Below are 72089 nucleotides of genomic sequence, written 5' to 3' on the forward strand. Positions count from 1 at the left end.
CACATCCACCCAAAGAGGAATTATTCTCGGTGAAACCTCTTACCCATTTGCTTAAAGCCAAAATAAGTTCAAAACTACATAGCTTTCTCTTGTGCTATAACAAGGACCCTCGATGACCCTCGATTAGCCTCCTCTTGGGCTTTGTACAAGGACCCACAGGCTTCTTAAAAGCATTTCCAGCTTCCTCTTGAGCTTGTATACAAGGACCCACCAGGTTTCTTATAAACATAGGAACAGGTCTTTAGTCACCTTTTAACATACCCTGGTGAGTTTCTTCCAATTTAAACCAGACTTTAAACAAGCTAAGATTGTCTCAATCTCACATTGAGTACATTTTTGGAATGAGAGACATGGACAGTCTCTGTCACCCTTATCTTCATCAATTTTCCTTAGCAGAGTCTAGGATCCATGTTTGCTTATCCTCAGCAAGAGTCAGCCTTCATCTTGGGCTTTAAACAAGAAGTCTCCACTAGATAATCTTTCTGCCTATCATTCTTAATAAAAACCCCTTGAAAGGGTTAGCCTCCAAAAACATTCCATCATTCTTAATAAAAACCCCTGGAAAGGGTTAGCCTCCACATCATTCTTTCATTTTAACAAAAACCCCTGGAAAGGGTTAGCCTCCAAAAATCACTTCAAAAACCAAAGATTCATTTCTCTTAGGAGATAATTTCCCCAAAAGAGTCGAAATCCCTGGAAAGGGTTAGCTTCCAAAAATCAGTCTTTTAACAGATAATGTCTCCAGCTGAGTCAAAATCCCTGGAAAGGGTTAGCTTCCAAAAATCAGTCTTTTAATAGATAAATTCTCCAGTAGAGTCAAAAATCCAACAAAAACAGTCAGCCTCGACCTTGGGCTTCATACAAGGCACCAAAACAATAAAACCCCCTTGTTAATAGTCAGCCTCAACCTTGGGCATTGTACAAGGCAGATAATAGAGTCTCCCCCAGTGAGTCCTTCATTTTTCAGTAGCCACAACCTTGGGCTTTGTACAAGGCAGATAAACCATATGTCGTGTGTCAAAGATTCCTAACATCCAGGATCTTTTCCCATAGAGTCATCCATACTCAGTTTACTTAAGAGTCCGCCACAACCTTGGGCTTCATACAAGGCAGAAAATAATATTTCCCCTAGTTAGAGTCAGCCTCAATTCTGGGCTTTGTACAGAACACCAAATAAAACCCATCAAAATAGTTTCTCCCCAAGTAGAGTCAGCCTCAATTCTGGGCTTTGTACAGAACACCAAAATTCCTTGTAATTAATCCCCAATGGAGTTTTCTCCCAGAGTCAACAATCAATCAATCAATCAAAAAGCCTCAAGCTTGGGCCTCATACAAGCCAGTTAAAAATCAAATCTTTTATACAGTAGATAGACATAGCTTATCTCTATAGACAGATCTTTCCTCTATCTCACCACATTCAAACAAACAAACATTACATATTTCAATTTCAATCAAAGTCTCCCATTTAGGACTCTGAAAGACATGCTCTGGCACATCCCCAGACTTGTACACTTTCCCTAATTTGGACGAGCATCTTTCTTTCATTTAAGAGATACTAGCATACTTGCAAACACACAAGTAAGGTCACTCTCTTAATGAAATGAATTCAATCATTCTGTCACTCTTTTAGAAATGTTTGTGGTGAAATAGTAGAAATACCTCTCCATAAAGATGACTTCATGTCTCTTTACTGTAAACAGAGATTTAATTCAAGCTTCAACCTTGAGCTTCAAGCAAGGCACCCAAAAATAATTAATAATTAATTAGTTCCCCGAACTACATTAAGCTCTGACTTCCATTAGGGATATGTAGGCATGAGGTTCACAAGGAATCTCAGCGAGCTAATAAAATACCAAAAATAGTCAGTCAGTCTGTCTGTCTTTCTTTTATTCAATTCAATTCCTTCTCCTAACACAAAGGAGAAACTTTCCCAATCATTAGCAGTAAACACAAACACAAATGACACAGAGAAGGTTCATGTAGAGTACTACAGATATGTAGGATGTTTAAACACTTCCCTATGTATAACCGACCTCCCGGACTCCAGAATCTCTAGTCTAGGTGAAATCCCCACACTTAGCAAACTCCTAGGGTTTAGTTGAGATCTTTTTTCCCCTTTCCTACTCGTAGGACAAATAAGAAAGTTCGTGTGATATCGTAGGAAGAACTGAAATAAAATTCATCCCACCACGGGCGCATTCTCCTTCCAAATTTCGCGTGAAGGGTCTAGCGTGCCGTCCTCCCAAGTGAAACGGGGAGGTAAAAAAAGACAACCACACTGAGTTGTAAAATAAACACACTATTATGAGTTTAAATTATGTCTAGCAACTAGTCTAGTCTAATACTTAATCTGTGGATTTACCTTTCCATCAATACGGAGATTGACTTTGATACTATTTAACTTACGAAGTATTTTAATGTATATTGTGGGCGTTAGAAAGTTTAATTCCAAAATACGTCAAAAGCATTTTCGAATTTTCAAATTTCATAAAGGTAACTCGGTGCGAAGAGCAACCATTTAAGAATGAAGTCCACTAATAGAGAGTCCAATTAAGAGGTTTTACGTTTTATTGGACCTAAATTTTTGTTATATTGAGATTTTTTTTCCTATGCCACTAAAATAAAAATTGAAATGTAACTCCTAATTATTAGATTTTTTTCAAAACTCAATTTACACCATGCTGTTAACCAAAAAAAAACAATGTACACTAGCCAGATAATATTAAGATCCGCTTAGCAAAGAGAGCCGCTACACTTCAAACTGTGTTTCTTTACTTCAACATCAAGTGTTAAATATTTTGTGAACAATGAATTATTATGATAATAAAATGTTTTATAAACTGACAGTTTCATTTTTAAATCATTTAATGGAAAAATTAATAATAGAGGAAGATAAATAATAATGGGTATGAGGTGAATTGATGGTCGTGGATTTAAATTAGCTTAACACACACTTCAAATCACAATTCATTAGTGAGCTGATGCTAAAACATGGACGGTTAAGAAACATTCTTGGGCCAGGCCCATCAAAGGCACACAAAAAAAACTTTAAAAAAATGGTTTTTCGGACGATTCACAAATAATTCATTTGTAAGGGAGTCAGACCCTAATTTATGTCAAAAATTAATATAGAAATGCATTTCAGTATAACTTACGAAAATGCACCTCCTGAAGGATTTTTAATTAAAAACTTGTCAGACCTTTTTCTTTTCTCATTCCCAACATACTCTCCAATCTCTCTCAAACACTCAAACTCTCTCAACTCACTTTCGAATTTCTCCTCTCCACATCCAATCAATCGAGTGTTCAACATCAAACTCACAATTGGTAACTTTTTGAGTTCAAGTTTTACACATTTGATTTCTCTATACATGCATTTGTAGAACTTGGGCATTAGGTTGTGTAATTCACATCAATATATAGGTAGTATAACTGAAAAACGTGTTTGATAGGTAGTTTAGATGAGCAATGTGTTTTGAGCATGTTTGACTTCCATGCATTTTTACTATCTGTATTTTTTCTGAGTTGCGGGTTTATACGAAAATGTACTTTCGTTGTTCAAATTTTGATTTTCCAAAAATACGGAAATACATTTTTGTATTTTGTTTGTCTGCAATGTTCGATGTGAATTTCAATGTGTTTCATCTGGGTTTGATTTTTTCTACTTTGTATTGCTTATGTTGTTTAATTATAAACAACATGGCAAGTAACCAAGATCGAATGAGGCTCGCAGAGTGTCACAACATGCATCAGTTCGTCGGAAAAGAGCTCAACCCTTGCAACCACCGATCGTTTCACCGATCGTTTTCAGTTTGTTTGATGCAGAGACGTCAACTTCTAAGGTTCATGCATCTCCGACTTCGTCTTCTCGAAGGAGGCAGATGTCACCTCTTGATGCCCCGGAAGTCCCAACAGTCCAGGCCAAGGCACCTATTGTCGATGCATCCATTTCTGAGGAGTTTAGAAGAGGTTCGTATGACTTTTAATAGTTGTCTCTGTGTGTAGACCATGTCGCCAGACATGTGTGGGATGTATAGGTAAAATTTATTTGTATTTATCCTTTATAACAAATGTATTATGATATTCAACCTTTTTTACGATAATTTATTTTTCTATAGTATTATGGTGTTTTAAAATGCATCAATCATGGGTAGATTATGAGGCTGCAGGAGCCTGATGAACAATAATTTTACGATGTGATGCACTTATATGGGCTGAGATATTTATGCATGACCGATTATACTGCTATTAACCATGCTAAGTTATTAGCATTCGTTCAAATATGACACTCTGAGACGTCATCTTTTAATCTTTCACATGGTGAGATGTCCGTTACATTAGATGATGTGTCATGCCTGTTGCATCTTCCGATCAAGAGGAAATTATTATACCACTCCAAGATTACCAAAGTTGATGCATTGAAGATGATAATGGAATATTTGAGAGCTAAGCCAAATGATGGTCTAAAGGAGATAGATGGCACCCGAGAGTGTCTTGCTAGATTTAGATTCCTTGAGAGGTTGTATGCACACTAGCTAACTGCGGCAAAGCAGACTGATGGTGATGATGAACAGGTTATGCAACATATATCGTATGCATTGAAGACATAATTGTTGTACTTGGTTAGCACCAATGGACAAGAGTTTCTATTACATTAATATGGTTTACCTCAGATACTTCACAGACTTGGAGCGGATTTTAGAGCGGATTCATGAGTACAATTGTGAGGCTGCTTGTTTGGACGACATTATAGCACAGGATGCAGCGAAGGAAAAAAAAGGGTCTAATATACGTCGTAGTATTGTATTTGTATTAGGAATAATGTTATCGTTTGCAATTTGTTATTTAAACTGTATTATGGATTCGTGATTGATTTATTTATATACGAAATTTTTATTTTATTACATCAATGTTTGACTTAATTGATAAATAATTTATTTATGCTGTATAGTTATAATGTATTGTCTATTACATGAGTGTTTTTCTATTAAAAAATATCAAAATTTACTAACCATAGGGTGAATAAGGAAGTGGATATTCGTATTTTGATACGAAGATACATCTCCGAACTAAATTATGTCAAAATGATATTGTCTATTATAGAGTATTTCTCCACCTAAATTATGTCAAAATGATATTGTCTATTATAGAGTATTTCTCCACCGCTTAGAGTGTGAGAGAAGTAATGCTCAAAAAAAGGATGCAATGCTTACTTACAAGGTTGTTTTCTCCTTCGCTCGAACAATATAAGCTCTCTAAGAGGTGCTTTTTTTTCTTGGTACCGACGGAGAACTTAAAAAATCCAACACGTTGAGGTTCTGTTGCACTTACCCCCATGCCAGGATTAACAAAATGCAGCACTAAAATTGTGTAAACGGTATAACCAATATAAAAATTTACATACATACTTGCGTTAACATCTTTCAATGCATGAACGATAATATTCATGTATAGAATGTATATAGAATGTACAATAAATATCGCATTAAGGTCTTAACGATGTTCCAACCTTGAGAAACCAAGCAAAGTTCATCGATTTTTTAGAGAACTATGAAGATTCACCTTCCACCTTCAATGATCCAAAGTTAGTTTGTACAAGTGAAGCAGCAGCACGGGCAGCCGCAGTTGCACGATTTGCAGAAGCAATGGCGGCCCGAGCCTTCTCTAATATATCAGAGGATTGAAATATAGTCTCACTTTTGACATCTTTGGCTTGGACGTTGTTATTTTTGTGTGACTGCTCAATCTCATTGGTGTTCAACCAAGAATTATTGTTAGAAGGAATGGAAGCTTCAATGTGTTCATAATGTTTATTGTGCGTAGATTTGGTGGAATGTTCCGCATTATAAGCTGGCAAGTTATTAGAACTGTTTTTGCTGGGAGCATGAGAAACTGCAGCTCCAGCACTAACTTGCCTTGTTCCACCCTACAAGTAATATGTGAAAATCATAATAAAAATAAAGAAAAACTGAGGAATTCTTTAAATCCACCCAATCATATAATTATCAAGCAATAGTTGAGGACAGTTGAAGACAGTGTCACTTCTCAAAGCTCATGGTAGAACTGTCACGTGACTCGCATCAAGAGACAATGAGTGAAATGAGTATAATGTGGATGAAATTTGTAATAATTTCTGGTGTTGGAATCAAGGATGAAGGTGGTAGCATGACCACTAGAGTAACACAACGGAGAGCTTACAGATGCCAACTACCATCGATGACAAGTGCAAGATATCATAATGATTTAATAGTGAATAACATAATTTTAATGTCTTAAAATGTGGGAAGAAATAGTCAGATTCAATGAGGAAATTACCAGGAGATCTTCATGATTTTTCCTAAATTCTGCTGCAGTTTTTGAAGAATCCCATGCTAGATTGTATTCTTCTGCAATATCTGTCAAGACCTTGAGTTTTACCTCTCCAGATGGAGCATGAACTGAAAGCTTTTCAATTATCTGCAATAATAAATTTCAAAAAAGATATAGTGTTAGTAAGCAATTGTTAATAGTCCGGTATAATAAATAGTTGCTGAGTGATTTTTTTTCCATGGAGAAACCACATCTAAAGATAACTCACTGTGCGGTTCACGCCTGAATCAGGACGAAGTTCAGATACTGCAGAGATAAAGCCCTTCCCATATTTAGTGGTAAACAAGTTCTTGATGTGCAGTAAGTCTGGTATATCAGAACATCTAGGAGCAGCAAAAATTATACTTGCAATGGCTTCTCGCAATTCAGGTGGGCAATCCCTATTATGTAGAAGAAAGGCTCAGAGTTCGATTATAAAAACAGTTTTGCCATAAATTGTACCCAAAAAAATGTGACTATTTGAAAACTCAATGAAGTACTGAAAATAAATCTTGTGAGCACTGAAAATAATTTGGCTTGGTCTAGTATAAATACTATATCAGAATAAGTGAAAAGTGCTGAAAACCATTCAATACATGGGAGATCACGGAATGCCTTTCACAGCAATAAAATTTTACCAACAGTAACATACACAGAAAATATGAAATACAAAAGTGTAGCAATAAAATTTTACCAACAGTAACATACACAGAAAATATGAAATGCAAAAGTGTAGCAATAAAATTTTACCAACAGTAACATACACAGAAAATATGAAATACAAAAGTGTAGCAATAAAATTTTACCAACAGTAACATTCACAGAAAATATGAAATACAAAAGTGCAGCAGTGATGAGGATCTTATGTTAGATGTGTAGTAAGACTAGACGTGATAAGATTATAAATGAGGATTATAGAGTGTGTTAGAGTAGCACCTATAGTAAAAAAGATGATAGAAAATAGCGACGATTGAAGATTCAATGCGACAAACATTGGAAGAATTGTGTCACAGCATGCTGGCAGAATTTGCAAAATTGTTGAATTGTCTCATACCAGAGGCACAACATTACCTCAAAATGATGAAACTGTCTCAGAATTCAAGATGGCGGTGAAGGTTGAGCTGCAACTGCTCGACAGCGAGGATCTGGTGGAGTGGATTACAGCAGTGAAGGTGAAATTGGCGAAGTTGAGCATGAAGGGACCCACGATACACTGGTCCAATCTCCTACGGAAAATAGAGGATGATCTCACTTAGTCGAAATTGAAGAAGGCTTTGATCGAGCGTTATGGAGGCTGAAGAGCAAAAATTCTTTCGAAGAATTGAAATATTCGCAACAGATCAACAATATTAAGAAGCACATAACGAAATTCAAATACCTATCTTCACAAGTGGTACATCTCCCTGAAGATCAATACCTTGGTTATTTTTGTTAAGAGTCCCACGTCAAAAAATATATGGCTTGAACATGTGTTTATAAGTGGGGACAATCCTCATCCTACAAATTGGTTTTGTAGGAATGAGTTAGGCCCAACCAGAATTTCTTAACATGATATCAGAGCTAGGTTCCGATTCTGAGACCTGTGGGTTATGGGCTCATCATGCTTCTGTTGCGCAACTCTGATACCATGTTAAGAAATGTGATTGGGTCAAACCCCAAATCTAACATGGTATCAACACACTCGTTTAAAATTTGGTTCGATTTCCGCTATCGGACCCCCACCATTTATTCCCACACACTAGATGTCTAGTTCTGGACATGAGGGAGTGTGTTAAGAGTCACATATCGGACAATGTATGGCCTGAACATGTGCTTATAAGTGGGGGCAATCCTCACCCTACAAGCCGGTTTTGTAGGATTGACTTAGCCCCAACCACAATTTTTAACATGATATCAAGAGCTTAGTTTGAGATCTGTTTGGCCACTTGTTATCAGGCTTACGTTATTGGGTCACCCACAGGTTTCGACTATTGGATCACCCAACATTTATTTGCATGCTCTAGATGTCCAGTTCTAGGAGTGAGGGGGTGTGTTAAGAGTCACGCATCAAAAAGTATATGGTCTGGACATATAATTATAAGTGGGGGCAATTCTCACCCTACAAGCCGATTTTGTAAGGATGAATTAGGCTCAACCATAATTTCTTAACAATTTTTTGGAAGGGCCCAAAAAGGAAGTAAGATTGAAGGTGAGAACTTTGAATCCTAGAACTCAGATTCATTCCTTGTGGATCTTTGTTTCATATAAGTGGTGGAGAAATTCGACAGAGAACGAGTTTTAAGGGATTGGATCATGGATCATGTAGAAAAGGGGAATTCAGGTCAAATTTCGGATCTAGTGGATCAAATGGATCGGGATATGGTTTTCACTCGTGTCAGAGCAAGGGAGGTAACGGGTTTGGGCATGTGAACAGCTGCAACCCAAAACTTGCCCAATTTTGGTCAAATCCTATCCCAATTACAAACTCTAATTTCGAACAACAGGGGAGAGAAGATACAACACAAGGAAACAACTACCAAAAGTAAAGGATTTTCTTACTCCAAGTTGATGGAACGCAAGGCCAAGGGTCTTAGCTTTCACTGTGGAGAGAAATTCCATCCCATCATCAATGTGGAGAAAAGAAACTCTGCTTAGTAATCTTGGCGACGAAGAGGTCTATAACAACGAGGGAGAGGTGTTTGCAATTGAGGCCAAAGAAGGAGATAAAGGCATAGGATGCAACTCTATGATGTTGTTTGGATTAGTGGAGGAAGGTGGAGTTCACAATCCTTTTCCTAATCCCTTACAATTGGAAGGTATTGTGAAGGGAATGCCATTAACGATGATGGTGGACACTAGTGCGAGTCACAATTTCATGACTCCACAAATGGCAACATCTTTGCAACTTTCAATTGAAGCAACAAACGTGAAATTTGGCAACAGAACTTGCATAATTACGACGAAGAAGTGTAGGAGGTTTGGCATCCAAATAGAAACGTTTCACACCACTTTTGAGGCTTACATATTGGAATTACAAGGGGGTAGATATGATCTTGGGAGTGGATTGGTGGCACAAAATTGGTAAGGAGGCTTACATATTGGAATGACAAGGGGTAGATATGATCTTAGAAGTGGATTGGTCGCACAAACTTGGTAAGGTGATGTTTGATTGGAAATAAATGGCGATTCATTTTGAATGAAAGGGAAAAGTTGTGAAATGGAAAAGTTGTGAAACTACATTGTCAAACTCCTAAACAGAAGAAGGTGATTATTGTGAATATAATAAGGCCAAGAAAAATTATCAAGTGGGAAAGGCATAAGCAAATCATCAGTTGGGAACCCGAAGCATGGCTGAAAAATCAATGCTCTCATGCTAGCCTTGAGAACAAGGTTGATTCTGAAGGAGGAGGTAATGATAGGACACCATGGCACAACTGATTTGATGGATTAATCATTGAGCCCAAGTCACACACTATAACATCTAAAATGCTGAGTCAGTTAAGATATTCCTTAATTGTGAGGGATTTACAGTTATAAAAGAGAGGGAATGGTAGTGTGAAGTCATTCATAAAATTGGCTAGAAAACATTTAGGGGAAGATTCTTTGGTCTAAGAGCTTCAAGCTTTGGTTAGGAGTTTAACAACTCTAGTTTACATTTTCTTGTTCCATTTTCTACCATTGTAGAGCCTTGAGCTCACTAGTTTCACATTCAATAAAATATAGTTATTTACCTAAAATTATGGTTTCTTTCAAACTCATTAATCTTGAGATCTTCTGTAATAGTTTTTTTTAGGTCTTTCTCGACCTCTCTCTAGTGGTTTAACTACCCTCTATTTGATCTACTTTACTTACTACTGAAACCATAGATTTTCTCTCTACATGCTCAAGCCACTTAATTCTAGTTTTCACCATATTTTCTACTATAAATGTTACTCCGTCTCCAACACTCTTTAATATAGTCATTTCTAATATTATTTTGTCTAGTCTTATCACACATTCAACACAACATCTTCATTTCAGCTAAACTTAGTTGATTTTGTCCAATTGATCAAGGATACTTAAACCACGTAAATTCTTATATGATATGATCTTCAACTTTCATCTCTAAGTTAGACACTTCTCCTTTTACTCAACTTACATTTCATATACTTCGTCCTACCTCTAGCGAAAGCCATATGTTTCTAAGGTTCGTCTCAAAGCCTCCAACCACTTATTTAATTCCTCTCTTGACTTTTCAAATAAGACTATATCATCTGCAAAAGACAACATCTTGGTGCTATCTCTTGTATGTGTTTCGTAAATACACCCAAAACTAAAATAAAAAGGTAGGGGTTAGGGTTGAACCTTGGTGCAATCCTTTTGATATTGGAAAATCATTTCTCTCCACCATGTGTCCTCACACTAGTCGAGACCCCTCACACATATCTTGAATAACGCGAATATAGGAAATCCTAACTCTTCTTCTCTAGGCTTTCCATAAAATCTTTCTAAACAATTTATCTTACATTTTCGACAAATGAATGAAAACTAAGTGCAAGTCATTTTGATTAATTCGATATTGCTCCATCAAAAGTCGTAGTAAATAGATCGCTTCCATAACCTATCTTCTAGAAATAAAACTAAATTGATTTTCCATAACTTGAGTCCTTTTTCTTAGTCTTTGCTCAATCACTCTTTCTCATAATCTCATGGTATGATTCATATGTTTAATCTCCCTATAATTTGCAAAACTTTGTATATACCTCTGTTCTCACACGTCAAAATTAAATTGCTTTTTTCTTTATTCATCCGACATTTACTTTGACCTCATAATTTCGTTAAAAAGTTAGGTGAGCTATTCAATGTCTCTATCTCCAAAAAATTTCCATACTTCAATAGGTATGTTGTATGGCCTAATTGTCTTGCTATTACTTATCATTTTCAACACTTCTTTTACCTCATGTTCTTTAATCTGACGATTGTAGTTAAAGTTTTGATTATTTTCCATAATGTCTAGCCTGCTAGTATCTGGGAATATCTCATATCTTTCATTAAATAAATTGTTAAAATATTTCTTCCATTTATCATTTACATCATTTTCCTAAACTAAAACAAAATTGTCTTCATCTTAAGGACACTTCACTTGATCGAAGTCTATTGTAAGTCTATTGTAGTTCTTTCTCTCCCCTTAGCAATAGATATTTTTCATCTTTGAATCCTATGGATTGGTATAAACGTTCAAAAAGTTGAATTCTTCCTTTGTTCACCGCCTTCTTGGTCTCTTTTTTAACTTATAATTTTCCCAAGTTTTGATATTTTTACACTTAGACCAATCTTTAAAACATTCCTTTTTAACTCTAACTTTACTCTTAAGATCTAAACATTTTTGTTCCACCTCTACGATTCTCTACCCCTAGGTTCAAAACCTCTCCATTCTCCCAATGTCTCTTTTGCTACTTTCTAATCTCTTGTGCCATTTTGTCCCACATATCATTTGCACTTCTTTATGGTTACATGAAATCTCCCTCGGAGATTGTGTTAGAAAATCATTTATTTTTCAGCATTCAAATGTCAACACTTGATCCGTGGAGACCACTATGGCTTCTTTTCTTCGCTCTCCTCTTGACTTTTACGTATCAATATTCTATGTTGGATAATTAAACTCTCTCAAGGTATAACCTTACTATTACTGTTCAAGCAAGTCTTTCTATCTTATTTCCTAATAAAAAAGAAATATATCTGAGAACATGTCACTTCACTCTTTTTATGTGATAAGATGCTCATCTCTTCTTCTAAAGCCAACCAAAAATATAGGATGCATGCCCTCAAAACCTCTCAATACAAACGTATCCATTTAGATCCCCTCCTAGAACATCCTAAAATTAGACTACCGAGGTGCATAAGCACTAATAACATTAACGGTATCTTGTTCCACTGCAAATTTTAGAATGATGATCCGATCTTCTCCATTTTTACATCCACAATATCCAAAATAGAGAGATCGTCTGTGATTGACATTTTGTTCTGATTTTGACATAAACAATTTACCAAGAGAGTACACAGCCTTCCCATTGCTACCGTTAGATAATTTATTAAGAAGAGAATAGTCACTTGTGAAATATTGTGAGGCAGGGAGATACATAAAGTGATAACTCAGTTTCTTCTTTTTGCAAAGTTGCATCAAAAAACTTCACCAATCTATAACTACAATCTAACAGAAATTTGAGGATATAAGAAAAAACACAATGTGATTTGCATGAGTGCTAAATTTCATGCAGGTAAATCAAGAAAACAACATACTGCCTGTTCAATAAAAACAAAATTTAAGAACCTTTATGAACTTACTTCTGGTTCTCAATTATAGGTACACGTGCAAGGACAAATTCACAGAATAACTCCAATATTTCATATGCAGCCCATATATTCTGTTCTCGTATAATATGCTCCACCTATTTAAATCAATGCAATTCACAAAAAATTAGTCAACACATAAAAGACACATAAAGTAGTAGCCATTCACCAAGATTTGAAGGATTACCCGAATTCTAGCAATTGGTTCTTGGCCAGCCTGCAAAAATTGAGCTATCTCCTTGCGCATTTGTTTCAGTTGAACATCTCTCTTGTTTTGTAACAGCTTCATGCGTGAAATTGCGAGGTTCAGGCATGTTTTGCTACCAAAGCCCAAAATGAAAAAAGAATGAAAAACAAGTTTAGTACAACATTCAAATAGAGAAATAATCTAAACAACAATCTGCAGAAAGCACTGCTTAAACGATCCATTTCCAAAGTACATTTAACAAAAGATCTTATTATTCACGAATCAGACCACAGATTATTATACAAACAATTCAACTATTAAGTATATAAATTATGTCTACCGCCAATCCAAACACACCCATAATCAATTCACTCAAAATCAATTTATTCACCAATTTTACCAAATCAATTCACTAAAAATCAATTTATTCACCAATTTTACCAAATCAATTCACTCAAAATCAAATTTTTTTCACCACAAACCAAACATAAGCTAAGAATCCTCGCAAAAATAGCTCAATTCCAACAAAAGTAGTAAGATCCAATAACACCAAATTTGAATAAATCTCTAAAACACACTACCCTACATATACTATTCCAAATCATAATGGAAATTGAATTTTGATACAATAAACAATTTAGTCATTAATTCAGCAAAAAATGATGGAAACTTAATCAAGAAACATGCAATCGGGTAAATTCACAAAACCTAATGTATAAACCCTAGAATTGGAAGCTTTCAAACAAAACAAAAAGCGTATCCGAAAACGCGAAATCATAGAAGAAAAGAGAGGGATCAAGATCAAGCAGAGAAGAGTGATGAAGGAGAGAAATCACCATCGAGTGGAAAAAACGCCTCTGCTAAAGAGTTGATTGAGAAGTGACATGTTACTGATTTAGACGCCACTGCCAACTACCAACTCCGACGGAACAAAACCACAGCCCTCCTCTCTGCACTTTATTCCTTCGAATTACTCACCATATAGTCAATTTGTCATAAGGCAAAATATATACTTTAGTTAAATGATAAGTAAATAAATAAGATATCAAATTTAAAGTACGTACTTTAGTGTTATTTATATATATATATATATATATATATATATATATATATATATATATATATATATATATATATATATATATATATATATATATATATATATATATATATATATATATATATATATATATATATATATATATATATATATATATATATATATATAGAGGAGGGATCAAATTACACCCGAAGAGTTACACCACGAGTTACACTCGTTCAATAACTACATTTCGAATTAATATTTTTTAAATTCAACCGTTGGATTGAAACATAACATCATATAGATCATACCTATAAAGTTTGAGCTTAATCTATAATGATTTACTATACGATCAAGATATCCAAAGATTAACGTCAAAATGAGCTTTCATATAACGTTAATTTTGATGTAATTCAATGACATAGTAAATCATTATAGATTAAGCTCAAACTTTATAGGTATGATCTATATGATATTATGTTTCAATCCAACGGTTGAATTTAAAAAATATTAATTCAAAATGTAGTTATTGAATGAGTGTAACTCGTGGTGTAACTCTTCGGGTGTAATTTGATCCCTCCTCATATATATATATATATATATATATATATATATATATATATATATATATATATATATATATATATATATATATATATATATATATATATATATATATATATATATATATATATATATATATATAGGGGACGACTCAAGTGAGAACACTTGGTTATTATGAGAAATGAGAAAAATGAATCACGACCATTAAATTTTGATTTTGTTGATTTTAATGTACTGGATTGGTTTCTCTTTCTAAGATCCTTAATATTTATTTTAAATCAACATAGAAAGAGAAACCAATCCAGTTCATTAAAATCAACAAAATCAAAATTTAATGGTCGTGATTTATTGTTCTCATTTCTCATAATAACCAAGTGTTCTCACTAGAGTCGTCCCCTATATATATATATATATATATATATATATATATATATATATATATATATATATATATATATATATATATATATATATATATATATATATATACACACATAGAATTTTTATTATGTTAAAATTTTGTATATCACTACTAAATATCAAAATTAGTCTGGTAGTCGATGATAGGTTTTCTCTTATATTTGACTTCTTATAAGCTTGACATCTTATTCAGTGTCAGCTTATGTGTTCATTTTCAATCAGATTCTAGAGAATCAGACTTAGTAGTTGTTAAGAGGATTTTAGGTATTTGAAATGCACTAACCTTGATTTATGTTATAGAAAATCCAATGAATACAAGTTAGTAGGTTATTGTGATGGTGACTATGTTGGAGATAGACTTGAGAGAAAAAGCACTTCTGAAAGTTGTCTGTTTCAAGGTGATAATCTTATCTCATGGTCTGGCAAGAGACAGTAAAAAATGCACTATCAATAGCAGAAGTTGAGTATATAGTTGCTTCTGGATGTAGTACTTAGATCCTCTAGATGAAGAGCCAGCTAGAAGATTTCCAAATGTATGAGAGCAACATTCTTATTCTTTGTGATAACACTTCTGCTATATGTTTATCTAAGAATCTAATTTTACATTCATGAGCTAAACATATTGAGATTAAGCATCATTTCATACGAGACTATGTTTAGAAGGGAATTTTAAACTTAAGATTTATTGATACAAACCACCAATAAGTTGATATCTTTACAAAACCTCTTGCTGAAGATAGATTTGTATTTATTCTGAAACATTTACAGATGGTATATATTGTGTCCAAAATGAGAAAGATGAAAATCTCATAATGATTATGTCTCAAAATGCTAAGATGAGACTCTGAGAACTTATGTGTTTCTGAACAAAGAGACTTCTGAAGTGTGAAGCGCTCGCGTGTCAGAAATATTTGCTAAATTAACTACTGTCAAGCAAGTGAAAGGTTTGTGGTTCAATTGAAGACAAATGTCTTTTCTAGAAACTCACCCAAATGCTTGAGTGACACATTGGGTATAATAATTTATTGGAATTAGGTTAAAACTTTCTCACGTCTCCCTTTTTGTAAGAAATTTTTACACTATTCAATATTTTCTCATCATTACATTAAAATCCTTTTATTTAAATTTACTTCACTCACATTTCACACACTTTCGCCTATATCTCAAACTTTTCCCTAAGAAAACCTTCTAGTTCTCTACAAACCAAAACTATCTTTCTTCATCATCTTCGTAATGACTGCTAAACAATCTTCATCTGCTCAACAACAAATTGTTACTGTATCATCGAATCAACTCGCTTCAACCCAACAAGCGAATAATATTCATAAACAGGGGCAAACTCAAGACCAAGTGAAAGAAGGAATTCATGAGCTTCGTATATCTATTCATATCTCTCTGTTGGATGTTTTATGTGAACTTCCTGTGGATTTTGAAAATCTCAAGGAAAATAGATTCCAGCTAAATCAACCGCATTGCAAGTTTCGGCAAATATTCTAAGATTGGAGATTTGCATTATGGAATGTCGTATTGCCTATGTTTTCAATCTTTATGAAGAAGGTGGAAGATGTTGCAACCTTGACGAAAGTGGAAGTAAGAGAAGAATGAAACAAATCTCTACAAAGATTTTTCAAACCAAGGAGAATTTTAAGTATATCAAGGATCTTCACCCACACCTTAGAATGTGGGCTCAGATAATTCTAGGATGCTTTCATCATTAACCTCCTACAAATTGTCTCACTATTGATGAAAACTACATGTTATTTTACCTTGTTTCTGATGATAAAATTAATCTCTCTGCAATACGTTTTAAGCATCTAAGGGACAAGATTAGAGAATCCAGAAATGGCAAGCATTATATCATAAATTGGATTTCTCTGGGACGACTTATCTCAGAATTTCTAATTGAAAGCAATCTGGTGGAAGGTCTTGGACAACATAATCTGGATCAAAGTCTTGATACATATCTAGTCACAACTTTTGGAAGACCTTTTGATGGAAGAAGTTTAAAGTAGGTGTCTTTAATTTCTATTATTACCTTCAAATATTCGGAAACCGGAAGCATTTTGCTTTGCATGGAATGGTACAGAAGATTGTCCTGACTTTAATGTATATGATCCTCTAGATGCTTTGGTATTTTATCTGGAATCATGCATAAAAGATATATTTAAATTGAGTGTATATTTTAAAACTATTGTTAAATCGTTTTGAATATGAGACTACTGATAGACTTCATTCCTTGGTGGATTTTTGCAATGACTATGAAGATCCTTATGAAAGGAATACCTTCTGGCATGTCTTCAGAAGATAAATGGATTCTAGCTCTGAAGAACTTCTATTCTTCTGCTTCAAGGATGCCATGAGAAAGGTCAATGAAAAACGCTGCAAGCAGACAATCATGAGTAACCAACCCCTAATATAAATACATCCATTACTAAATAATTTAATTAATTTTAATTCCATACTCTATTAGATGGTCAAAGTGATGGTTGGTGGTGATGACTACCGATGGTTTACGATGGTCATAGTAGTGGATAGAGTGATATTGGGTGGTGGTGATGGGAGGTCAGATTAATGATCAGAGATAGATGTATTTGTAACTGATAATCATGAGCGGCGGTCAATGGTGGCCAATACGGTGATTGATGGTGGTCATAGTGGTGGTTGACGAAGGAAGATAATAATGGTGGTTGATGGTGGTAATAATGGTGGTGTTTAATATGAACAACATTTAAATTAGAGAAAATAGGTGAAAATTGTGGTGGTCAACAATGGTTAGAGGTGGTTGTAGTGATGTTTGACGGTGGCTAGATATGGTCATTATTGTGGCCATTGGTGGTAAGTATAGTGGTTAGTTGTTGCTTGGCGGTGGTCTTAGTAGAGGTCGAAGGTAGTAAATAATAGTGATTAGAGTAATAGTCACTGAACATTGGTGGTGATGTCTTAGATATAATACAAAAACAAAAATTTAAAACTTATTTAATTTTAAATTAATTAAAAACTAAAGTCAATTTCATTTTTAATAACTGAAAGTTAGTTGAAGTAGTTGAGTTAGTTAGGTATATAGAAAGTCAGTTAGTTTGTTGCATTCAAGCTTCCACTACTTTTGTATATATACCTTTTCCTCCTTCTATGATCAATAAGAGAGAAGTTACAGTTGCTTCCTCTTTCTCTTCACTTCATTCTATATTCTCTGTGCTTTTCTTCATTCATGCATCAATGGTGTAATTCATAATAGTTTTCAAGGAATTTTGAATTATTTTTCTCAACCATTTATTACTTATCATCTTCATATTATACTCTGTACTACAACTATGAATATCAACTAGCTTCCGTAATTATCAAGAATCCTCATTTGACAACTTAGCACAATATTCTTTCCACTCACATCCATCTTTACATCTAACCCTTACCCTTATTTTGTCATTTTTAGTAAACTTCAAGTTTCTACCAGGTTGTATTTCATATGTGGTTATTGCTTCCTTAAAATTACCTTTGTAATTGGTCATGTCTTTTTGCAACTTGAAAATGGGGTACTTCTTTCTTCTAACTTAACCACTATCATTACTCTCATCCACTTACTAGGTCTTCACTCTCATTATCATAATCAATTAGATTACTAAGTCCATCCTTCTCGATTTCATCATACTTATCATAATCATCATCAAAAGCAACCTCCAAAGCACTATCATAATTGTAATTCTCATCCTCAGTGTCATGAGAATCAAAATCATCATGCACCTCACCACCCCTATTCACATTATCATAATTTTCCCCCAGCTTCCTTCATCTCAACTTCCTTCATCTCAGCTTCCTTCAACTCCCCACTAATGATTTCTTCATGCATTTCAGGAAGCACTTATTCACCCTCATCTACAATGTCATCATGATCTACTACTATTTCATCAAGGGGACCCATCAACAATCTCTAAGGCACATTTGTCATCAACCCACACATTCATCCCAAATATGAGATCCATGTTGTACACATTTGGAAGAGTTTGGGCCGGTCAGGGAAGTCGGAAGTTGAAGGAGGAAGTAGGCAAAAGATAAAGATTAGGTTTAAATCTTAAAAAGCCTATTTGGGTCTTCAACTCGATGGGGACTCACAGCTCGGAGTAGATACCCAACAAGGTTAGGGTCCTTAGCCCGGCCACAACGTGTTATGCAGGTCAACAGACGTTCTCACAAATGGGCACGCAATCATTTTACTCTAGTCGACCATAACCGCCACCTACACATGAAGGACTCCACAATTACAGAGGTTATAGCCCTTTAACTACCAGGCGGCAAAGGCTACTAAAACTCGCTCATAATGGAGGGAATCCAAAGTTCCTCCATTTATGATGGTGATTACTGCTCCAGCAACTATAAATAGGGCTTCCGATAGAGGGATAAGCTTTACGCATCTATCTTGAGCTTGTATCAACTACACTGCTCAAATCCCTAAAATTATACACTTACGAACTCCTGTGTGACTTCGCCAGAATCCTCTTCCGGAAAGTAATCAAAAGTGTTTTGCATGAACATTTGGCTCCCACCGTGGGGCCTCGGTAAAACTTTCCCATGCCACATATTCTTCACACACACACACACACAGGGGAAGACACCAGACAACCACCATGGATGAAACTTCCCTATCCAACGTCTCCTACTTGCTAACCATGGAAGGAGCTTTAAAACAGCACAATGAGTCACTACAAGGCTTTGTACAATTCCTACAGTCTCAAATACCCAAGGAGAGTGGGCTCACGCACGAATCGCCCTATTTTCGACCCCTATCAGACACCATATGTGCATAAGGGATTCTGGAAAACTTTAAACTCTCTCCCTTACCCATTTTCGAAGGCATGACAAATCCCGAACATCATATCAAGACCATGGACGATCAGGCCGCCACGCTCGGGGCTACGAATACCCTCAAGTGCATACTTATGCTAGGGACTTTCAAAGGTGAAGCATTAGACTGGTAGATGGGTTTCCTAAGAATTCCATTTCAAGATACCCCGGCCTGATCGGAAATGCTCAAGAATATCGGGCTTGTTTAAATGAAAGAGCTATTCATTACACTGGGGCTCCACAGGAAAATACCCTAGTTGGCAATTTGGAAGGATCATCAATTCAAAAACCAAATGCCGTCATGAAAGAATCAATAGACCTATTCTGCTATAGCGTTCTAGAGGAAGAAGGCAGCAAGGAAGAGTACCTTCCTAGCGTCCTGAGGAGTCTTCACGGTAAACTGGACAGGAGCGCGCTTTGGAAGGAAAAACAACTCTATGCGCAGCGGCATAACACGTGGGAACGAAGTCGGATGCATCGTGTAAGGAGAGAGCGGCCTTTCACACCCCTCAATTCAAAAAGATTAGATATCCTACGAGAGGTAGACCACACGGGCCTAATAATCATACCATCGTGGGCTCGTAAGGTGGCGGCGATCATCGGGGAGGAATCGTGGTGCTCATTTCACCGAGTAGGAGGTCATCACACGAAGGACTACATGCAGCTCAAAAAGGAGATAGAGGCCCTGATTCAACGTGGTAAGTTGTGATCCTATGTAAGCGATGCTTTTTCATCATCCGCGGGCAAGAAAGATCCAGCACAGTCAAGAGCAATAAAGAGAAGGTCCCACGTAGAGGAAGACAAGAAGACCCGAGAAAGATATTCCAGGGGCTCGTCCTTTGACACACCCTAAACGAAAATTGGAGTATTTCGATGAAGGGGGTGAAACAGAAAGTTGGGGAATGAGGAAGCCATCAATCTTCTTCAGTGGAATGAGTATGCCCCGCCGTCGAGCAGTAATGAGAGAAAGCGCCAGTTTAGGCTTTTCTAGGATTTGAATAAGTTTGATTCTATAATGAAAAACTTGGAAGCTTGTAATAAATTAATTTCGGTAGGAGTACTCTTTTCCCTACTAGGGTTTTTAATGGGACACCTCCCACCTCTTCAAATCAACAACGAGTTCCATTAGAGAAATTGAGCAGCGAAAGTTTTAGCCAGCGTAAAGTCAAATTGCGCCATCGCGGCCCCTTTGATCAAGTCGACTAGGCCATCGCGGCCTCTGTCGCATTAGTCATATTGCGTCATCGCGGCCCCTTTGATCAAGTCGACTAGGCCATCACGGCCTCTACCGCATTAGTCAAATTGCGCCATCGCGGCCCATTTGATCAAGTCGATAAGGCCATTGCGGCCTCTGTCGCATTAGTCAAATTGCATCATCGCGGCCCCTTTGATCAAGTCGACTAGGCCATCACAGTCTCTATCGCATTAGTCAAATTGCGCCATCGCGTCCCCTTTGATCAAGTCGACTAGGGCATCGCGACCTCTGTTGTACTAGTCAAATTGCGCCATCGCCGCCCCTTTGATCAAGTTGACAAAGCCATCGCGGCCTCTGTCGCATTAGTCAAATTGCGCCATCGTGGCCCCTTTGATCAGGTCGACTCGCCTATCGCGGTCCCTCATCGCATTAGTAAAATTGCGCCATCATGACCCCTGTGACACAAATCGGCTGGACTATCGAGGACCTATGTCCTACAACTAGTCGGCCCCCCATGTTCTTGTGAACCAGACCTCGACTATCTTCGGTATACTTCCGCGTCTAAGAGAACACCTCATCGCGCTATGCAAGCCTTTTGTTGAGGAGAAAATCGTATAGTGTAAAACTGATTCATACAAGTCACAATTTTAAGCATGCGAGATAAAAGTTCAAAGCGAAATAAATGCATTCAAAGGAGGACCATAGAGGCCATAGTAACTGTGCATGCCACTCGGGGCTTAAAAATATTACACACTGGGGAACACAAAATAAAAATATTTCGGCAACTATAAATAGGGCTCCTGACCGATCGAGGGATAAGCAAGACGCATCTATCTTGAGCTTGTATCAACTACACTGCTCAAATCTCTAAAACTATACACTTACAAACTCCTGTGTGACATTGCCGGAATCCTCTTTCGGAAAGTAATCAAAAGTATTATGCAAAAACACTTGTAATATATTTTCTCTATTTCACTAAACCCTTACTCCTTACAGCAACCTAAACACTCAAAATAACTCCACCTGTCAACCTTTAATTTGAAATCATCAATTGTTCCTTCTTCGTACACAGTAAATTCCTCTTCAATGAATTCTCCACTGTAATAGATTTTGAGATGTACATACTCGTCCATCTTAAACTAAACCCTAAAATTAGAAACCATAAACATTTAAAAACTAAACCTAAAATTAGAAACCATAAACATTTAATTACTAAACCCTAAAATTAGAATCAATAAACATTGAACAATAGAATGATTTCAGAAACCTAAACAAAAACCCAAAAACTATAACAGTTTGTAGACCCATAAATAATTCGTGAAACACACCTGTAATCAACAATGGTATCGTCGATTTCACCTTCGATTGCACATCCACCATGCTCATTTAGTTTGTTAAAAGATATAACTGATTGAGATTTTACGACATTAATTTTTTATGTTATCTTTCCAACTAAACTAAACACCCACCATGTTCATTGTATACTCATGATTGAAACATTATTTACCCATGGATTTTTGCAACTCAATTAGACACATCCCATGCACATTATATACTCGTGATTGAAACACTTTTTACATGATGGTTGGATTCATTATTAATGTATGAAGCAAACATAGAGCTTATTAAAGGATTAATTTCATATATAAATTATAAACTACAAAACAAACATAGTGCTTCTTTGTCCCAATTTTTTGAAATTTTTGTGTCTCCTTAAAAATAGAAGTTGACCCAAATAAATATAGAAGAAGCTTTTGTATTAAAAAGTGATTTTTTTTATATGAAAAAAAACTTTTATAAGAAGATGATGAAACTTACTTTTTATAAGATATACAAGATTTATTTTTCTATTTTGGATCTTCTAATTCTAATAATTTACTTTAGTTTTTATGACTTTATTTCCCGTCGGTTGCAATATACTTTAAATTTTTATTTTTATCTTTATTTCTTGTCGGTTGCAATATACTTTTAATTTTAATTTTAATTTTTATTAAATATGTTTTTATGTTTTATTAAACATGGGATTTTTATTAATAAATATTCACAATTTGATATACTAGAATATTTTTATAGATGAAGAATAATACATAAACTAAACTTTTTTATGAGAGTATCAATATTTTATTGACATAGAAAAGTAAGGCATTTATTTATAACATATTTACTTTTAAAGAAATTACTAAATTTAAATATATTTTTGTTATTTATATATTTAATCAACGATTATTTATTTTACTATTTTAATATAATGTATATCCTCATTAAAATAATCTTTTATTTTGTAAAATATTGCATTAAAATTAAAAATTTAATTATTTACAAATTTAATATATATATATATATATATATATATATATATATATATATATATATATATATATATATATATATATATATATATATGTAATTTACAATCTGATTTAATTGGTACTAGCCTGTAGGCAGACCATTTGATACAATGCATGTAAACATGACAATTTAATTGTTATTTTTGTTTAATTTTAATTATTTATATAATTAAATATGTGATAAACATTCTTTTATTTATATATATATATATATATATATATATATATATATATATATATATATATATATATATATATATATATATATATATATATATATCATTTTTGTTTTGTTCTGATATAATATAAAATTAATATATTGGATGTTGAATTTCCACTTAAGTGCATGAGGCAACTTTTAAAAATTAATCACATATTAATAAATTTAACATTTCAAAACAAACATAGACTTCCTCAAACTAACAAATTTACATTTAAATTAAGTATTAAATGATCCAAGAAAATTTACATTTAAATTAAGTATTAAATGATCCAAATGAGAATGAATGAGAAGAGAGAGTATATTATCAACATTCCCAATTTGACTATTAACATTAGCATCAAAATCTTTGGTTTAATTGATTCTAATAAGTAAGTACATTAGCTCCGATTTTAATAGTGATTCTGAAAGTGAGAAAGATTCTACTCGAATAGACACAAAATTTAATTTTTAGAGTTCATCTTATTTGTTAAATTAATGTTTCTTAAATAAAATATGTAAGGATGTTTCATATAATATAAATATATTAATTGTTATTATTATGTGATTTGTTTTAATTAATTTTTTTAAAAGAAAATTGGATGATATTTTAAAACTTAAATAGAAAATATAAAATAAGTTAAAAAAAGTAAACAAATTTAAGAGTATAAAACTCATACACACAAAATACAACAGTGTAAAACTAAATGTTGGAAAGAAACAAAACACTTATAATTCTCTAACAAACTCTAGAAGTTTATAGAAACATATAATCATGACTATAAGTATTCTAATTCATTTTTTTTACTTAATTCGGCTAACACCAGAAGGGAGCAAGGGAAAAGTAAAATAATCATCCTATAAGATTAAATAATAAGGAAAATGTGTGACTCAATATTAGGTTGGTTACCAATACGAAAGACTCGTTTAAAAGTCATATTTATTAATGTCGAGACGTGTAATCGATTCGAATTAGATTAGTTTTTGGTTTAAAAAAATGTTCAAACCGATAATATTTTCATGAGTTTGGTTTGGTTTTTAATATTTTCAAAAAATGAAGCCGAATCTAACTAACCGGTTTAATTTGATTTGGTGAGGTTAGAATGATCGATTTACATCACACATTCTTTCTACTATTATTTATTTAAATAATACATTTCATATAATTTTTATTCATCTATATCATATTCTACTCTTCAAACAACTTAAAAGTTGTACTTAATCCATACAAAATAGTAAAAAAATAAAACACGATAATTATAACAAAATGTATCCATATACAAAAATTAACATGATTCACATCTTAAATACATATTAAACGAACTTGAAACATGAAGAAGGATAATTGAAGCTATAGGTTCAATTCACGAGTTTGGAAGTTTTTAAAAACAATCAAGAATTAAACCAAACAACATCGATTTTCATTGATTTAGTTCAGTTTTTGATCATAACCAGAAAAAATCAATTTTTTTTCAATTTAATTTAGATTGTTCATTATTTTTTGTGATTCACTTACACCTTTAACTTCACTCCAATGCACGAACTCCGATTCTTTATTAGGTTGAGTTTGTGGCTAAGTTGTATGAATAATTTATATTAAATGTTGTTAATTAATTTAGTTATTGATTTTTAGTTATTGTATGAATAAATTATATTAAATGTTGTATATGATGATATTTCTCCCCATCACAAATCTAGCCTCAGACCTACCAACTATTTCCTGGAGGACACATTCCCTCGAAAAAGGGATGGTTCCACAGCATCTCCCTCCTCGGACGATGCTCACGATCTTGGCGCGTAGAACACATACAGTGGCAACATCAAGAAAGTTTCGGAGAACGTATCGAGAACTTATCACCAGATCCCTTTACCGACCAACGTTGATCCCTTACTAACAGTCTTGGTTGAAGCACTCAACAAGACAAACTCCATGATTCTCCAGCAAAACAAGAGGATTGGGGCGTTAGAAGGAGTACCCCAGTCAAAATCTCCCCCGTGGAGACACCAAAGACATTCATGGAGTCCCTCTTTGTGGCTCAGGGAGCGTTGTTCAAACCGAGGAGAGCTAGAGTCCCTAACTGCCAAGAAGCACGATTGCAACTCTCCCAACCAGAGCCAACTCTCTCCTACATCCAAGAAAATTAAAGAAAATCTGCGAGCAGAGACTCGGTGGACACCTCCAAAAGGTCGGTCAAGAAGCCCATCTCCCCGCAGAGATTGCCGACACCGCGCGTCTCCTGCCGATCTCCCAGTTCCAACAACGACAACAAGCCTCGAGGCCCGTTGTCCCTTGACATCATGGCTACCCGGATACCTCAAGGACTGGAGAAGCCTCCCCCTTTGGGCACCTACGACGGTACCATCGACCCTACCGAGCATATCGAAAACATCGACGCCCTGCTTGATTACCGCGGCGTCAGGGCGCCATCAAATGCAGGTTGTTCCCGACCATTCTGCGGAAGGGGGCCATGGCATGATTGGCATGATATAAGAGCCTCCACGGCGGGTCCATCACATCCTGGAAATAGTTTGGGAGAACCTTCTCCAGGCATTTTAATGCCTCTCGTCGCCACCCAAAGTCAGAGGCATTGCTCAAAGCGATCATACAAGGTAAGGACGAATCTCTCCAAGCATACATCGAGAGGTTCAACAAAGAAGCAGTCCAGGTCTCTATGACCGACAACATGAAAAAATATTTCCTCGAGGGCCTGCGTCCTCACAACGACTTTGCCAAAGTTGTTGGCATCGAGACTCCCTCCACCCTGGACGCCCTCCTCCTCAAGGCCCAGGGTTACATTCAATACGAGGAAAAGAGACGACTAACGCTGCCCGAAACTCCAGGCACCAAAAGAGTGAGAAGTCCTCGAGATCCGAAGACCCCTTGACATCTCGTCAAGGAGGAGACAAGAAAAAAGAAGACAGGTTCCCTGACTCCCGGGAATACAAGGGCCCAGCTGGTCGTTTCCACGAATATACTCCACTAGTCGCCTCCAGAAAAACGATATTTTCCGAATGTGCTAACGCATAATTCCAGCAGGCCAGGGTTCATTTTCCCCGATAAACACAAGCCAAGCCCAAAACAGACAAATCCAAATACCGTCGGTTCCGCAAGAGCCATGGGCATACTACGGAAGACTGCATCCATCTGTAAAGAGAAAATTTGAGGAACTGATCAGCGCGAGCTCCAACAAAAATTCCACCCTCAACACCACTCGGGGAAACTCTGTCCAGATTGCGTTCTATAGGGAGGAACTCCCAAGCGGCTCCCTTAACTCGAGCATTCCTCTACTTGTAAGGGCTCAAATGGTGAACTTCGATGTCTAGCGCATCCTAGTCTACCAAGGCAGTTTGGTCGACATTATGTATTCCCAGCTCTTTTCCACACTACATCTAGATGAAACACATCTGATACCTCATGTAGGCTCTGATCTGTAGGATTTCAATGGTGCAGTCACGAAACCCTAGGGCTACGTAGAGTTAATCGTCACCTTCGTAGCAGCAGAAACGACCAAGTCTATCAAAGTATAATTCCTTGTGATAGACTGCCCGTCTCTCTATAAGTGCATCCTCGGAGAGGCCTACCCTGGCTGAAATTATAGTCGTACCCTCCACGGTACACCTGAAGATGAAGTACTACACCTCTAATGGACTCGTTGCCACCCTACATGGGGGCATCAAAGCTGCAAAGAGATGCTTCAAAGTAGCCTCAAAAGAGCTGAGCACTATCAACGCCCCGGTCAGAAACAAGCCTACTCTGCCCAACAATTCAGAAGAGCCCAAGCCACTGCCCCGCGTCGACTCTATCAACCTTGACAACCACTTCTCCAGAGACGACCTGAGAGATCAGAAGAAGAAAGAGAAGAAAGCTTCGTCGACCACAATGGGCGAAAACCAAAAGACCACAGATCCTCTGTGTCCCATCCCCGACTGAGACTTTGAAGTCATCCTCCTTGCTGACGACCCTAGCAGAGGATTTAAGATCAGCACAAGCATCCCCGGCCCAGCGAGAAAGCAAAATAAAGTCAGCCTCAGGTAGAACGCTGACCTCTTAGCATAGAGCACGACCAAGATGCCCGGATTGGACCTGGAGATCGCATGTCACCAGCTGACCGTAGATCCGACCATTAGGGTTATAGTTCAATGTAGATGCCGACAGTCCCTCGAAAAAATAAAGGCTGCCAAGTAAGCTGCAAAGGACCTCGTAGAGGCAAACTTTATCTCGAAGGCCAAGTACACCACTTGGTTATCCAATGTTGTACTTGTTAAAAACTTGAATTAAAAGTGACGTATGTGTATTGATTATACTGATCTCAATAGGGCTTTCCCCATAGATGCATATCACCTTCCAAACATATATAAACTTGTTGATAACTCTGCAGGTTTCAAACTTATGTCCTTCATGGACGCATATTTTGGTTACACGGCCTTCATGATTGAGTCGGGCAACTATTACTACAATGTAACGCCTTTCGGTCTGAAGAACGTCGGGGCTACCTACCAGAGAAGGATGAGCAAAAAATTTCGAGGAGAAATCTGAGACATGCTTGAGGTGGACATGGACGACATGATCGTGAAACACCAAGAGGAATCCAATCATGCGGTCCACCTTAAGAAATTCCTCGACCCGACTAAGAAGTGGAAAATGTGATTCCACCTGAAGAAGTGCACCTTCGGGGTACGGGCAAGAAAATCCCTTGGTTTCTACCTTACGGAACGAGGAATCGAGGTCAACACCAACAAGTGCATAGCCTTCTCCAAAATCGCGACACCGAGCTCGAAGAAATAATCCAAACTCTGAACGGGATGCTCACATCCCAATCTTGTTTTGTGGCCAAATCAGTCCAACATGATCTCCCCTTCTTCAAACTCCTCCGCAAGGAGGAAACTTTCGAATGGACGCACGAGTGCGACCAAGCCCTCCTCCATCTCAAGCAACCGCTACCGAAACCACCGGTCTTCTCCCGTCCAAACAACGGGGACACCCTTTATCTCTACCTCGTCGTCACGGCCGAGGCCGTCAGCGCAGCCCTTATCCGGGAAACACTTGTGGGGCAGAAACCCATATACTTCACAAGCAAGGTCCTACATGGTCCCGAACTCAAGTATCAACAAATCGAGAAAGTCGCTCTTGCCCTCATCAACGCGGCGAGGAGGATGAGGCACTACTTTTTTGCCCTTACCATTGTGTTATGTACCGACCAACCCGTAAAGCAATTATTGGGACGACCAGTAGGGATGGCAAGCAGACCTGCACCCGCAAGGCCCACCCACACCCGAACCCGAGTCAACGGGTGAAAACCCGAGTTGATTGGGTTTGGGTTCGGGTGTCACCCGGTATTTCGGGTGTGGGTTTGGGTAGTGTGAAACCTGCACCCGAAATTACACCCACTTATATATATACATTCGGGTTTGGGTGCCGATTTCGGATGCAGGTTTGGGTAGTATGAAACTCGCACCGACCCGTTGCCATCCCTAACGACCTGACATGGCGGGCAAAATGCTCAGATGGTCGTTGGAACTCTTTGAAATTTGACATCAAATACGATAGAAGGAAGGCCCTAAAAGCCTAATTATTGGCTGACTTTGTGGCCAAAATTACCTTACCGGCCTCCCTGATCCGAGGGGCACACCAATGGACCATCTTCGTGGACGGAGCCTCTAACTCCACGGGGAGAGGAGCAGGCATCATCATGGAAAACAAGGAAGGGATCTTGGTCGAAATATCTCTCACCTTGTATTTCCCAACCTCTAACAATCAGGCGGAGTACAAAGCCTTTCTCCTGGGCCGACGGTTGGCCGAGGACCTAGGGGCTGAGGAGGTCGAAATTTGCAGAGATTCTCAACTCGTCGCCCTCCAGGTCCGAGGAGAATACCAGGTTAAAAACAATAATCTCTCAGAATACTTGGCCTTGGTAAAAGAAAAGATAATGAAGTTCGCGTCCATCGAAGTAAAGCACATCCCCCGCGAACACAACATTCAGGCAGATGTCCTATCCAAACTCGCAAGCACAAAAAAGAAAGGAGGAAACAAATCCTTCATCCCAGAAATCCTTCCCTGGTCAAGCATCAATGGTGTAATTCATAATAATTTTTGCCGAAAAGATTTTAATTTTAAAATTGAGTTTCAAGACCAAAAACTTAAAAACTAGAAATAGACTCTCAAACTCACTAAATCACTTGCACTAATGTCTATTATTTTTCAGTTTCATCTTAGATCATGACATGTATACAGTTGAAAGTTAAAAGTCATAAGTGTAACTAACTACCATTAATAAAATTCCTCATATACATTTCATCAACCTCAATCATCTAGAACACCTAAACTCAAGCCATGAGATAATGTCATTATGAACAGAAGAAATCCTTTCATCAGGTTCACCTTCCAAAATACCATGGTAACCTCCTTCATATATCTTTAGAGTCTTATCTTTGCTACAAGCTTTCTCATAAAGAAATTGGCTCACCAATGGATCTGTCACCTTATCTTCTGCTCCATGAAGAATCAATAATGGAGCCGAAACCTGAAATTGTATATCACAATGATTGCATGCAGAAAAAACATAGCTATAATATAGCAGAATTCCAACAATGCAAAAACTAACCTTCTCTAACTGTGATTCAATATCTTGTGTAGCACTCAAGAGTTCCATTCCGGTTCTTAATCGCGTTTTATCATCGTAAGAAACAACATTGTAACCGGCCTATAAGAGAAAAAATTCATAACATAATTCGTCTGATTAATGATTATTCAATTACTAGGTAAGCATTGAAGAACAAGGAACTGATTTTGATTGACAAAGTTACTAACAAATTTTCTTTTGCCGGGTTCTCGAATAATCAGCTCGGTTAGATCCTTGTAAGGGAATAGTTTTGCCTTTGGCATCATTTTAGATAAAAGAGTTAACACATTCAAAATTGTAGTTGATGGTATCATGCCTTCTGAAATCTTAGCACCAAAGAAACAGAACAGCATGTCAATATCAATATCGTGTCTGGTATTTGTCTGTTGTGAATGAAACAGAAAGAAATGGACATACCTTACACATTGGTGCTACAAGGATGACTCCATCCCAATCATTAGGTTGCTTCAAATGAGCTTTAAGAGCAATTGCTCCACCCATCGACTGCCCGAATATAAATCGCGGCAAATCTCTCACCTCAGGTCTTGCTATCAACACAAATAAACATATTAAAAGAAAATCGTAATCAAATACGGTAACTCAACCTCAATCGCACTCGCATAGAGAACGAAAGTCCTAACATTAGGAATGCAAATATTAAAGGCCATACCTTTAATTTTTGTAGAGTATTCTATAACATCATCAACCAAATCATCGAAACTCGGTACATAACCATGTAATCCTTCGGATAAACCGAAACCCTCAAAGTCCATTGCATAAACACCAAATCCAGAAGCAGCAATTCGCCTTGCAATACCTGAACAAAAAATCAAATGAAGAACACTCCTTCATCATAGTTGACATGTTTCTAGAAAATCAATAACACAGTCTAAAGACAAACCTTCAAAGAAGAAAGTGCAAGTACTGCCATATCCATGACAGAAAAACAAAGCCCCTTTGATTGGAACGTCGTGTTTTGGCATCCAACTTTTGCAGAAAATCTCCAATCCTCTTGAATTTTTTTCATACCACTGATAATCAAAATTAATAACTTGACATCATTTTTCAAACATATACTACTGGCCAAGCAAGCAAAAGCTATGAAACACAGACACCCTGAAAACGACTCTGACAGTGACACATCGGTATGAGTAATATTTAAAAATAAATAAATAAATTCGACGTAATCACATGTGTCGGTACAGGTGTCCGACACAGACATGGTCACACACATGTCTGGACACGCAAATGCCTTATTTTTAGAGGTGTCGGGTATAGCAATAGACATTTAAAAGAAAAATAAAACAAAAAACTTACTTCTTGAGTTCTGATTCCAGCAGGTGCAGTCTATTAAAGAAAAAGAAAAGAGATTGAAATTTGAAACATACAATACAAGTCATGATCCTCAAAATTGGAATATGAAATATAAAAAGATTGTGCTATAATTTGATTAATCACCTTAAATAAGAAATGGTCTAGTTGGTGTTGCACATGAGTGAAGGCTTGTCGAACATGTCTACGAGAGGGTGCAAAATCAAGGTTTAGAGAAGCTATGGAATTCAACTCGTCACTAATACCTTCAATCGTTGACTTTTTCCTTGCGTTCAATCTGAGTGTTGTTTTTGCAGTGTGTTTGATTGAAACGGATATTGGACTATGATGATAGTGATTGAGTGGATTATGGTTTTGTGATCCAAATCGGAGTGTTGTTGTATTGAGAGAGAGGTCCATGGTTGTTGAGGTTAGTGGAGTTTGAACAAAGCATGTGGTGTTGTTTGTTTTGAACGATGTTGAGTTGAACAAAGACTTTGATTAAACGGGTGTGGCAACATGTGTAATTTACGTTGTTGTCAGCACACGTTTTGAGTTTTGAATTTTTGACTATCAAGTGATTCAAGTCCATGAAAATGGGCATGTTTTATTTGTGACTATATTTGACTAATAGCGTGACGCATTTATATGTTTAATGGATAAACTTTCCAATAACCTTTTACACATTCCCAATGAGAAGCTGTATTAATAGTGATCCATTGAAGGTTTTTTTTTTCTTTCTTATACTAATAACAAAAAAGTGGAATTGAGAGGTTTTATAGAAAAATATAGATCTTTTGAGAGAAGAATGAAAAGAATGAAGATAAAAGAAATTGGGCTGACATACTTTTTAGAGGTTACTGTTTTTTAATCACATATGGGCTTCGACTTTTCTATATATATTTTTTTGGCATTATTTATCCGTTCTATAAGACGATGATAAGCACACTCAATATTGCATGTTTTTATCGTTATATCTGTGTGTCGCGGTGCGAAAAATATCCTAGCGTATCGCACGTTCAAAATACAACAGAGTTGTCATCGAATTTTGTTTTTTTTCAAAAGGAACGAGAAAATATCGATAAATCCCACAAAAAACGAATGATAAGATAGTCATCGCAACTAAATTAGGGCTCGCGAGTCGGTTATGCAAAAGGAAGGTATTAACTCTTCTCACATCCATTGTACTAAATGTTACTCATTTAGTTAGTTTTGTGGTCGAATGTTACTTGATGTTTACTCGTGGTCTTCTACTTATTATGCGAGAAAAAGAGAAAAAAATTGGTATTTTTATTATTGGGCTCGACAAAGTTTCAGAACCTTGTGCCTACATATTTTTGTGTGCAATGGAAAAGTCAAAGCTTACGTAATTTTTGTTTGAAAGAACTTTGTTTGTGAAAAAAATAGTCTAGTCGCACTCGGGAGGAAAAAACTGGTTAAAAAAATTTGCGCTTGGGCGAAAAAGAGATTCGCACTCAGGCGAAAAAGATGATTTGATGAGTTTGAACTGTTTTTAGAGGATATGAGTGTCAAATGTCCGAGCTATGTAGCTCGTATTCAAGCACTTAGGGAAAGATTGAAAATTCTTCCGGCTCGTCTGTTTAATCAGTTTATTTGAAATGAGCGAAACGAGTTTAGTATTTAACTCTTTAACAGTGGATGAATATCAAATGACCGAGATATTCATCTTGTATTCGGATACTTGTGAGAAAGGTTGAAAATTCTTCTAACTTGCTCGTTTATTATCCCTTGAGTTGAACTAAACTCGCTTAATTAAAGGTATTTTAACTGGATCGCAATTACTCGAATGACTTAGTTATGCAACTCGTATCCGTTTAATTTAGGAAAATGTTAGAAATTATTTCAGCTCGTCCATTCGATCCATTTATTGAGAAAATGATTTGAAAACGACTTGACGTTGGATCAAGTGCTAATTATTATGAAAAAAAGATTTGAATAATCGGAGAAAGATACTTGACGTTGGATCTAGTTTGTTCTTGTTCTTTTGAAAATGATTCATTTTATGATATTCTTAATTAATTAGCTAAAACAAAGAATAACATAAAGAAAGCGGTAAAAATATTATACATTATGAGAATGAGAGTACATTTGTCCAATGGAGATATAATGAAGTAAAGTGAACAAGATAAAAAAATGAAATGTAAATCAAACCAATCAAACACAAACAAAATGATATAACGTGAAAATGGGTGCAAGTTATTTGAATGGTTTCGATTTATTTTAAATGAAAATTAATTTTTGAGATCAAAGTTGCTTAGTTAAATCGGTCGAATTAATAAAAAACGAAGACAATTGTTTAGTAAAATTAACCAATTAAAGTTAATTAAATTAATTAAAATAATTAATTAATTTTCTAACTAAAAGAACAAAGATTAAAATTGAAATAAAAAAAGAGAAATGGAAGTGCGAAAAGAAAATGGGGCTGTAATTAGAAATGGGATAAGCCTAAGCTGCAACACAAACCCAACAAAGAAAAGGATATCCATTGGATTAGATATGCAATCGCGGTAGAACAACCTAATTGAGCTCACATGGGGACCCTGTATGGGGACCATGTATGTGGGGATCCTATATAGGACCCCCTCCTTCCACTAACAACCAACAACGCATCAGGCTGCAACTTGTGGTACTCCAAACTTAAACCAAAAAAGCACTAGATTTTATGGACGACCAAAATTAAATATGGAAAATGCTATGATCTTCATCTTTCTCATTTTATCTTTCCAACCAACCATGTTCAAATGTTCATAAAATACTCATTTCTCAACGAAAATTGACAAATGAATATGCGTTAGAAAGCCCTCATGACGTAGAACAAAATGGTATCAAGAAAATTCATAAAACAAACAAAATCAAGGATAATTATGGGCACGAAATTCACAAAAAAAAACGGGTTTGATTCAAGCATATGGCATGGATTTTCATGAAACAAAGCAAAGATTCACATTTTTCATGTTGTTCTGAGGATAATGGTATATAAATTTGCAAGAAACATGCAATATTTGATCAAAAACGAAATTCACCAAAAAAGCACGTAAACCCTAACTTTTCAAAATCAAATCAAATGATTATGAAATGAAGTTGCATGAAATTAACAAAGGAATTCACTTAGTACATCAAGACACATCCAACAGGATCTAGAAATTAAGTCTTAGGCTTACTTGTGAAGCTTTGGCTTTTCCGTCAATGGAATTTTTCACCGAATTTGCAGATTTCGACTACTCTCCGATGAATCTCCAAACGAATTCCGAGCAATAAGATCTTGATCACTCTTCAATATCCTATTTCCCCTCTTCCAAGTTCTACAATAATTTTCTTATTTCTTGCAAAAAAATCAAGTACTCCCTCCGTCTCACAATAGGTGTCCTCTTTGAGATTTTCACACTTTTTAAGAAAATGATTAATTATGTTGATTTCAATGATAAAATAGTATCATTTACTAAAATAACCTTATTAATAATAGGTAGTGGAGTACTTAAATGAATTAAAATACAATAAATAAGGGTAAATTAGTGGAAAGAAAAAATAAATATTACATTGATATTCTAAATGGACAAATGATTTGAGACAAATAAAAATTAGAAAGAGGACACCTATTGTGAGACGGAGGGAGTACTGATCATGCCTTTATTTTGCTTCTAATTTTTCCAATTATGGTGATTTAATGTTGTTTGCATAAGACAAAATGATTGCAAATGAATTTAAATTCGTGCACAAAGTGGAGGGAGTTAGGATGTGAAAAATAAAAAGCAAGAATGGCTAGGATTTCACCAATTAGTGATTCATGTGAAAAAGTGTTCAATCAAGGATTAGGATTGCATCTTAGTGTCTTTGTTGGTGTTAGTTTTCTGCTGAAATGAGATTTGCAAATTGGTTATGGGTTTGTGTTTGTTTGGAGTGGTTTTGGAAGTGTTTTTTGGTTTATGAAAACCATGTGGTCCCAAATTGAATTTGGCTTGAATGGCTTAAATGTGACTTGAATTTTACGAGAAAAGGCTCGTCATTAACGCATTTTGGATATTTTTGAAGTAATTAAGTGTTAACGTGATCAAGTTTCAATAAAAGTATAATTCTCATGTTTTCGCTCCAGACTTTCTGCGTGGAACTTTGGGAAAATCTCTAATATTCTATTTTTGGAAAATTAATCGAAATTTTATAAAAGTTTTTTTTTGTCTTTTCAAGGACCAACAAGGCCCAAATGCATTAAATACAAAAGATCTAAGGTTGTTACCTTTTGATCTTTTCAACTTATCAAAACAAAAAGGTTCTAAGAGACCTATTTTCTTACAGTATGTACACTTATAGACTGGACGCTTATTTCCCTTATGATCTATGTCTTTTTTAGAATTTCTTTGATGCGTAAATCCTAGACCATTTTTATTTATGAACGATCTTTGACTAGATAAAATCATGTCAAGTTTTTTTTCCCATGGGTGAACTTTCCTAGGGTTTCACATAGATCAATTAGTTCTTTTATAAAGGAGCCACATTCTTTATATTTTTCTTTCAAGCTTCTAAGTTCTTATTTCTATTTTGAAAGAATCATTAATTTCCTTAAGATATCTTAGTGTTTCCTTAAGACCTAGGGTATGTTCTCTCAGTTTATCATTTTCTTCCACTAATTGACTACTCACTCTAAACAATTGTGCATAAGATGGTTTGATACCAGAAATAATATCTCCCTCGTAGGATGCCTTTAAGCATATTTCATCTTCTTCATTGGAAAAAGAATTTTTCATATTTCTTCTCAAGGTCTCCTCTTGTTCATTTGATGTTGAATCTTTCGAGAATTGTTCAACTATTGAGTATGTTCTTTCGAAGGATTTCACATGAGTTATATGATAGGAGTATGACGAGGATGAAAATTCTTCATTTTTTATTCCTTCATCTTTAAGTAATTGAACTAGTTCGTTCAAGTTTTCTACAATTTCATTCTTTCTTGGTTTTTTCTAAAATTTATGAAGGCTATTGTTTTTTTATTTAAGAATTGGATTAAATTTCAAATTCTTAATTATTAGATATTTGTTAGTGATACAGTTTCCAATATAATTTCTAATATTTCTAAACTTAGAAAACCATCCATATATCATTTCAATTGTATCCCACACTTCCTTGGCGATATTGTAATGATGAACATGTTAAACTTTTCTATCATCTAGATACATTGTTATAAGGCTCTTAATATTAAAAAATTTATTTCAAATTTTCTCCTTTTCTCTTTGTTCTAAAGGGAATAAGGTTTATCTACTACTTCATCATTTACTTAATGAGTAGGGATGAACGGATTATTGACTAATGTTTCCCATAATTCATGATTTAAACTTTGAAGAAAATTTCTGAACCTAGCTTGTCAAATATCAAATCTAAAGTCATTGAAAAGTGGTGTAGTGTTTAAAAAACATCTCTTGTCGGAAGTCATCTTCCTCATGAGACGATTAGTTCTTAAACAGGAGTTAGGAACATAAATAGTGGAAAAGTAAAAAATTGAGAGAAAGAGAAGACACTGAGATCTATAGAGGTTTGATAAAAAATAAAATGAATTACTTCTCTTCCCAAAATACGTATGTTGAGAAAACTAAGCAATGTGAGACTTCTTTGTTGAGTTTTGTGAAAATACGTATGTTGAGAAAATTTTGTTTTGCTGCATAAATTTTGTTTGTTGCAATGTCAATTTTTCAAGTGCAGTGAAGATTGAGTTAGAGAAATTTGATGGAAGAATCAACTTTGCCTAGTGGAAAATTTAAATCAATGATATTTTGATACAATTAGGATTACACAATGCGTTGAAATGAAACATTTCCAACATGGAGAATGAGAAGTGGGAGGAACTAGATTTGAGAGCTTTGAGTACAATTCACATATCTTTGGCTAAGAATATTGTTGTGAATGTTCTTGGTACGTCGTCAGCCAAAGAGATTTGGGAGAAACTTGAAGGGCTATATCAAGGAAAGGGTATATCAAATCAGTTGTTGTTGAAGGAGCAATTTCATAGCTTGCGTATGGATGAAGATACAAAAGTATTCGATCATTTAAGTATTCTAAATGACATTTTTTATGAATTAGAAACTATTGGAGTCAAGATTGATGATGAAGCTAAAGATTTTAGACTCATATGGTCTCTTCCATCTTCCCATGAGCATATTAAATCTATTTTTATATATGGAAAGGAAACTCTGAGTTATGAAGAAGTTACTAGTAAAATTATTTTTTAAGAAAGAAGATTGAAAGGTGAAGATAATACTTCATCAAACTCAGTGTTGGTTGCTAGAGGAAAGCCTTATGTGAAGAAAACAATGAAATGAGTGTGAAATGTTGAAATTGTGGAAAGATTGGACATATAAAGTATAAGTATTCTGATAGGGCAGCGTCAGAGAAGGACTTTGAGTCAAATGCTAGCAATGTCTCTCTCGTTGTGAGAGAGGGTGATCTTATTTGAAAATTAAGAAGTGTGTCCTCATAACATTTTCGTTGTCATAGAAAAGGACGAGTTATTGCTAGCTGATTAACATATGGACATTGATGCAAAGTGTGTTGCGAGATTATGTCGATGGTTGAAGAGCTTCCTACCAACATGGAAGTTACACCATAAAATTTTAACCTGGTTTTTGGCATGTGAAAATTCTTGAAGTGATTTAATTTTAAGTGAAGTATACTCTTCTTTAGGTGAAGTATGATAGTTTTTAAAACTATGATTGTCGGTGAAGACAATGTGAAAATTCTTTGAATGGTGTAGCTTCTAGTGACTATACTCTTTATGGTGGAATATGATTGTCGGTGAAGACAATGAAAGTTAATGTATTATTTTCAATCAAGGTGGAGATTGTTGGGTTTGGTTGAAAATACATATGTTTAAGAAGTCTCACATTGCTTAGTTTTGTAAAGGAATAGGGAGTTCAAGGCTTTATATATGATTCAAGTTTTTCTTTACAAGATATATCAGCCAAAAGTACTTTAAGCTTGTATTTGACTTTTTATATTTCTCTTTTTTTTTTGATCATTTTATATTTCTCTTATGCTCTTGTTTTAGTGTGTTGTGAGGGGTAGTTAAATAATTGCTTTGCAGAGGGCAGGCGTATTGGGACCTTAGGCGTATTGGGACCTTGGGCGTATTGGCCTTAGATGATTGAGGGTAGGCTATTTGTTGTAACAATTTTCATAGTGTTATTCTTTTGGTTGTCATTTGACAACGATCGTGATTTTATCTAAGATTTTAAAGTTTTCACTTAATCTCTTCTGTTATGATTTTGTTCAATTTTTTTCTATATTTTATTTTTCCAACAACTATATCACTAACATTGATTATTTACTTGTAATCGAGCTACAATGGTTTGGCATGTGATCATTGTTCCTATTCAAATTCCTCTTAATGACAGTGTTTCAATGCTATACTAGTTTCAGAAGAACATTGTTAAATTTGGCATCGTGATACATGTGACTATACGTGGGTCCTTTGGTATACGTGCTTAAATAATCTAGAAATAGACATTTTATTGAGTCTTTCCATAGTTTAAGTCTTCTCCTATGTACTAGGAAGTCAAAAAAGAATAAAAGCATTGGTGGGTGTAGTATGAGCATAGTGGGGGTGAGTTTCCATTTGCAACTTTCAAAATCTATACTACAGTTCCAATTATTTTGCTTCTTCCTTAATGTAAACGGGCTAAATAAAGCCCATGAAGCATGTTGAAATTGTTTATAAGTGACTCCATAAAGCAGAAATTAATCTGCCATCCCCAATTATACCTCACACCTCCATTTTTAGCGTTTTTACGTTAATGTCCTCATAGATCATCAGAAATTTTGAATTTTTTTGAGAAATATCAGAAATTTAATGAAAATTACTATTTTTTTACCGTGTGGTGTAACGGAAATTTTGAAATTTCCGTTATCGGAGATTCCAAATTTTGAAATATAACATACTGGAAATTTTGAAATTTTTGGTAGTTAAAAAAAATTCCGAAAATTTCGGTAGTACTAATGCTCTCTCTCTCTCTCTCTCTCTCTCTCTCTCTCTCTCTCTCTCTCTCTCTCTCTCTCTCTCTCTCTCTCTCTCTCTCTCTCTCTCTCCCCCATTTTCAATAAATTTTTCTTAAATAATATAATCGATAAAATAAATACCCGACATCATATATATATATATATATATATATATATATATATATATATATATATATATATATATATATATATATATATATATATATATATATATATATAATTGTCATACATATATGCATAAAAAACAAACTACAATGATTTTATATACAAATCTTCCTAGTGCGACCCGCATATGCTGATTCTCAAGCTTTGCATCATCAGCACAATTCTTTCTCCAACGGTTAGTGACGGGAGGCAATCAACAATCAGGTTTCAACTTCACCTGAACCTAATGATTCTCGTAGACAAAACCAACATCAATGATTGTGTGCGTACTCGTATACATAAGTGGAGCTAAGATAAGGGGAAAATATGATGTTAAGTCTCATGGAAAGGGAAACAAATACGACACCGTATTTAGAAGTAATAGGGTAACACGTTTCAAGAATCATCATCCATTTTCCCTCCCATGCACACCCAAGTGTTCTACGCGTAACACATTCCTAACTATAGAGACACTTTCATAGAACAACTTGGAAAACAAAACAAATCAGAGTAATGATGTACTTGAGTATCTAATTGTGTTCGTTTCAAAGACCAGGACTCTTCGCCTCATCCAAGTAAAGCTGCAATAGCATGAAAACCATAATTTCCATCTTTACCAACATCAATAATGTCATCGATGTATGTATGTAAGAAAGCGGGGAACTGTGACAAGTAAAGATGTCCTAAGGAGTTGGTGGACGGTAGGCTACCAATGGTCTATTGACTTGCTGTTTGTTTTGTGCATGATCTCTTCGTAGTCTGACTCCCCTGTGAAGCCTCAGTATGCTCCCACTAGCTAGGATCATGATGCACAACACTCTCTTGACCCTTTCTACTCTTCTTAACTCCCCTCTTTGGCTTGTACTTCACCAGCGGTGGACACATTGAAGTTGTGGATGGATATGTTAGATCGTAAACTTTTTTCTTTAACACCCTCTCACCTACAATATCCAAAGCACTGAAATATATCTTCAACTTTTCACACTCTTCTTCCAAATATCATTTTGTACTACTCTCATCATGATCGGGCTCGTGATCTGTAATGTGAAATTTTGTCCAGAATGCATGAATTGAGTCTAAAGGAACAGGGTTGCCTAGAAGTTAGAAACCTGGAAGCTAACACACACACACGGTAAACCATGTGTTGTTCTAATGAAGCAGTCATATTTCTCTTTGCTTGAACCAACAAATTTTACCTTTTTTAGTTCCTTTCCAATGAGTTGTATACATTGTCTTGAGACAAAACTGTGTAATCTAGCATAGAATGGAGTGTTATACCGATGCTCAATATTGACAATACTTTTTTGAAATGACACTCTAATGGAACCAAGTTGCAACTTCAACATGGTATTCACAGCATCCCAACTTCGGCATAAATCACCCCCGACTTGTAGTCAATATGTGTTTTAGTCTTCAATGAGCAGACTTCATCCTAAGATCCATAAATAGAAAAACATGATTCAACATGTTTTCGAAACATAAACATAAATGATAATAACATCAAAATGTCATGATCTATGTACTTGTTCGCTGTTGGGTTCCCTAAATGAATGACTCTATTAGTCCATGCAGCAACGAATCTCTCTTTATACAGTGTTAACAATGTTTCATTCACATACTTCACAAATAAAGGAATATCATCACTAACACTTCCAAAGTGCTTAAAGTGTACATCAAACTCATGTTTTATATTTGAATACATGATGTTGTTCATAGACCCGTGACTGTTCTCGTCTCTTTGATTTCACATATTCTTTACATTTCATGCTCATGTTTTTTGAAATATGGAACGGACACAATAGATGAGTTGCATTTGGAAGCACATATTCCATGGCATTCATGAATTCAAGTTCTCGGTCCATCACCACAACCTTCGCTAACAATTTTCCTGAACTAAATAATTCTTTGAGATTTTCTAGTGCCCATGCGAAATTCTCATCCCTTTCATATTCCAAATAGGCAAAGGCAATTGAAAACGTCAACTTTGTTAACGTAATACTAACAATCTCAAGCAGTGGTATCCGGTACCTGCACGAACAAAATGCACATAATCAAACAGCTCACTAAACATCCATAACAGATTCTATGGTGTGAAAAAAAGTTCTTACCTATTTGTCTTGTATGTACAATAAAATATTAAAACCACCTGAAAAATATGTAACAACTTGACAAAATTGGGATGTGTCAAGAAAATATCACCTAAAATATCCGAGTTGTCCCTATTTCTAGTCCAACACATGTATTTCTCTTTGTGAATAAGGCTCAATATTATTTGCATATCTGCCAATGTATCTCTCTTGCCTATTTTGTATGTTGATCTAGCTTTATACACTTAAGTAATACTCGTGAGGTTTTCTAGATCTTTGTCTTTTAAAGCAGCAATTATGTACCTAAGAGCCATATCGTACTTCGTCATGTCATTAACAAACTTTCTTTCATGATCTTTTAGATGACCCAATATATTATGGACTTCTAAATCATTATCTACTATATGATTGTGCGTCCTGTATTTAACAATCACCTTCCAATTGATACCACTTGGAATAGATCTCAACCTAAACGCACATTTAACCTTCATACTATAAATACCATCAGAGGAATTAGTGGTTTCGAATGCATTTATTCTTTTGTAATTTCCTCCTCTTTCACAACCCATAATTAATTTATCCTTCCTCCCTCATATTCCATTAGCAGAATTAGAACGAATAGTAATAACAACGATACCATGTTCTTTACTAATAGATTGTGCCCATTCTAAAACTTGTGATCGGGAAGTAAAAATTTGTCAATTGCAGTGTATAATTATTAATCGTTAGCAACGAATTTCATAAATGAGGGAAAACAATTAAAACTACGTTATTTCAATTTGAAACATATCGTATCTATGGAGAAGAACTTCGTATAATATGTACATGAGTCTGTAGAAGATGATGCCGACTCTAGACCACACAGATACAAAATTTCATCTACAGACATATCGAAAATTTCAACTTACTGGGAAACTTCTGGTAGTATGAATATTCCCAGAAATTTTGGAAATTTCCGGTATTCTTCAAATATTTGGCAATCGCCTCGAAAATTTTGAAAATTCCAGTAAATCGCCCCAAAAATTTTAAAATTTCTGGTAAATCGTAACCAAAATTTTCCCAAACTTAAACAATTTTTTATATAAGCGCACTATTTGGTACCAGAAGTTTTGTTTAGCTTACCAAAAATTTCGATTTTCACCCTACACCAATAGTAATTTTTTTTTACAAAAATAATTTTTTAGGAGTAAATAGTATCAGGGGCATTTTCGGAATTAAAAATTTGGGGAGGGGGTGGTAGGTTAATTTCTCCATAAAGCATGATGCAATTGGTTATTTAATAATTTTAGGGGTTACTCTTTCCACCATATAAGGTGTAACTCACATTTTTTAATATTCAAAAATGACTTATTTTGTTTGGAGATGCATATCCAAATGCACCTAAAATCACACGAACAAAGACGTTGTAAGTGAGACACCTCTATTTGATCTAAAATAATATTCGGAGATGTATCTCGGTACAAATTCTTGTACACACCCGTTGCAGATTTTCTATTTTAATTTGCAGAATCTCTATTTTGCCTATTTTCCCGTAAGAGGTTTTCGTACACACTCGTTGGAGACTTCCTGACAGTTTAGTCTTTCATGTATAAAATAGTAAAATGACTAATTTTATTTGTTGCCAATTTTCTCCATTCAAAATATAATAATACTCAATGATAATTATCAAGTGCAACATCATCTTTGTTGAAGGAACACAAGGAGAAAAATAAAAATCATGAAAGACAAATATAACAACTTTACATTGTATTGCTGTAAATTTTTAAGTGTGGCATTTTTACGAAAGTGCATATCTGGATTTCGAAGATGCATTTCTGGACAAAGTTGTTAGGCAAAATAGGGGTGTCTTACTTACAAAGTGCTAAAAAAACGATATGAGTGAAAAAAATTGGTAGGCCCGTAGAAATGTATGGTATGCATTTTTACTGGGTTTTATAAAAATATCGGTGCATGGAAAAATATACCGTGTTTCTAAAAAACATCATGGATTACCAGATTTTATTCCAAAATGGAGATAAATCCAGTAGTGTTAAATCACCAATTTTTTTGTTGAAAAGTTCATGCCTGTAGCAGATATTTAGGAGGACTGTGAAATATTTGGTAGTTTGAATTTTCACTGAGGAGATTTTGCCGACACTTTTGTACGACTGTGATTTTATCTACCCTTATGTGTGGTACATAATGAATCCAAACTTGTATAAATAGGGACCATACATTGTTAAAAAACATCTTAGAATGTCTCAATATTCATATGTGACACTTGTGTACTTCAACATCTTGAAACCTCCTCTTGATTTTCGGTTCCTTGAGGACACAATTACTCTCACTATTCTGAGATCCAAGTTGGACAATCTGTTGCTCCATAATGAGAACAAAAAGGTGGGTAAGATTGATTTTTATCCACCATCAATTGATACTGACAATGTTAGACACAAACCATCAACCAATGCCTTAAACTGGCATAATATGGACTGGTTTACAAATGTTCTGAATATACCCAGATTGGCGCAAACTCCTATTTGGACAATGCATCGATCCTCCGCACGTACTCCTGAAAATCACATGGATGTGAATATCTGGACCTTAATCTCTTGGCTCAATAGGAGCCATTAGTGGTAGGACCACTAACATGCATGTTTGGACCTTAATCTCCTGGCCCATATCGATATTTCTCTTCTATTAGGTTTTATTGATACTTTCCCTTTCCTTTGAAAACAATAAAGTTTGGTGACAACTCTTGCTAACCAGTTAAGTTAATCAATAGCTTAATCTTAATTTTCCGCCGCCACAAAGAGACAAAAGAAAATTGAAGGAAATTACAGGAGTTGAAATAAAATTTCACTCATTTTTCAAACAACAAGTTTGCAATCATTTTCTTTTTTCTTTCCTCTTTCTTTTTTTTTCTCTTTTATTTTTTTCAGACGGAGCATGACGGTAATATGGATTGTCATCCTTCTTTTCTTTTTTTTTTTCTTCATTTTTTTCTTTTTTTTTCTTTTTTTTTCTTTTACGCCAACTTTTGAAATATCACAACATAACTATACTAACTCAACCTCACACAACTTCAAACAAGACTCCTTCATCCCCTTAAATAGGATGCTATCATTGTTTTTCAGTTTTAGGCTTGTAATGAGTTTCAACCAAAAAATGGGATAAATAGGCTCAAAGGAGTTTTCAAACAAGGGATAAATTTTTTTAGGTTTGGATTTTTTGGCTAAGTGACTAAAAGTAAAACAAAAACAACTTCCCTTTATTATATCAGTGTGCATAAGTAATTAAGTAGTTTCAAGAAGAGTCAGATCAAGTTCTAGAGACTAACAGACATGAGTGAAATCACACAAGAAAGAAAGATATTGATTTTTGAATGTTTTCCATTATTAGGCTCAAAATCTCACAAGGGATATTGATCAACCACAAATGATGCATAACTCAAAATTTAGTCCTACTTATCATACTTAGAATGCACAAAAAGTCACTCACATCACACCACAAGTCTTTAGTCAAGAGAACAAAGAAATTACTCATACTTGCAACCAGGGCCGGTCCTTTGAATCTGGGTGCCTTGGGCGAATCAAAAGAATGATGCCCCAATTTTTTTAATAATAAATACATAAGGATAAAAGAAATAATTGGATTAAAAACACATTTTTATTTGACATTATGCAAAAAGAATACAAGTATGGATCCTTGAATCAATGTTTATACTACATCAAAACATAAACCACTGCAAAGAGACTTCTTCTTCTTCTTGATCCGATCTTTTTTCCTATAAAAAAATTGACCAAACCTTTAAAATTATTTAAATTTTATCCTCTTAGCATTTTTGTTTGCAAAATCATTAATAATTTGTTTATAATCAAGGTTCTTCAAAAAATTATTTTCAATTGAAATCAATGCAAGACTATTTAATCTATCTTGTGACATAGTAGATCTCAAATAAGATTTTAATAATTTTAATTTAGGAAAAATTCTTTTAACAGATGCAACACTGATAGAAATAGTCAATATTATTCGATAAGCTATGCATGCAATAGGAAAACAATTAAAATTATTTAAAGAACTCAATATCATATAGCTTGATTTTGAGATTTAATTGCATATACACAATTCCCATGACTTTTCCAACGTGTTTGTGACAATGGTTTAATAGTTAAACCTTTCACATTGTCTCTAAGAATTTTCCAACGTTTTGTCAAATGAGAAAATACAGTATAAATACGTTGTAACACTCCAAAAAAATCTTTAACTTTAGTACAAGAATTTGCAATTTCACAAAGTGTCAAGTTAAAGCTATGACAACCACATGGTGTGTATAATTCTCTAGGGTTAACATCTAATAATTTTCTTTGTACACCTTGATGTTTACCTTTCATGTTTGATCCATTATCATATCCTTGTCCTCTCACATTATTAACATCTAGACCAAGAGTTTCTAATACATTTTGTAATTCTTCAAATAGTCTTTGGTCTGTTGTGTCATAGGACTTTCAAAAATTCTACAAAAAACTCTTCAATTTTTATTGGACTTGTAGAAACATTCACACAACATACAATGAGACTCATTTGTTCTTGATGACTTACATCAGGAGTAAAAACAAGAATCATATGAAAATATTTTGCTTCTTTGATTTTTTTTTACTATTGCACTTTTGACTTCATTACCTAACATGTTAATCAATTCATTTTGAATCCTATGACTAAGATAATGGTAATGAATTTCATTATTCTTAATACGTTCAAAATGTTTTTGCATGACGTGATCCCATTCAACAATCATTTCAACAAGAGAAATAAAGTTTCCATTGTTTTCTACATGAATCCTCTCATTTTTTCATGAAATGCTAAATTTTGCTCAGCTAGATATCTAGTAACCGAAACTATCCTAAGTAATACATCTTTTATTCTCTATATGATTATTTTAATTTTAGTGTCTCAATTAAACTTTTTAGTTGCTAAAATAATGGATATATTAGTTAATTTTATTTTAGGGGAATTAATTGATTTTATTCTACTATATATTTTATTTATGGGAAATTACATTCTTTTATTAATTTTGACTTTGTAGTTTCCCTATAAATTTGTTAGGCAATGTTTTTCATAAAAAAAAAATTACCAATTATTTTTATATTAAAAAATTTTCTTTTAATATATATAAGGTGTAAAAAAAAAATTTGTTGCCCCTAAAATAATGGGGCCCTGGGCTTCCGCCCTGCGAGCCCGTGCTCAGGGCCACCCCTGCTTGCAACCATAAAAACCAATGAAAAAGCATGTATTTTTATTTATTTATTTTTATTAGAAAACAAAACAACAATAGTAAATGAAGAAACAAAGCAAGAAAAGTAAATGAGATTCATCCCCCACACTTAAAACTCACATTGTCCTTAATGAAAAAAACAAGTATAAAATAAGAGAGAGAGAGAGAGAGAGAGAGAGAGAGAGAGAGAGAGAGAGAGAGAGAGAGAGAGAGAGAGAGAGAGAGAGAGAGAGAGAGAGAGAGAGAGAGAGAGAGAGAGAGAGAGAGAGAGAGAGAGAGGAAAGAACACACCCGAGGAGTCAAGACGGATAGACTATTGAATAAGTAGCCTTTCCTTACGAGATCTCTTCAACTGTTTCTTCTTCCAATGTGGGGCTCGCATGAAGTAGCTTAAGGTGGTGTCATTGAATTTGAAATTTTTGTTAACGCCTTCGCTTTTTATTCCAGGATTAAAGAACAATCTTCTATAAGTAAACGTATCGAATGCGCACGTGAAGTGATCTCATATTTCACAATATCAAGGGTCAAAGGGTTATGGGGCTGCCTCACTGCTTTTGATCCATCTTCAAGTGATATCATATGCATACACATGGACATACAAATATCAGAAATGTCAGATAAGGTCCATCCAATTCACTTCTATTATTCCTGCAATAACTGTAACAAATTTTGTTCCTGTTCAGATTCAAGTTTAGATGAAATTATTACAGATAAATTTTCATTAAATTCTTAAAACACAGGGAGTGGGTTTAGCTCTAAAGCAGGTGGTTGCTTAATGGAAGACAAAATTTTGGCAGCTGGAACTACATTTAAATATGCAACATCAACTTTGTCAATAGAAATCTCATAAGAAATATCAGAAGAAATATCAACATGCAAAGCAACTTCAATTTCATCACAAATTAAACATAAGTGAGTATCAATACAAACATCACAAGTATAGGTGTCATTAAAATCAGACAAAGAAAGGAAATCAGCAACGAGTGAATCAAGTGCAACAAGTTCTCTTAATGTTCTATTTTGATTAGCCATGATATGATTATCATATTCAAAATCAAATAAAACCAATATCACTAGTGAGAATCAAATCAATAATTAAATCAAAATCAAAATCAAAATCAACACAGAATCAAATAAAATTAGAAAACACTACAATGCAACAATTACAAGAAATGACAATAATGTCCCTGTTGAGAAAACGAATGGAAAAAAATTGAAAAGCGGTTAAAATAAAATCTAAAAAATTATGAAAATATGACTAAAACTCAGTTAAAATAGAATAACGAATCTACAAATTTTTTTGGATTTTTTTTGAAAATATGAAAATAGAAATAAAATCAAATAAAATAGAAAAAAAGGAATCTACGATTTTGAGGGTCGAAATTCCTAATAAGTCTCTTCAAAGGGAGTATTTTTTTTCTTGATCTTCTGGAAAAAAATTGGAGCAATTCAAAACAACAACTTACCGAGTCACTTGAAAATAGGCTTGAATACTTACAATATGCTGCAACCCTGAAAATCAACAAACAAAAACAAAACAAAAAACAAAAAATTGCTAACAAGACTCTAAACTAGGATTCTAAAATTGGCTAAAATCAACTGAGTCTCCGACAAATGCGCCAATTTGATCCGCTGTCGCACACGATTAAAAAATGAGTAGTTAAAATCTATAATTTAGGGAAGCGACACTTGAGTCGTATCGCAAGGTCTCTTGTATAATTTTTAACCAACCGATTAAAACAATTGGGCGGTTGAATTTCAATTAAGATTAAAAAAACGATTAAAAGAAATTGATTACGAATAATATTGAAAGATTAATCTATTATTCGTTCTCCAGCTTTTCATCGATTAATATAATTCCCAAGCCCTGAGCGGATTCTAATACCTTTTGATTACAATAACAATAACAAGCGTGATTGAAACTAATATATGATATGTGTTCCTAAATTCTGAATTAAGCAAACAGATTACGCACACACGAAATAAGAAAACGCGGTAACGATTAACATGAACATATATCAATCAAAAGAAATCAATCATATTCTATAAAATAAATTAAATAAAATAATTTGCTAAAATAGGGGTCTTACATACATACATACATATTTCCCTTTCAATAAGCACTATTTTCCTTTGAAAATAGGGGCTCTACTATACACTCCATTCGGATCGTCGTTGCCAATATTCTCAAACTTTTGGGTCGCTTAGAATTGATCAAAAGGCCAGATCTGAGGTCAATTATTGGATTAGAATACAAGAATGCAATATTCTAAAGGGGTGAATAGACCTCCCAAATAAAATTGAGCAATTGAAAAATAATTTTGAAAAGCTTTATTAGAGTTTGAAAAACGAAAAATAGTTTGCGTATAAAGTAATTATGCTTATCAAGTAATATATACATAAGACATCTTAATCAATACACAATATGATAAAGATTGAATCAAATAATTAGCTAAAAATGAAAATTCAAGCAAAGAATTGAATTGATAGAAAATTAATGCAAGACATGAATTTGTACGAGATTAATACGAGATGGATTCTAACACCATAGTTTTTACTCTTAATCAACAACAAGACAAACCAAAAGTGTGAATTCTAACAAAACATACATTTAACCAATAAATCGCTGCCAAGGAAAAACCTAATAGTGTGCAATTCTAGGAAAGCGGTAAAAGCAACCTAACATGCAATTTCAACAAAATTAAAATAGAGAGACTGAGAGAGATAGGTAAATAGATAGATAGATAGATAGAGAGATAGTGAGAGAAAGAGAGATAATAAGAGAAGGAGAGATAGTGAGAGAGAGAGAGAGGGAGAGAGAGGTGTATATCGGATTTATACTGGTTCGGGTATTGTCCTCGCTAAGCTTACTTCAATCTCTAATGATTTCCTATTGAAATTTAGTGTTCCACTATAGTTTGTAAAGTTTCGTGTGATTTAAGATTTGGTATAGTCATGACTTGAACCATTCTCAATTATAGTTATTGATCCAAACACTCAATAGATTGACTTGAAGCATATTGCTTAAACTATAACCACACACTTTAATTTATTCATGCTAAAAACGGATTTAAAAATCAAAGCAGAAGATGCGCAATCAGTGATGAGACTCAATAATTAAATAAACAAAACCAAAAATTTAAAAGACAAGCAATAAAAAATTTAACCCATGAAACAGAGACATGCAACATGCAACTTCAATAATCGACCGACTTGTAATGACACTTGCCCTACTTCTTATTTGACGTTTTAGATTGTTTTTCTTTTGGCCCTTTGGGTTGCTTCTTTTCTGATCCAATAAAATCATTCCGGTCTAATGTAAATCTATAGACATTAGCATGTTTAAAACAATCTAACCTATCTCTAAATATAAGAGTCTAGAAGTATCTTTTTTTTGTTTTCAATTTTTCTTTAATTTTTAATACAGACGGGCCAAGAGTAAAGAGAATCAAACAAAGATTTTAAGCCTCAAAATTTGGACTAATAAAACACGTAAATGAATTGAATTTAATTATAAAATAAAATGATACATAATTTATCTAATTTCTCATTGTTGAAAGGATAAAAAGAATGCCACATATCTTTTTGCTGTTTGATTCAACACTTGACAACCATAAAGATTAATTTTTTAAAATAGATTTAAAAAAATAAAAGTGGTTTTAGACCTCTAAATATATTGAGCTGAACTTGATTTTCAAATATATTTATTATTTTCTTTGAGTTTAAAGGTAGTGCACTGACAGTGTAAACTAAGTTTACACATACATTCAATCAAAATCCTTATACTTGCCATGTCACATTAGTTTTTTTAAATTAAAATTATGTTTTAATTGGATAAATGATTTTAATTAATTGACAGTATAAAAATCAGTGCATATTCCTTTTTCTCATTTTCTTTACCTACATATTCTTAATCATATTAAACTCAGGCATAAATTTTTTAAGTCCAATATGGTTACACATTTTTTACAATAAAATCATTTAAAATATTAACCACATACACTTGTATAAAATAAAATAAAGGCTTATTATAAGCATCAAGACTCAAGCATGCAAAAATTACAAACACCACATTTTAATGGTGTCATAGTTGGGATTAGAAACCATTTTGTTTTGGTGACAGTCACGCCATTCTATGAACCTTGACCCAAAAATGTACAAATGTTCCAGACCCATGCTCTATTAGTTTTTCTTACATAATAAAATATTGCACCTTAGGCTGAGTTATAGGATCATGCGCAAAAACAATTGAAGCACGCTCACTGTCTCACTTTCCTCTTGGGTTCTGTTTCAAACCCATGATGTTTACCACCACCATTATTCCTTAGTATTATATATATTCACAATTTTGTAATGGCACTGTATCATCACTCAGCTTTCTAAGCTTTTGTCTTTCACTCTTTTCACCTTCTTCCTTGGATCTCCCATCATTCCCCTTTCTGTCAATGATTTATTATTTCTTTATCAATACTTACATTCTTAGAAGGACAGCTTCATTAAAACCAGCATGTTCACTTCCAACCACATCTGACACAACATTATAATCTCACTTCTACTTGGAGTGCTCATAATCTATCTATAAAATACTTAATGTACTGTTTTCACCGAGATGAATCAACCGGACTGGACCCCCAAGGAAAACATTCTCCTTCATGCTAGTATGTTTTTCAATGGTCTATTTAAGTGGAGTGTTATGGAGAATATTTATATTTTATTATTGGGGAGGTCTAGGTTAGATTTGAAGTAATATTTGTTTTGAATGGATAAACAAAAAATAACTTTGCTCTAACATAGGAGATATTTCGAAGATCAAAATGTGTAATTCATACCGAACCTCTCTTTTAAATAAATAGCATTATAACATAACAAAGGATTTAAAAAGATTATATGTAGAATGGTTTGTCAATCCTCCAGTTCAGGTAGAGAAAAATTTGATTACAAATTGGGATAGAATTAAGTGTAGTTATGTGTATATGTTCTCGGATGGGTGGCAAGAGAAGGCTTAGTATTAAATTTGTTTACTTTTATGATCACTAGCAATATCCTATGATGATGGCGTCTGACGTGAAGATATCTCAAGCCTTATCCACAATAAGATTCATATGAAGTGCTTATATGATTGTTATATCTTGAGAAAGTTGCAATTGTCGATTTTCTGAGTTTCGTTAGTTGTTGGCTACTATTAGCAACTTCTTGATGTTGTTATGATGTGAGTCGCCAATTTATCATGATTAATTGGTATTATGTAGTAATTGATGAATGATAAATATATGCTATTGTTAAATGATTGACTGGGTGTGATTAATTGTCGAGGTACCTATATGTTAAATAATGAAATAAATGTTGTGTGACAATAAGATGGTTAATATGTACTTAGAGTTTGACCTAACCCATCCTTATAAAACCGGTTGGTAAGACGAGGAGTGTCCCTCTATATATACTCTTTCAATGCTCTATTTCCAACCAGTGTGGAACTTTAGGATCTTCCTAATACACCCTCTCACGACTTTAGGATCTTCCTAATACACCCCTCACGTCCAACAGTCTTTTTGGGCTTGGTGCGTGGATATTAACAGTGGGTGGCCTATGGTCCGATCGATAAGCTCTGATACCATATTAGAGTTTAACCTAACTCATCCTTATAAAACTGATTGGTAAGATGAGGAATGTCCCTCTATATATATACTCTTTCAATGCTCTATTTCCAACCAATATGAGACTTTAGGATCGTCCTAATACACCCCCTTGCGACTTTAGGATCTCTCTAATAATATGGCGTTGTTATGATGGTGTTATTGAGATGAATTATGTTGTTGTTGTTGTTGTTGTGTTGATGTTAGCATACACGGTCATGAGTGGACCAATGTGTATTTGTTGTTGATGTTGTTGTTATCGCATGTTGTAAATCATGCATCCATGTTATCGGAACTTCGATTCTAATAATGTTGTGGCCTCGATCCTATGGTGGTGGATCGGGTGTGAGTATCTAATTCCTATGTTGGGGAATTAGTGAAGCGTTACCTATGATTATGGTAGCAATTTTTGTCGTGGCCTCGATCATATGGTGATGGATCGAGTGTGAGTAGCTAAATCCCATAGTGAGGGATTAGTAAAGCGTTACATATGGTGATGGTGGTGATTTTGGTGTGTTCCGGTTCCAAGAGGGAATCGATCCTATGGTGGGGATCATGAAATGAAATGTACCTGTGCGTTCATAATTTGGTACTACATGCATTGAGCCAGTTGTTGAGTACACAACATTTATGTGGCATTGCATAATTTTGTTGGTGCTATGTTGTATGTTGATTTATGATAATATGTGGCTTTCATGTTGATTATTGTGACGAATAGTTGTATTTGATGTTGATGATGTTTGGGGTGTGTGAATTGTGATATGTTTATGTTGTGATTGATTGTGCTATGTTTTTCTTATGTCTTTTATAATTGATTATGATTATCCACCTCTTATATTTGAATGTTACCTTTACATGGGTAACGTACAGATACTCAGGAGTAGATCTCGTGGAAGTAAGTGGATGCTAGTTATTGGAGTTACTCATAGTTTATCGTTTTGTGTAGTGGATTCTGCTGTGATCATGTAATTTCGGGTTAGGGCGACGTTTGATTTTCGAAACTATTATGTTGTTATGTTAGAGTCAAATTCTAATTATGTTGTTGAGATGTTATATGATGTTTTGAGTTGGGTATCGATAATACTTTCGTTAATATTATTAAAGTTGGAGATTAAAACTCACATTTAAGCGTTGTGTTACCTTTTATGATTATTTGATGATTCCGCTGCAAATGTTTTCAGATGAGTTTTTATTTCGTGTAAACATAACCGGTATAAATATTAGTTAATTTAAATGTTTTGTGTAACCCATGTTACGGAGCAGGATGTGTGTATGTTGTTATGACGTGTGACACCCTTGTGTCGTGTTTTTAATTAATATGTTCATTAATTTCACGTGGGGTTTAGAAGGGTGTTTCAAAAAGGACATACCTTCGGTTTTGTTTTTTGCGAACAGAGTTGAGAAAATTTGGGCTGATAATGTGATCCATCGTATGATGGGTAGAATAAATAAGAACACAACTTTACCATATAGAAAACTAGTCTTAAAATTCCTGATGTATTATGGCTACGATTTGGAGGAGGAGGAATCGAAGATAGTACGATCAAAAATATGAAAGTGCACCTTGAGTCAAATAAGGTTCGAAATAAAAGATAAGAAAATTCTCTATCTACTACCAAAGGCACCGCTAAAAGCAATACAACAAGCAGATGGCCTCTCTATTTCTTCCTTTGATGTCTTCAACAACCTCCTTGAGAATTACTTCATATTGGCCCAATGGGACATAAGCAAGTTGAACGTTTGGATGGGAAAAGATATGTCTTTGTGTGTGTGTGTGGATGATTTTTCAATGTACACTTAGGTCAAATTCATTGAAGAAAAATCTGACACTTTTAATGTCTTCAAAGAGCTATCTCAACATCTCCAAAGAGAAAAAGGAAGTGGAATACTGAGGATAAGAAGTGACTATGGCAAAGAGATTGAAAAATCTAAATTCTTCGAGTTTTGTTAATTTGAAGGGATTGGTCATGAATTCTCAACACCTATCACACCTCAACAAAATGGACTGGTTGAGAGGAAAAATAGGAGCTTGAAAGAGTCAACTAGTGTTATGTTGCATGCCAAGAATCTTCTAATTATTTCTGGTTTGAAGCTATGAACACAACTTGTCACATGAAAGTGTTTGACCATATGAAGTTGCTACCAAATACATGTAAGAAAACCAACTCTCAAATACTTCCATGTATTTGGTAGCAAGTGCTACATCTTGACAGATAATGGAGAAAGAAGTGAGGAATCCTCTTTTCGACTCTGAATCTCCCACTCCAGTCGTTGCTTTTATTTTTGAGCAAATAAGGAAGATGGATCCCAAGAGTAATGGGGGAATTTTCCTGAGATATTCCATTAATAGCAGAGCATTTAGGGTATATAAAAAATGTACCAAGACAATGATGGCGTCAATAAATGTTGTCATTGATGATACACCGGAAGATAAGAAACAAGATGAAGAAAATGATGTGTCTCCTCAACAAACTGATGTCCCAGTAAATGTTTCATAGAAGGGGTCTGACATTGAGTCTGAAAGTAGAAATTCTAAATAAATTCCTATCAACAAGGGACCATATATCAAAATTCTAAAGAATCATCCCATTAAAAATTTCATAGGAAATCTGAATGATGGAGTCATCACCATATCGAGCCATATGATTTTTAATTATTTCTTCATTTCCAAGATTGAGCTCAAGAATATCAAGGAAGCACTGACTAATAAATTATGGATTAATGCTATGTAAGAAAAGTCGTGTAATTTAAAAGAAATAATGTATGAGAATTAGTTTCGAGACCTGAAAATATGAGTTTCATTGGTACCAAATGGATTTACAAAAACAAATATGATGAAAGTGGTAATGTGACAAGGAACAAGGAAAGATTAGTTGCTCAAGGATGCACTCAAATAGAAGGAGTACATTTTGATGAGACACTTTCTCCAGTTGCTAGAGTTGAATCCATTAGATTATTACTAGAAATTTTATGCATGATGAAATTTAGATTATGTTAAATGGATGTTAAAAGTGCCTTCCTGAATGGATATCTTAATCAGGAAGTTTATGTTGAGCAACCTAAGGAATTTATTGATCCTAGTTTTCCAAATCATGTGTACAAGTTAAAGAAAGCTCTTTATGGTTTAAAGCAAGCCCCAAGAGCTTGGTATGAAAGATTAACTGAATTTTTGGTCAACAATGGATATAAAGGGGAGGAATAGATAAAACTCTATTTGTGAAGAACGATGGAGGAAAGCTCATGATAGCCCTGATTTATGTTGATGACATAGTCTTTTGTAGAATGTCAGACCAGATGGTGAAACGTTTTGTCCAACAGATGAAGTTTGAATTTGAGATGAGTATTGTAGGAGAACTCACTTACTTTCTTGGTCTTCAAGAAAGCAAATGGAAGACATCATCTTTGTATCTCAAAGCAAGTATGATAAGAGTATAATGAATAAGTTTGGGCTTGAAAATGAAAAACACAAGAGAACTCCAGTTGTAACACATGTGAAAGTCACCAAAAGATGAAAAGGGTGTTGATGTAGATCAAAGTTTATATAAAAGCAAGATTAGAATTCTACTCTACCTGATAGCAAGCAAACCTGACACCACTTTCTCTATAGGTGTTTGTGCAAGATATCAAGCTAAACCCAAGGATAGTCATCTTAGTCAAGTGAGGGGAATTTTGAAATATCTAAATGAGACTTGTGACTATGGTATTTTCTATTCACATAGTACCAATTCAATATTAGTAGGATATTGTGGTGTTGATTGGGCCCGAAGTGCATATGATATAAAAAGGATATTTGGTGGATGTTTCTTTACAACAATTTAATCTTGGTTCAGCAAGAAGCAAAGTTGTGTCCCACTGTCTACTGTCGAAGTTGAATATACTGTCGCAGGGATCAGTTGCACATAATTGTTATGGATAAAACAAATGTTGAAGGAGTACATTTTTGGACAAGATTCATGACATTGTTCTGTGACAACTTGAGTGATATAAATATTTTATAGAATCCTTTTCAACACAATAGAACCAAGCACATTAACATTCGTAATCATTTCATTAGGGAACTTTTGGAAGATAAAGTTGTGAATCTTAAGCATTGTCATATCCTAATTTTTGACCCTAAGATCCCATTTCATTTGTATTGAATTCAAAAGATTTGATCATCATCATCATATCATTCATCAAAAGATTCTCATGCATCATCTCATATCACTAACCTCAAAAATACAAAAAGATATGTGTTATTTGTTTGCTTCTTTCACAAAATAGGTGTTGGATCAAGGAGTTCAAGTGATTGTGTGATGCCTCTTAAGATGGTTCAAGCTTTTATTCCCCTCATCAATATTCAAGCTCAAATGTGCATCAATTCAAGATCATCAATCTCCAATTCATCTGATGCACCAAAATTAAGGTTTTGACCAAGATCAATGGATTGTTGACTTTTTGACCAATGCATGATCTAATTGTTTGAAACATGATTAAAAGTTCTCAAATACTTCCACATAGTCCACTCATGTGTCTCAAATGACTAAGGGAGCTTGATTCATTGATATTGAAAAGATTGGAATTCATTTGAAGAAAAAGTCAATTGCTCAGGGTCAAGATTTGACTTTTGGGATTTTTTTGTCAAGCATGGAGTTCTCAAGTCAAATATCATGAAAATATGGTTGATAGTTGAATTTGATCAAGTGAAATCAAGAAATTTAAGGAAACTTGCAAAAGGGAAAAGAATGAAAAATTTTCTAAATTATGAAAATGCATGTTCATATGGCCAACTTTCTAAACTTTTAACTTTTTCCTCAAGCATTCATTTTTCATGCCCAAAGAATTTATTTAAAGATGACATTTCATACTTCAATATTGTAGAAGGAATTAATCAAAAACCTCATAAGGATTTGAAGTTATGGATTGATCAAGTTCGTGTTTCAAAGTTGTAAAAATGTTCAAACACTTAGAAATTTTTCTAAGTGTCAAACAACCATTTTTTCCAATTTTGTTGGCCAGTTTTCTCGATGATCAATTTTGATTCAAGTCAAGTGCTTAACATGAAAGTTGTAGAGGGTGATCTCATCTTTCCAAAGAGTCCAAGATCATGGATTTCTTTTGCTTGAGTTAGAAGTTTCGAAGAGATGAAGATGACACAAGGTATAAAAGTCATCTCACACGGAAAGCAAGACACAGTTTTCTGATCTTCACTTTTCACTACACTCATCTTGAACGTGAACTGACTTGAAGGTTGGAGTGCTAACCTTCTAAGTGCGCCTCTGCGCCACTATATCAAAGATCAGCATCACCGATTTAAGATTCTCAACTCATCAGTTGCATCTCTTGTTCCAGATCGGAAGGGTTGGCATTTGCCTCATTTACAGTGGATTGTTAGGTTTGTGTTGGTATCACCTCTTAGATGTTGATGATAATGGTTAAACTAAGTTGGTGAGATTTTTACCATAACACAACTTACACAAGTGCATGTTTCAAATGTAGATGTGACCTGGTAAATTAATATTTTTAATTGTTTTGACAATAGTGTCCCATGAAACAAGTTAAATTTGACGTTGAACTTAAATGTTAGACGAGGTATTAACTACAACCTCTAAATTGTGATTTTTTTTAGGGTTAATACCTATTTTGCCCCTGCCATATGGGGTGTAGTTGAAAAACCCCCTGCCAAAAAAAAGTTTCAAGAAGTGCCTCGTAAAATTTCAGAAGTTTGATTTTGAACCTTTATCAGGCCACATCATCCAAAAGTGTGATGTGGCAACTTTTTTTTAATTTTTTTTTATTATTTTTAATGACTCGCTTGGCTTATGTGGCATTTTAATTTTTTTTATTTATTTTAATACCACGTGGCATTTTTATTATTATTATTTTATTGTTTAGTTCTTAAAATATTAAATACACAAGCTTAAAAATTGTCCCTATTATGAGGTATTAACCCAGGACCCAAAGATGATTGACAAACAGCCCACACCACTAGGCTGCGCAGTACTTTCTGTTATGATATTGCTTTACCTAACATATAATAACTACTCTTAACTTACCATTAATAGTTATTATTTATTAGTTAATAGTTAATTTTTATTACTTGTTTATTAGTTAATAGTAAATTAAATTAGATTAAATGAATATAAACTAATATTAATTAACAACTTTAATAGTAAATTAAATTAAATTAAATATAAAGATTAATATAAACGGTTTAAATTAAATTAATTAAATTAAATATAACGTTAAAAGTAAAATAATATTAATTTAATTAAATTAAATATAAAAATTAAATTAAATGAAACTAATATTAATTATAAAATATAAACCAAATTAAATTAATATATAAACTAATATTAATTAATAACGTTAACAGTAAAAGAAATTAAACTAAATTAAATATAAACATTAATATAAACTATTTAATATTAATTAAACAAATATTAATTAAAAAATATAAATATTGTAAATTAAATATTTTTTTAGTTACTGTTAACATTAAGCATTAATAATTAATATTACTTATATTTTAAATTAAATATAAATATTATTTTATAATTGAAAATAATTGTAAAATATAGTTTAATTAATAGAGAAAATATGTGGGCATAAGAATTAGCGCTAATTAGTAAACAAATATTATTTTACTAATTTAACTAATATTTATATATTTTATTTTATATAAATATATAAATATTAGCGTTAATTAGTAAACAAATATTATTTTATAATGAATTTATTAATTAATAGTTTATAATAAATATTAATTATTATTTTATAATTTAAGCAATATTAATTAATAACATTAATTATTAAATATTAACTAATAACTAATACTTTAATTATTAACTAATAATATTTATAATAATTAATTATGAAAACAATAACTATTAATGCTAATAAACATTAGCAATAACTATTATAATTTACCTAGGGCAACAATATATCAAAGTGAAATATGCAGCCTAGTGGTAATGCTGGTGGTCATGTATGTTATGTGTCTTGGGTTCAACACCCGTTAGGACCAATATTTTTAAGCTTTTAGATTTAACCTTTCTAAAACTAAATAATAAAATAATAATAAAATAAAAAATTAAAAAAAAGTTGTCACATCACACTTTTGGATGATGTGGCCTGATAAAAGTTCAAAATCAAACTTCTGAAATTTTACGAGGCACTTCTTAAAACTTTTTTTTTTGCAGGGGGATTTTTCAACTACACCCCATATGGCAGGGGGCAAAATAGGTATTAACCCTTTTTTTAAGCTACACCCATTAGGACCAATATTTTTAAGCTTTTAGATTTAACCTTTCTCAAACTAAATAATAAAATAATAATAAAAATGCCACGTGGTATTAAAATAAATAAAAAATAATTAAAATGCCACATAAGCCAAGCGAGTCATTAAAAATAATAATAATAAATTAAAAAAAAGTTGTCACATCACAGCACGAGGTTTTTCAACTACACCTCATATGGCAGAGGGCAAAATAGGTATTAACCCTTTTTTTAACCCTTTATTTCACTGAGATAGGAACTACGTCCCTTAACTATGGATTCATTAACTCCTCCAAAGAGTTTTTAGCATGAAGTTGATGTTTAGCATGGAGTATATTAAAACTCTATCTTCTCAAGTGATAATTTTTTATTGCTTGGACTTATTGAAGAATCTAATGAAGCATATTTAATTAGTTTACTATGAGGCATAATTTACACAAAAATTGGAATATTTCTAAGTCGAAATTGGAAAAGTTTTTTTTTTTTTTTTTTTTTTTGTGAATACCATGTGGCCTTTTGGGAGAGTTCTGTTTGGAAAAGTGTTCATTAAAATGAATTAAATACCTTAGTCATAGAAAAACAGCTAGGTAGTAGCTAGCACATCCCAATATGTCGCCAGCCCTTCAGAGACTGCACTGCTGCTACTGCACGGTTAGCTTTCCCTCAAATGAGTGATATATTAATACTTGTAATTTATAAATACTTCAATTATAACAATTAACAATAATACTGTAATACTATATAAATTCTTCAAGTTGCACTAGATTTCTTGTACAGTTGTATTCTTCTACAAAATTGCAACAAGAACATATTTAATTAATTGCAGAATATAATAATTGCTTAAACATGTTTTGAAAAAATAATTTTGTTAAAATAATCAATTGGACTAAATTGTGACCACTCCTTAATCATTTAACAAATTTATTAAGACATTCTTACATGAGCTTATGTATTTTTATGTTATTGGCCCACAACTACATAGTATTCATCTTTGTAGAGTTAATAATTTCACTCTACAGTTACTACATTTACATTTATTAAGCTATAGCTACTCACTTCTTTCCCAAGGAAAATAGTGTCCTGAGTTTCCATGCTCCTTCGGACACATTGTAATGCACATGCACCAATCAATTGTTTTATTATTATTGTCTTTCATTACAAGCTGTAGTAATGCCAAATAAACCACCAATTTGGCAAATAAAATTAATTAATACTAGGAGTATTCATCACACTAACACTAAGCTTGTGGTTTGTCATGATCCACTTATGTTAACTATGACATTAATTACAAAAAATGCTTCCTCATAACAGCTAAATAAGCTACTTTATGAATGCAGTTCCACCTATGATCCATGTCAGCCAATTTGGGTTCTTCTAGGACGCGTTGAATAATTATACTACAGCCTAAGAAGCTATTCTTAGAACATGTAATCATGAAAATACAACCACACTAGCTAGTTGGAACAAAGAACAAGAGAAACATGCCTGCACAAGCCCACTTTGTGTTTAGTAATTGCAACTAGACTCTACATTATGAATGTCCTTGTTGCCACTTGAAAATTCAGGGTTTCTTAGTTGCATTTTTTTTAAAATTGCATGCTATAGTCTTGTTAGAATAGAATAGTTTATGTGTTCAAAAAATAATCATACTAGTATTTTAAGTATGAATATGAATGAGGTGTCCTATAAAAAATTAATTGTGTTTGATTGGGAATTAAAAATAAATGATGTGATCCGCTCTCGTGCGCGTGTCAAAAACGAGTTAATTGCAAAATTGTAGTAACGACGGTAACGGTAACTCGAGTATCGTCTCTCAAGGATTCCTAATCTTATTAACCAAATGTAAAGTCGAATTTGGTGGGGGGGGGGGGGGGGGGGGGTTGGTTCAGTTTCGGATTACAGAAAAAGTGCTTAAAGTAAGTGATTCTAAAAATAAGCTATTTTGAAAATAAGTGATTATTGTGCAAACGAATTCACTGCTTCGGGTTCTACTTATCATCGATTGATACAACTACGATGTCTATCCTATTTGAACACAATATCATTCAACAAGCGTGATTGACATCGTAAGATATATATTCCTATTGCCGGATTAAACATACGGTTAAAGATATCACAATTCAACGGTTAAGCAGAGTCGAATTGTGATCAAAAGTCAAGAACATATATCAATTCAAATTTAATCAACAATATTATAAGAAAATTGAATTAAGCAAACAATGATCATATAATATTATTGAAAGGAATAGAATTCTAATTGTAGCTATAACAATCTCAAAGTATTGAACCTGAATACAGCAAATCCGTCCGGAAGGTTTAGTTCTCCATAGCCAATTGTACAAGCTTGGTTTTTTTCGTGAATAGTGAATAATGTGAACAGTATCGCGGCTGTACCTTATTGGAAAAGAATACAACCCGTTTTACAATCCAACTGGGTCAAACATACGACCCAGGCCCAAAACTAATGACCCGAAACTTAAATAAAACTAGTGCTGCAACTTCAACGAATTTTCTGGCCCTGCTACAGTCCGATTCTGACTTTGACTCCAACATAAGAATTGTAGCTCTTTCTCTTAGCTTTCCGACGATTATTAGAACGCCTCAATCGGACTCCTGGAACTCCAGTTATGATCGTTTCCGTGCAGACTGCTAAAGCTGAAAATTAAATACGAAAATCAAATAACAATAAAACTAAATTAAAATATAAAAACATTATAAAATACAAAAATAAGACAAGCAAACCATGGAAATGTATAATTACAAACGTAGAGGAATGTGCATCAAAATGCACTGATCAAGGTGGTGGAGTAATGTCTACTATGGTGAGATAATACTTTTGATACAATGAGCGGGGCAGAATCGTAAGGTTAGAATTTAATTTCAACGCACAAGTTAGTTAGTTAGTGAAGTAAAAAAATTAATATATGAATGAGAATGATTTTAAATACTTGAAATGACATATTTTCTCCTTATATATGATGAACGGTTGAAATCATTTTTGTATGGTGCAGCGTGCTATGCCGAAAATCGTTTGATTTAATTAACGAAGATTGATGTGCTGTTTTTAGTCAGAGTGAAGGTCGACCTGTTCCTCGCGTCTTTCCTCTTGGAGTTCACTCTTAGGCCTTTTGTCACGGGCCTTATGGACGATCCATAACAATTATCCCCGAAACCCTTATTCCTTTTTTGTAGAATGAAGGTATCTTCATGCAAATACTTAAGTCAACTATTAGCATAAGTAAATGAAGAGTCTTGACAGGGTGTCACTTGCCTTGTGAATATATGCATTAAATGTTTTTTCTTGATCGACGGTGTTTCGTAAGGAAGTTGTGATGTGCGTCCTTATGTTTGACAATAATGATATTGTCTATGTCCTAGAATACTCAAGTACTCTAAACAATTTACGATGAGATATTGATCGTTGGTGGTGTGGTTCATGCTTCCCAATATAATGGATCACATTGTTCTCATTTGTTGGGAAATATATAAGAATTTCAAGAGCTACCAATTTCTTTTTCTTTGCCACTTGTGAATTCTTCTCTTCTTTCACCTGTAACTTCTTCCTTTGTGATCATTCTTCTTGCATAATTCTTCATCTCCAACTCATTCGCACTCCTTCTTACAACTCGTTTGTCAACAGATTTATCTCTTCAAGGTAACACCCATATCTCGCTTTCTTCCACTATTGCTTTCTTTACTAAGGTTTTTGGAGGATATGGTTATGGGGTTTGACGAAGGAAACTATAGTTGATGATTGCTTATTAGGTGACCGCATGTACTTTGAGAAGATGTTAGGGTTCTTGGTCTTCCTATTTGAAAATTGGGTGTATTACTTTGTCACAAATGTATTTTAGCAGGAACACTGAATTCAACTTTAAACTTGCATTGTGTTGTTATTCAAATTCATTCCTTTCATGTGTTGACACATCTCCTTACAATGAAGGGCCTCTAATCTGGAATTTGAAAGGAAGCATGAATAAATTGTTTGTGTATATGGACTAAGAGACGTTGGATAAAACTCCTCCTTAGTTAGTGATAGAGGTTTAGACCATGCCTTAACGGAGGTGGGACATTATGAAGATTAGAGGGTGATTCCCCTTGAGGAAAATAGGAGGATATATAATAAATATGATGAGTGTGTCACTCCAATTCACGAATACTTATTCTCCTTGATCGGTTTTTGTACACCCTAAAATTCTTAAAGATGGTTTACTAATCGGCTAAGGAGCATATGTTGAAAGTAGGAGTCAGAGTCAGGATCTGATGCCAAACACTTGGAAGAAGGAACCTACTCGAAACCGGGATATGAAGTCGGGCGAAGGAAATAATACCCTAGCCTGGAGCCGATGATTGAAGTTAAATAGAACATGATGCATGTCTAATTGGATGGCCGAAGTGCCAAGCCGGCACGACGATTATGATAGTCCAAATGCTGCATGGAGGTTACGCAAATTAAGGAGGGAAGTGTTACACCCTCGTGATTATGATGATGGACGTTATGGTAGCTTCTTTAATGTTGTATCTGAAGGGTTGTTGGTTGATGAATGCAGGAGGAGGATGAAGCTGAGTATAAATAGAAGAATCTCTTATGGAGAAAGGGACAATACACTAAAATTACAAGCATTAGCTTTGAAAACATAGAACAATTGCGGTCTTGCCTGATTTTCTTTGAGAAGGCTATCCAAAGGTGTTTGACGTCCATCTCTATGTCAATGATTTTGAGCCCTACATGCTTAATCATTTATTAATCTCCCATTTGCAATTGCATCTGATGAGTTGGGCTTACATCAAAGTTTTAAAGCCCAATGGAGCTCTAAGAACTCTCATAGGGTCCAGGTATGATATCTCTTAAGTAGTGAATCAAGATGTTTGAAGTAAACTCAGAGAACATAGAAAATTTCAAATATTGATACTACTAGGCTACCCCCTTCACCGAGGTGGATCATGACAACATATGTACCATAAAGCTTGAACTTGATGTTAGCCTACTCTCGCTATATTTTATCTCTTGAAGTTTTCAAAGGAGTGTAGGCAGAGAAGCTGGATCGGGGTGCGTGGTCCACGTCTTCTCTTCGAAGGCTTTCATCTCTTTTTGGAACCCAACTACATCTTGAGTTCTCTTATCCATGACCAGTCTCTCCTTCTACATCTAGGATTTTCTCTTCATAATTGATGTACGGTTGTTTTGTATTAAAAAAAATCATTTAAATCACATGCTCATGGTAGCCCCAGTTTTCTCTAGAACATGTAGTCTGATCTCGGGCCCTTCTTGACCAAATCTTAGATAAGCGAAATCTTGTTTCGCAAGGCAGATAGGAATGCCACTAAATTTGAATCGTCTTCCACTGGATATAAAGGAGGAAGAACTGGAGCTTTCACAGCTTTAGTGGCTACAACAATAAATTGTCATTGGGTAGTATATCAAGTGACTTTGGATGTCCCTATGCTCGATAAATCTTATAGTAGATATGAATGAGGAGGAGATCAAAGATTTAAAAAAGGAGACCATCGATCTGGATCTTTGGTGCATAACAATGTTTTTTGTGAAAATTAATGGGAATTAGACGTTGATTCACACAGACGACACTATTGTTCGATTGGAAACTAGGAATAGATGATGAGAGGGTGGAGTTTGGTCTAACAACGGTGGAGTAGTACTTTCGATGCGATGTAGCAGGGGAAAACCTACAAGGTTAGCACTTCAACGCCCAAGTCATTGAGTGAAATGAGAATTAATGTATTAGTGATAATGAATTTCAATACCTAAGATTGTGTGTTTTCGGTAAGGCCTCAGACTGCTTTCAGGATGATCGACTGACCTAACAAACCAACACGGGTCATTTCAGCATGTTTTGTCCTCCCTCACATGCTTTCTATGAAACTTTCCAGAAGATCACCCATCCAAATACTACTCCAAGTCAAGCATGCTTAACTGTGGAGTTCTTATCTATTAGGCTACCGAAAATGAGATACATAGTCAAGCATGCTTAACTGTGGAGTTCTTATCTGTTAGGCTGCCGAAAATGAGATGCATCTTCTTTTCGATAGCCTAACAGATAAGAACTCTCCAGTTAAGCGTGCTTGACTTGGAGTAGTATTTGGATGGGTGACCTTCTGGGAAGTTTTCCGGAAAGCGTGCGAGTGAGGACAAAGCATGTTGAAAAGACTCGTGTTAATTTATGAGGTCAGTCAGTAATCTCGAAAGCAGTATGAGGCGTTACATTTTCCTTTTATATATCGACCTATTGAAACTGTTCATGCTTGATGCAGCGTGAAGTGTGGACATCCATTTGATTAAATTGAACAGTGATTAATGCATTGTAGAGAAAAAATTGTCTACTTCTACCCATAATTAAGGCCACATTTTTGAAATTCTCTCAGCCCTTTTGTCATGGCCTTGCAGGCCATCTATAGCAAATTTAATAATAATGATCAAATTTTCTGTAGCTAAAAATTGTCATAAAAATGCCATTTTTATATATTTAAATGTTGTATTAATTAATTATCTTTACCTTTTTATCATTTAATTATTATTATTATACACATTATTTTCAAGTTATCATCATTTTCATTTAATATTTATCATAATAAAAATAATTTACTAATTAATAAAAGTAAATTATTAAAAATTATGATTATTTATCTTTGTATTCTATTTGAATATTTTAAAAAGGACATAACAAAAAGAAATGAAGTAGGATAGAAAAGAATAAAGTGAATTGAAATAAAATAGATGGATGATACATTCGGTTGTCTAACTAATTTATGATGGAATATAATATATTTTTTATTCTCTTAAATAGATGAAAAATCTATTCAATTCTCTCCCATTTTTAATAAGTTAAATAATAAAATTATATTTTTCTCTCATATTACCTCTGATCTCGGAGATATTTCACTTTAAGTATTGTCGATGATGATATTGATGTTGATGAATTTTGATAATGGTTATCAGGAGTAGCATTTACATTGAGTTAAGAGCAACACATAAGTGAGATACACAACATATTCATCTGAAACCTAAAGGCATTGGATATATGAGTTATCTCACTTATAAAATGTTCATAACCTCCATGTTTCCAAGCAATGTAGGACTTCAAATTTACACTTGTATCTTAACAATCTCCCACTCAAACGTGAGTCCATCCACTTTGCATGTGTATCGCTGTTGACACTCTTTCATCCACATGCAAGTGTATTGCTGTTGACACTCTTACCACCTCACAGACATTTCAACAAGACACGCCGCTTAACCGCCACCATATTTGAAAAAGTTTTGATACGAAGAGTCAGTCCTTTACTCGAATCATCGGCTCGGGTACCGCTGATGGATCACAAGGAGGAGCAATAACATTAGTTCAAGAGCAACACACGAGTGAGAGAGAGAGACCACATATTCACCTAAAATCTTAAGGAATTATGTATTGTTCATATAAAACATGTTAGGATCAACTCTCGAAAGTTAATCCAATGAGGTTGGAACTGTTTATGTAAGATCTGAGTGTGTATATGGATTGCTTAAGGGATTCGAGTTGCACGATAGTGGTATGCTTGAACTGTAGAATGAATGTCTTGCTTATCCCTTAGGTGGGAGCTCTTATTTATACCTCTATACTCGTGAACTGAAGCCATTATGGAGTGACTCTTGGAGATCCCCAATAATGACAGCAATCATAACTTCCGTTGTCATCTTTATGGAGCATAACGTCCAGCATAACGACCCAGGCGTCCCTTCGCATCTGTAAGCGTCACAACCGACTAGGGATGACCGACGACCGAGGTGTTGATTCGTTGCTCTTTCCGGCTTGATCAATACCCGAGTAGGGGTGACATTCTGGCTTGATCGACTGAGCGCTACGAGTCGGCCCCCTACCAATCTCAGCCTCCGAGTTCCTAAATCAGCCTAAATATTTTTTATATGCATAAATATATAGATAATTTCACTTATAAAATATTTAACCTCCGCCTTTCCAAATAATATGAGACTTCTTAACACACATTTATCTCTGAACTTCTAATATGATTATTCTTTATAAATATGTATGCTGGAATGTGGCTCACAAATACTCGGACGATTAAATGAAAAATATATAGTTTAAAATAATATATATTTGGATTTAAAATGCTCTCCATACTTTATAATATGATTATAGGCTTTATGTGTTATAGAATATTCTTTTATAGATAGTTGTTTCGAAGAACATGTGTTGGCGAACTCTACGAGTTCTCATCATTTGGGATACACAAGGGTCAATCTATTGGGTCTCTATGGAGGGATCATCTCCTAATCCGTCTTTGCTTATTAATACTTGTATTACTTAGTTTCCCATAAATAAGGCCTTAGCCCTGATAAGAACAATTTCATTATACCGTATCCTTTCGATTCAAATAAATTTTGTATGTATCAATTTTTTTCTTAATCAATATAAATAGTCAAACACTATTAACTTATAGAATAATAACATTTTCAAATAACACATGAGTTTTATATTCTCTTTCACGCATGTAACCTTAATCCCACTTAAATTTCTCCTAGCTGCATTGATTAGGTCTATATTTGTTTTTTCTTCTTAAAGTACTACATTTCAATTCAATATTCTGTTTGGTAGGGGAAGTTTACGATTCTTAGAATGAGAAAGAGATGGGTGAAGTTTGGGGAGAGGGAGGGGTCCATCCTATCAAACTCTAAACTCTCCAGAGGAATACACTTGTGTTTATCAAATATAGGAACTGTGAAGCCAAGAGAAAACAACACATTCTCCCTAAAACAGAATAGAACTTTGGCCCCCCACAGCAAATTAAATGATGTTATATGAGTCATTGGGGGGTTGGGGGAGAATTGTCTCACCCTGAGACTTAGTACATTATGATGCACAAGTTACTTTGCTACCTATTTGCTGAAAATTCTGTACTCTAATGCCCAAGACTATGGTCCTTTTGTCCTAGAATTAACAATGTGACAATTGACAACTCTATTGCACTAACTACACTACCTAGGTATGCATGCCCCTACCCTTTTCTTTCATGCTAGTACTACTCCCACTCCTGAGAGAAATTGAAGGACAGAGTCAGTACTAACATAAAAAAAGGACACCCTGGTGACAATGTTAACACATACTCCATTTGGATTATTGAACTTATGGTAATAAGACCTCATAACTTGTTTTCCTACCTCTAAATTTATGTTAGGACTAGTTAGGTTGCATAACCGGACACACCTAATTGTTAGATGAATCTAACATTAGTGAATAATGTATCTTAGTCTTAGAACATATGCACACTCTCATCATCATATTCCTACTTAATTCCTTTGACATGATGGAGTCTAAAAGAAAAATATCTTTCCCCATTAAAGGTGTATTGAGGCTTTAAAAGTTTAACACCTACAATATTATATATATATATATATATATATATATATATATATATATATATATATATATATATATAGACACACACACATACACATCAAAGAGACAAACTCCTCGTGTGTGGGAAGATTAGGGTTGACAAAATAAGCCGTGGCCCGCCAAAATATGACAGGTTGGGTTGAAATTTTGGATCCGCCGTCCACCAAAGTCCGCCCCGCCAAAACTCGTCGCTCGTCAAAGCTCGCCTCGCCAAAACCTGATGACCGCGAAAGCCCGCCCTGCCTTTTCGTTTATCCCATCCCGCCTTAAGCCCACCATTTTTTAGTTAATTTTAGTAATTACAGTTTTTGATGGTTTTATTTTATACATTTATTTGTAAATTTATGCAATATCTTTTTACGTAAAATTTGTTAAAAAGATGCTTTATAAAAAATTATTCTAAAAAGTAAGTGAAAAAATTAACTGAAAGGTAAAAAAAGCATATTAATTTATTTAAAAAATGAAAAAAAAATAAAAATTAAAATAGGCGAGTAAGTCCGCCGCCCGCTACCTTGGCGGGGCGGGTTAAATTTTTATGCTCATTTTCATTTGGCAGGCTTGTCCTTTCCTCACTTTTTTTGGTAGGGATAAGGCGAGGCGGGGCAGACGACCTGTTTTGCCACCCCTAGGAAAGATCATTGGGTGTGGGGGCGGTAGATTCTGGTAGCGTAATTCAAAAGTATTAATCTAAATTATGTCGTAGAATTATATATATTGTTTGTAACATTTTTAACCTAATTTTATCACATAAATAAAAAAATTATAGTTGCTCTATAGTCGCAGAGGAAAACATCATTAACCAAACTACTTAATAAAAATTCATCATGTTTATTGACTTTTAATTTTGTGTCTCCAATCTTTTATATTGATTATTGTTCTACACTACTACAAAATAGACCTTTCGTAACACCATATTACAATGGTCATCCTTTTAACCGTGATAATAACTCTTTTTTGGGCTTTTTTTATTAACTAAAACACATTTCACTACGGTCATAGTTAACAACTGTAGTGAAATGTATCTATAGTGAAAGGATTCGAATCCCAACACCAACAATATTCCATATCGTGACAACATTGGCTTAACCTTATATATCATCATGGTTCTTATAATCAACCGCGGTGTAAAGTACAATCATTTCATCATGTTTCGTATTATCAACTATGATGAAAGGTCTTAAATATTTATATATAATCAAAAGTATCTTTCACTTCATTACATAACAGACGTCTCTCTCAAAACAAAACCCTAACATATCTTGAGATGAGGCTTGATTTAGATTTCTTTTGATTTCCATTATTAGAGAGTCAAGTCCATTATTAAACTCTAATAGTTTGGTTTGCATCTTTAACCGCTTCATCCGCTCATACTCGACTCTAGACATTTATTTGTCATTATTAAACATTAGTTGTCATCATCAAAAGTTGATGTCCACGACGGTATATCACTTTAATATAACCTACAAAACAAGGTTCTACATTATCCCCTTTTTTATGATGACAATACATCTCTTAGGATAGGTGGAAAGAAATAACACATATGTGTTTGGAGTAATTAAACTCCTCTTGAGTTAAATATAGACTATACTCTACTCCCCCTTAGAGTATACTTATCCCTCTTTGTCAAAATTAAAAATGTGGATAAAGATGCATTGCGATGATATAAATATGCAAACATAGGCTATTAAGACATATATAGAAGGAAAACATCACTCATTAATTGAAATACTTGGAATTAAAATTACAAAAGGTTAATTTTACGAAATTGAAATTACAAAAGGAAATTTTGTGGAATTTAACTATTGCGAAAGAAGAGCAACAAAATGGAAGATTTATATGAGTACATAACATGTGTTCATTCAATGTTGTAATCATCACAATCTCTTCCCATGATTTTCTTCATGTCCTCGGCTAAACTTTGATATATTTTCAACACTTTGTCAATCTTGGTATCTTCTTTTGGTTATTCTTCATCATCTTCTTTCTTAATTATCGAGTCGTCTTGAATTTCTTTTATATATATATATATATATATATATATATATATATATATATATATATATATATATATATATATAAGAGTAGTATGGGTGACCTAATGGTTGGAAGAGTCTTCAGTTTCATCCATGGTGTCAATGTTGAAGGTAGTTAGGAGCCTAGTGATAATTGGTCCATAGGAAAGTCCTTCTGTTGGGATCTCTTTCCATCAAATCATGTGACTAAGGATTCCTTCTACCAAATTTGTTGGAATTTCTTGAGTTAAGAGCCAAAGTGGTATAATATCATCCTTAAGGATAAAGGTATGGTTTGCATTTCTTGGAAAGAGAATTTTAATCAGAATGTAATGAAGAATCCAAATTTTTGGTTTTAGATGGGTTGATCTAAAGGGAACTTTCTTTTTTCCATGGGATTTATGACTAGGTTGTTTATGGCTATGGAGTGTTTGAAGTTCCTAAGTATTGGAGGTCTGCCCAAGGTGTAGGACATTCCTATATAGGGCAGCTCAAAGATTCTTCCAATATAATCTTTGTGAAGGTTTATTTCTACTCCCCTAACAGATGATCCTTGGGAGGTTCCTAAAAAGCTTAGGATTAGATAGAATTATCTTACTAGGTTTGGGAGGGATCTATCTGGTATTTGTGTAAAGACCTTTTTGAGGGAGGATTAAAAAAATTTCATGATAGGGTTTGTGACTCTTAAATAGGCTTGGTTCCATGTAGCACGGATGAATTTACTTCTTTGATAAAATTGTCATCTTTTCTTCTTGCTTTTGATTTAAGTCCAGCGTTGAACACACTTCTTCTTGATGTTTCTCTATGATTTTGACTTGAGGAATCCATGATGATGCTTATAGGAAAATAAATCACAGAAGAAGATAATAATAGAAGAGGTGAATTTTAAGATGCAAG

At 34.2% G+C, this 72089-nt stretch overlaps 3 protein-coding genes across 3 annotated transcripts; all 3 read right to left on the reverse strand.

Annotated features, from left to right (window-relative positions):
* Positions 1 to 5366: 5366 nt before the first annotated feature.
* Positions 5367 to 13841, reverse strand: LOC131642740 (uncharacterized). Its single transcript, XM_058912960.1, has 6 exons — positions 13681 to 13841; positions 12845 to 12977; positions 12652 to 12755; positions 6578 to 6749; positions 6316 to 6456; positions 5367 to 5926 (listed from the first exon to the last, which is right to left on the reverse strand). Exons 1-6 carry the CDS (start codon positions 13728 to 13730, stop codon positions 5549 to 5551), a joined length of 978 nt encoding a protein of 325 aa, XP_058768943.1. The 5' UTR covers positions 13731 to 13841; the 3' UTR covers positions 5367 to 5548.
* Positions 13842 to 29142: 15301 nt separating this feature from the next.
* LOC131610013 (caffeoylshikimate esterase-like) lies at positions 29143 to 31880 on the reverse strand. The gene is made up of 8 exons (XM_058881867.1): positions 31527 to 31880; positions 31386 to 31415; positions 30970 to 31099; positions 30739 to 30885; positions 30486 to 30616; positions 30257 to 30394; positions 30051 to 30149; positions 29143 to 29969 (listed from the first exon to the last, which is right to left on the reverse strand). The coding sequence occupies exons 1-8, from the start codon at positions 31797 to 31799 to the stop codon at positions 29754 to 29756; spliced, it is 1164 nt and encodes a 387-aa protein (XP_058737850.1). The 5' UTR covers positions 31800 to 31880; the 3' UTR covers positions 29143 to 29753.
* Positions 31881 to 40952: 9072 nt separating this feature from the next.
* On the reverse strand, positions 40953 to 42195 carry LOC131646426 (uncharacterized). Its single transcript, XM_058916459.1, has 4 exons — positions 41930 to 42195; positions 41240 to 41567; positions 41063 to 41157; positions 40953 to 40971 (listed from the first exon to the last, which is right to left on the reverse strand). The coding sequence occupies exons 1-4, from the start codon at positions 42193 to 42195 to the stop codon at positions 40953 to 40955; spliced, it is 708 nt and encodes a 235-aa protein (XP_058772442.1).
* Positions 42196 to 72089: the final 29894 nt, after the last annotated feature.

The sequence above is a fragment of the Vicia villosa genome, linkage group LG1 (genome assembly GCF_029867415.1).
Source record: "Vicia villosa cultivar HV-30 ecotype Madison, WI linkage group LG1, Vvil1.0, whole genome shotgun sequence".
Classification (NCBI taxonomy): domain Eukaryota; kingdom Viridiplantae; phylum Streptophyta; class Magnoliopsida; order Fabales; family Fabaceae; genus Vicia; species Vicia villosa.

Excerpts from the sequence above, each read along its gene's own strand:
- LOC131610013 (XM_058881867.1), bottom strand. The coding sequence starts at position 31,799 with ATGGACCTCTCTCTCAATACAACAACACTCCGATTTGGATCACAAAAC. Across the intron at positions 31,416-31,526 it reads TAGACCATTTCTTATTTAAG|ACTGCACCTGCTGGAATCAG; the intron begins GTGATTAATCAA and ends TTTCTTTAATAG. Across the intron at positions 30,395-30,485 it reads TTGTAGCACCAATGTGTAAG|ATTTCAGAAGGCATGATACC; the intron begins GTATGTCCATTT and ends TTTGGTGCTAAG.
- LOC131646426 (XM_058916459.1), bottom strand. The coding sequence starts at position 42,195 with ATGGGTTGTGAAAGAGGAGGAAATTACAAAAGAATAAATGCATTCGAA. Across the intron at positions 41,568-41,929 it reads AAGTACGATATGGCTCTTAG|GTACCGGATACCACTGCTTG; the intron begins GTACATAATTGC and ends TTGTTCGTGCAG. Across the intron at positions 41,158-41,239 it reads GGGTCTATGAACAACATCAT|TATGTGAATGAAACATTGTT; the intron begins GTATTCAAATAT and ends TTATTTGTGAAG.
- LOC131642740 (XM_058912960.1), bottom strand. The coding sequence starts at position 13,730 with ATGTCACTTCTCAATCAACTCTTTAGCAGAGGCGTTTTTTCCACTCGA. Across the intron at positions 6,750-12,651 it reads CCTATAATTGAGAACCAGAA|GGATTGCCCACCTGAATTGC; the intron begins GTAAGTTCATAA and ends TCTACATAATAG. Across the intron at positions 6,457-6,577 it reads ATTCAGGCGTGAACCGCACA|ATAATTGAAAAGCTTTCAGT; the intron begins GTGAGTTATCTT and ends TTATTATTGCAG.